General features: G+C 51.0%; 4 protein-coding genes across 8 annotated transcripts in view; 3 read left to right on the top strand and 1 right to left on the bottom strand.

The window, feature by feature from the left end:
- Positions 1-5,988: 5,988 nt before the first annotated feature.
- On the top strand, positions 5,989-6,373 carry Pyy (peptide YY). Its single transcript, XM_051158737.1, has 2 exons — positions 5,989-6,176; positions 6,280-6,373. Exons 1-2 carry the CDS (start codon positions 5,989-5,991, stop codon positions 6,371-6,373), a joined length of 282 nt encoding a protein of 93 aa, XP_051014694.1.
- A 3,886-nt stretch (positions 6,374-10,259) lies between these two features.
- Ppy (pancreatic polypeptide) lies at positions 10,260-10,812 on the top strand. Its single transcript, XM_051158738.1, has 2 exons — positions 10,260-10,450; positions 10,704-10,812. Exons 1-2 carry the CDS (start codon positions 10,260-10,262, stop codon positions 10,810-10,812), a joined length of 300 nt encoding a protein of 99 aa, XP_051014695.1.
- A 13,552-nt stretch (positions 10,813-24,364) lies between these two features.
- On the top strand, positions 24,365-54,263 carry Mpp2 (MAGUK p55 scaffold protein 2). 2 transcript variants are annotated; one of them, XM_051158741.1, is made up of 12 exons: positions 24,365-24,411; positions 29,410-29,528; positions 49,318-49,470; positions 49,592-49,741; positions 50,082-50,309; positions 50,953-51,084; positions 51,200-51,305; positions 51,393-51,461; positions 51,693-51,854; positions 52,560-52,762; positions 53,059-53,187; positions 54,014-54,263. In XM_051158741.1, the coding sequence occupies exons 1-12, from the start codon at positions 24,381-24,383 to the stop codon at positions 54,188-54,190; spliced, it is 1,659 nt and encodes a 552-aa protein (XP_051014698.1). In that variant the 5' UTR covers positions 24,365-24,380; the 3' UTR covers positions 54,191-54,263. The 2 variants fall into 2 exon arrangements, with proteins under 2 accessions (XP_051014698.1, XP_051014697.1); XM_051158740.1 differs by lacking the exon at positions 24,365-24,411 and adding an exon at positions 27,244-27,668.
- Positions 54,264-60,207: 5,944 nt separating this feature from the next.
- The window catches only part of Cd300lg (CD300 molecule like family member g), a 14,259-nt gene continuing 5,329 nt past the window's right edge, over positions 60,208-69,137 (bottom strand). For all 4 annotated transcript variants that reach the window (XM_051158742.1, XM_051158744.1, XM_051158745.1 and 1 more), the window contains 4 exons: positions 66,969-67,081; positions 65,088-65,140; positions 61,238-61,363; positions 60,208-60,772 (listed from right to left, as the gene is read on the bottom strand). In XM_051158742.1, the coding sequence (XP_051014699.1) occupies positions 60,653-60,772; positions 61,238-61,363; positions 65,088-65,140; positions 66,969-67,081 (412 nt within the window). In that variant the 3' untranslated portion in view covers positions 60,208-60,652. The remainder of the gene's footprint in view (positions 60,773-61,237; positions 61,364-65,087; positions 65,141-66,968; positions 67,082-69,137) is intronic.

Raw genomic sequence — 69,137 nt, 5'->3', positions numbered from 1 at the left:
CCAACCAACCAACTAAACAAACAAAGATTTCTGTTTTTCTTTTTCTTTCTTTCTTTCTTTTCTTTTTTTTTTTTTTTTTTTTTTTTTTTTTTTGGTTTTATTTATTTATTTATTTTTTGAGACAGGGTCTCTCTCTGTGTTAGCCTTGGCTATCCTAGACTTGCTTTGTAGACCAGGCTGGCCTCGAACTCACAGCAATCCACCTGCCTCTGCCTCCCGAGTGCTGAGATTAAAGGTGTGCGCCACCATATCTGGCAACTTTTATTTATTATTCGTGTGTGTGATGTGCTCCGGTACATGCAGGGTCAGAGGACAGCTTTGTGGAGTCATTTCTTTCTGTTTTCCTTTATGTAGGTTCCATGGATGGCGCTCAGGATGCCAGTGTATCAGATGCACCGTCTCACCGACTCTCATGTGTAGGCTTCTGTTTTTTAAAATCTATTTTTTATTTTTGTTTCTTATGTCTCTTTCTTCTTTATCCACCACAATCCCTTCTAACACCTCAACACCAGGTAGGAGAGAAGGAAGGTTAGTGGGGAGGAGAGTAGTTTTCTTTGGCTACTTCCTGCTGTTTAGGGTTGACAGGTTCTTTGGGGCAATACAATCTCCACTATCAAGATATTCATCCAGCAACAGCAAACACAGCAATAGCCTTTTCTTCCTCCTCTGACCATCTTCTCTAAGCGGTTTTTCTCATAGCCTTCCTCCCATCCCCCCTCTCTCTCGGCTCTCATTTAATAATGCCCTCTCAGAGTCCGGACAAGATGCCTTCCATATTGCAAAAACCACATGCCCCTACAAGGCAATCTCCTGCTGACGGAGATCGTGTGCCCTCTCACAAGGCTCTTATCAGTTGTGGACAAACTGTGGCAGCCTCCATATCTCACACCTGGGATTAAAACAAATACATGTTTAAATAACATAACTGCAGTTTTAAAGAAACTAAAACTCCCACAACACTCTTATCTATTCTTTCTTGGCAACACATTTAAATAGATTTAAGTTTTCAGATTTGTTAAAATTCTATTTAAAAAGGTACTTAGAAACCACTTTGTGAAAAAACACCCATCCCTCTCTGGCATCCTTGGCATCTTTCATCCAGTATCTCTGTCTTTTACCTTGGCTGAGCTCCCTGCCCAACTCTGCATAGACTTGTTAAGCACTACAAGGACTGTCTGTTGACGTATCTCATCCCCTTAAACCAAAGACACAGGAATAACCAGAGGCTCCAAACCTGCCGTTACCTTGGCTTCTGAGAAAAGCAGAGCTTGCCTGGACCATTCCCAGATGAGGGCAGTCACCCAAGAGGGTGAGACTGTACCCTGGCACATGAGTCATCACCTCCCAAGAATCAGCCTGTCCCCTCCAGCAGCAGGGACTTCTTTGGACATTCTTGGAGAATTGGACTTGAGACAATGATCAGCCAGATCACACTTGACTGAAACTGCTTGGGCCGAATTCTGGTCCTCAGGCTTGGCAGCAAGCACCTTTACCCACTAGGACACTTCATTATCTTTCCTTCCCCTACTTTTGGCCTTTCATTCTTTCTAGACAGAGTCTCTGTCCTGCCTAGTTTTATGTCAACTTGACACAAGCTGGAGTCATCTGAAAGCAGGGAACCTCAATTTGAAAATGCCTCCTTGCCGGGCGTGGTGGCACAGGCCTTTAATCCCAACACTTGGGAGGCGGAGGCAGGTGGATCTTTGTGAGTTCGAGGCCAGCCTGGTCTACAAGCAAGTCCAGGACAGCCAAGGCTACACAGAGAAACCCTGTCTTGAAAAACCAAAAAATAAAATAAAATAAAATGCTTCCTTAAGACACAGCTGTAGCCCAGCCCATTGTGGGTGGTGCTGTCCCCGGGATGATAGCCCTGGGTTCTATAAGAAAACAGGCTGAGCAAGCCCTGAGGAGCAAGCCAGTAAGCAGCAGCCTTCCGTGGCCTCCGCATCAGCTCCTGCCTCCAGGCTCCTTCCCTGCTTCGGTTATGGCCCTGCCTTCCTTTTATGATGAACAGTAATATGGAAGTGAAAGCCAAATAAACCTTTTTCTCCTCAAGTGGCTTTGGTCATGGTGTTTCATCATAAGATAGTAATCATAACTAAACAGTCTCATGTGTCCTGGGATAGCCGCAAGCTCTTTATGTAGCCAAAGACACATCTTGATCTTCTGGTCTTGTTTCTACCTCAGGAGTGCTGGGATTATAAGTGTGTGCCACCACCCCTGTGTTGGGGATCAAACTCAGAGATCTGCCCATGCTAAGTAAGCACTAGGCCTGTGATACGTCAAGGCCCTCTCCCTCTTGTTGTTTTGTTCTGAAACAGGATGTCATTATGTAGACCAGGCTGGCCTTGAACTTGATCTTCTAGTCTCTGCCTCCCAAGTGCTGGGATTGCAGGATGTGTGCTCTCTTTTAAAAAAAAAAAAAAAATTATTTATTTATTGTATATGAGTGCTTTATCTGCAGAAGAGGGCATCTGATCACATTATAGATGGTTGTGAGCCACCGCGTGGTTGCTGGGAATTGAACTCAGGATGTCTGGAAGAGGAGGCGGTGCTCTTAACCTCTGAGCCATCTCTCCAGCCCCGAATGATTCTCTCTTGCCTGTAACTTTACTTGGGGAGGAGCCATTGGCATTATCTTGTGTATCGGAGGTTCCTGTTGTGGATCCTGGGTTGAGGAGACCACTGATGTGTTACAGAATGCTACATCATTTAGGATGATGGACTTGAACATACTAGACAAGGCAAGTGGTTCTCTGAGGACCAGATCTCCAGCCTCCCTGACATGGACCAGTCTTATGCTCTCTGAGGATGAAGAACGAGAGCCAGCAGTTCTGTCCCTGTATCCTTCAAGGACAAGTTGAAGGCCAGTCCTGGTCTTAGGTGCACAGGAACAATAGTTTTGGAAGTTTCCCCTCACGCATGTCAGCAGACTTGTCTCTCGGAGGCTGAGTCATGGGTCAATGCTGATGGTGGGCATGTGGTGGGGCCAGCCAGGCCTATTGATCGAGGGCTGGGATACCAGCCCCGGTAATCAACACTAATCAACAGTTAATTAAGTCTTCGATGAGGGGGTGGTGATTAATGAATGGGCCTCTTGTCCTGTAATTGGGACGTGGAATTGGAGGGAGTGCCAAGATGGACAGAGGGGGTTTGTGAGGAGGGAGGAGGCTGGTCTCTGGTCCACACCAAGGGACCCCTTCGGTTCAGTTTGCTTTCATATGCTGAATCTGGCTGGGCCTTCCCTTACATCTTCCAGCTTCTCCACCCTTTCTCTGCTTCTTCATCTTTCCTTGAACCTTGTATTCCTTGAGGCTGGAGGGGGGTTGGGGGTATGTTCAGGCATCTTCCCTGCTCCTCTCACAAGTTCCATTGTCTCTGTCTGGGGTCACTGCACCTGGAACAGTCCTCACCCTGACACTTCAGGGACCTACAAACAAATGTCCATTCCTATATCCGTGTCTTCCGTAGCCTGCAGTGTCTTTGTCTATATAGGATCTGGCCTCTGTGACCATAGCTATCCTAACCAGTACCTAGGTCTTCCTCATAGAGCACGTGTCTTGTCGTCCCATGGCTGCTGGCTTTCCCTAAGGGACCGGAATTTTTTTGTTTTGGTTTGGTTTTGGTTTTTGGTTTTTGGTTTTTTGAGACAGGGTCTCTCAGTGTTAGCCTTGGCTGTCCTGAAGTAGCTTTGTAGACCAGGCTGGCCTCAAACTCACAGCGATCCGCTTGTCTCTGCCTCCCAAGCGCTGGGACTAAAGGCGTGTGCCACCACGCCCGGCTGGACTTGAATTCTTGAACTTCTGTCATCTTCTCTCCAAACAGGACACACTGGCTGGTTGGTCTCTCTGTATCTGTTCTGGGATCTTTTACAACTGGGAGCCCCCCAAGAACGTGACTCTCTCCTGAGATGAGGGTACCTGAAAGACAAGCCTTTGCCTTGAGCCCACATACAGGCTCCCTAAGAAGAGCTGCCTCTCGCCTTTCTCCAAGGCTGGGGTAAAATGTTTTCTTTGTCCTGATGTCCTCTTCCACCTCCATGCTCAGCAAGATACCCTGACGCTTCTCTGTAACAGGAGGCCCACGGGACCTGGCTGGTTGATAAGGATCCATTTCCGGAGAGTGCGGGTGACTGAACCCATAAAAAAGGTGATTGAAGGAGCCCTAGATGTTCCATCTCACGGGAGTTCTAAAAATAGCACCCACGGCCATCTGTCCTGGAAAGAGGAAGGACTGGCCCAGAACTAGGGACCTGAGTGAGGTTTCTCCTGTTTCGGTGGGTAGGAAGTAGTGGAAGCTCTGGCAGCGCTCAGAGAAGGATCTGGAAAAGGTTTTACCCTATGGCCCTATGAAGCAGGTGGGCCTGATGGGGTTGGTGGTCTGGGGCTCTTCCCCCACTCAGCCACTCAGAGTGGGTTGCGGCCCCAGACCTAGCGTCCCATGACTGCTCCCACGTGTAACTCCTAAGCTTCGAGGTGCCGAGCCTGTCCACTGTCAGCCCCAAGAAGAAGGCTGTTCCCCAGGTCTGTCTGCCCTCTCCCCTGTTTGAGTCTGAGGGGGTATGGGTGACCCCTCAGAACTCCAGGCTTCTCACCTGTAAGATGGGACGCGCTGACTATTGAGCAGGGATTCATGTGGTGTGCAGTGCAAAATAAATGCTCAATAAACGTTAGTGGTGGTTGCCCATCTTGTGCAGGCAGGCCTTCTCTCACGGGTCCCAGAGTCCAGTGATGGCTGCAAGAGGCTTAAACGGTGCCATGCACCTGGCCACCCTGGCTTCATTCCATTGCAGAAGGCACCTGTTGTCCTGAAGGGTCTCCTGGTTGGGGATGAGGCTCTGCTGGTCCTGGGTCTGTGTGTCCTAGGTGGAATATAGCCTTTTACCTGCCCCTGTCTCAATGTTGAAAGGACATAATGGAACGTCTTTCCAGGGAGGGCCATCTTCAAGACATCATAAGCAGGTTGGGAGGCGAGGGTACATACTCCTATCCCTGCCTTCACAGGGAAGAAAAAAAAAAAAAAAAAAAAAAAAAGACATTCCTCTGCAAGTCTAGTCAGTCCTGGGACCTTCTCCAAACAAGCACAAGGGGTTGCTTCCTGGAAGGAGCTCACAGGTTCCACAGGCTGAAAGAACCGTGTACTCCCTTCTCCATCCCCTTAATGGAGAAGGCTAGGGAAGATCAACTCTTATGCCTGATTTTGCCCCCCACCCCACCCCCCCGTTAGTCTAGACCCAAACTCTATATTCAGTTCCTTATGGCGGCTGTGGGGGTGGACACCGGATTCAGTCAAGGCATCCTTCCAGAAGGACCCCACATCCGAAGACGGGACTGCCCCCCTCAGCTCCTGCAAGGTGGTGAGACAGCACGTACTGGCTGGGTCTAAAGTCAGCGATTGGCAGGGGTTGACGTGGGAGGAGACGAGCCCTCCCCTGTTGGCTCCCCTCCCCTGGCCTCCCCCTTCCCTTTCAGAGTGGGATATAAGCCCCGCGGCGCGCGCGGGGAAGAACTGAGCAGAGAGGCCACTGCAATCCGTCGCTGTCCAGCCCTCGAGCTTCTCGGCCTTCCCGATTCCTTCCCGAGCTTCAGCTGCTGTGAGTGATTGGGGCTCAGGAAAAGTCTGGTATCGGTGCTATTTTGTGGGAAAACCGAAGTCGGGTCGGTGGAAACGGGGGCTGGGTGCTTGCAAGCTGGCTAGGCAGGGTCTAGCTGAGGTGAGATGGAGAATCTAGGGCACTCAGGTGTCCTCACAGCTTTCTTCCCCCTTTGGGTATTAGAGGGAGGGGGAGGTAAGCAGGACTATGGCTGTCTGACAGATGAGGAAACTGAGGCTAGAGATGGTGCATGGCGGGAGACGACGGAGGCGAGCCCTGTGTTTGGGACAAACAGATCGCTGAGACTTGGGCCCGCCCCGACGGCAGCAGCCGCAGCCTCCCGCTGTAGAAGAGAGAGGCTCAGGCTGGCCCACCCTCTAGTGTTCTCTTCCTAGATGGTGGTGGTGCGCAGGCCTTGGCCCGTCATGGCTGCAATGCTGCTGGTCCTGCTCGCCTGCCTGGGAGCGCTGCTGGATGCCTACCCTGCCAAACCTGAGGCTCCCGGGGAAGACGCCTCCCCCGAGGAGCTAAGCCGCTATTACGCCTCTCTGCGCCACTATCTCAACCTGGTCACCCGGCAGCGGTGAGCGCTGGAGAGGATGGGCAGGTGGACCCCAGCCTCGGGGTTGCAACCCTCCTCCCACCTCCACCTGGCCTGACCATGCCCTTTGTGGTCCCGCCCTCAGGTATGGGAAAAGAGACGCCCAGGAAGCTCTGTTCTCCAAACTGCTCTTCACTGACGACAGCGACAGCGAGAATCTCCCTGTCAGGTCTCGGTAGAAAACATCCCTCCCCACAACACGAATCACCTGGAGAATGCTCTGGCCCCATCACTTACAGCCCCTCGCGTTCAATTTATTTCCTTTCCCTCCTGCAGACCAGAAGGTATCTACCCGTGGTGAAGTTCTCGAAGGCCTCCTGCGAGATGTGCTAACTACACCAACTTCGCTTGTATACCTGGTTCAAAGAGGGGCCTTCACATCTTGGTCTCCTGGGGGCCCAGGCTGGAGGGTTGGGTGTGTTCATTTCCCTGGTCCCAAATAAAAAGCAAATTTTCCCCCAAAATAAGCGTGTGCTTTTCTATCCGTCCCTTTCACTTTTGTGGACATGGCGCCAGTGGTGTGTAAGGTGGCTGCTTAAGCTGCAGGAAAAAGCTGGTGGACAACAAAACAAGAGAGGGCGCCGTGGTGGTGGGGTTCAACATAGACACCTCCTCCCAGCCCCGGGGCTCCAACAGGACTTGAGAAGGCATTCTGGGGGAAGGGAGCCTAGGAGCCTGGGTGGGGTGGACTCTGAACAGGGGCCAGACAGGATTAGGGTGGAGGAGAGTTTAAGGGTGAGTCCAGGAGAGTGTTGAGGAGAAGGCTAGGCACCACTCCCAGGGGATTTCCCCTGAGCAGCCATGGAAGGCAGGAGGATGGAATGTAGGATGAGACGCTGGGGGAAGAGACCTTTTAGAGGTTATGTGGGTGCACTGAGAGAGGAGAGAGAGAGAAGTCACTTTCCTCAGCGGGAGTTCCCCCCTACTTCTGAATGCAGGCTTGGTGTCTATCACTAACTGTGCCTTTCTGATGACAAGGCCATGGGAACACTCCCCAATTCCTCTCTCTCCCCAGTAAACACCGAGGACTAAGTGTTTAAACTGTAGTCTAACCCGAGTTCCCCTACATCTCTTATTGCAGGAAGCCCATTAATTGTATCTTTCTGCTCTCCCTGGCCACCCGGCACTCCCCCTAAGCTTAAAAGGAAAAAGGGCAGAGAAAGGATTGGGGGGCGGGGGTGGGGGTGCGCTGCTCAACCTTCCAGCCCCTGGGTTTTTTAACTAAGCTTACTTGAATAGCTGGAGACACTCTGAGGACACTTCCTGGGGGTTGTCTCCAGGGCACCTTTGATATGGTTTTTTGGTTTTTGTCCCCCCTCCCCGCCCCCGCAAAGAGCCAGCTTTTCACACCTTTTGTGTGGGTTAGGGTCCATAAGGAACTATCCTTTAACACATTTGGGTCTGGCAGGCTGTTGTCAACAGGGAGTCGGCTCACCTGTGTCCTCCGAGTACGGAAGCTTACCGGGAGGGGGGAGGGAGCGTCCTCCCGCCTGCAGACAAAGGCCCACAAGGGGCCACTAGTGTCTTGGTCAGTTTGTCTGCAGGTGCGCCCGACTGCCTTCCCTGAGGCTCCATGCAAGCGTTGCAGGAACCCACAAAGGGCAGCAGGAGCTATCCCTGTGTTCCAGATGTGGCACACTGCCTCCTCCTGGACTGCCACCACTACCCCTGTAAGGACCTTGCCCAAACAAAAATGGTCGACTTGGGTGACAAACTAAAAATAGTTCCCACACCAGAGTTAATCTCTGGCGTCAGTCTGTTTGGTGAGGGTCCTTCAGTAGAGGTCAGAACAGATCCCTTTGAAGCTCAGAGCCCATGAAAATCCGGACCGTTAAAACCGACGACGAGGCCAGGCGCCCCCTGGTGGCAGCTGTGACCGCTTGACTCCGGACTAGCCAATCATTTTGTATAGCAGGAAAACTAAGCCCAGAAGAGGGTCCAGGCTTCCTAACAAACTGAACTTCACTCTCTTTGAGCCAGTGATGCTCTTCCTGTTAGTGTACGTGAGAGCCGAGAGTCTGGGGGTGGGCGCAGCGAGCCTCCCTTTACAGATAAGACATCGAATTCCAGAGGTCTAGTGGGATTCTGCTGCGAGGGTCACACAGGGTGGGCACTGGCAAAGACTGGAATCAGGCCCAGGCCTATCTGACCTCTAGCCTCACCATGACAGATTCCTGGCTGCCACTTTCTCCTCTCTCATCACTTCCTTCCTAAAGACCCACCAAGATGCTTCTCGCTGTTCTGACTTCAGGAGAGAGAGAGAAAGAGAAAGAGAGAGAGAGAGAGATCCTTGCTCTCTTCACAGACCTCAGAATAGCGAGCTAGTGACTGCTCTTAGCTCGGAGGAGGGTAGAGTTCCTGGCTGAGAAAAGGACACTGAACATAAAAAAGACAGCGGCAGGCCGGGTGTGGTGGGGCACACCTTTAATCCCAGCACTCGGGAGGCAGAGAGGCAGGTGGATCGCTGTGAGTTCAAGGCCAGCTTGGTCTACAAAGTGAGTCCAGGACAGCCAAGGCTACACAGAGAAACAAAAACAAAAACAAACAAACAAAAAAGACAGCGACTTGCGCCAGGCCGGAAGACTCTCACAGGGGAGGAATTGAAGGCTGACTGTGAGACTTTGGGGTGGGTGAGTCTGGGACAAGTGTTCCCATCTCCGTGGGCCTCTCGTGCCTTAGTCAGGAAGCAGGAAGCGAGAGCAGTGCCCTGACATTTTCTCCTACTCACTAGCCATGTAGTCTGGGCCCAGCTACCTGATGTCTCTCAGCAGAGTACAGTTTTTGTGCTTGTTTGTTTGTTTGTTTTCAGTCTGTCAAGTAGGGCCTGGTAGGGGTTCAGTGGGAAGACAGCATGGAACTTTTTGGGCAACTTGAAGCTTAAGAGTGATGCTAGATTTTAGGTTTTTTTAGCACTCCCTTGGGACAGAGCGCTATGGTGGGAAAGAAAACAGCTACCAGAAATTGTCTCTTCTCCCTGAACCCTGTAGCCTCTGAACTCTGACCCGCCTGATCTCGGTTGGCATCCTATACAGGCACCAAATGGGTTTCCTGACTCCTATCCAAGTGGCAGTACACTGGGAGGGAAGGCCGGACTTCCATCCTTATGCTGGGGCTAGAGCCTGGAACTGCAGCTTCAATATGTGCCCTGAGGAAATCCCATTGGCCATTGGCGAGTGGGGTTGTGCCTGGGGAGGGTGTACTGAGGGTTATTATGCCAGAACCCTGTCATTTATGAAGCAAGCCTGTTCTGCTGCCCAAAGCTGGATATGGGACCCCCCCACACACACAGGAGACTTTCGTCATGGCCCACTTTCCCTTATTCTGTGCGGCTCTGACACCTAGAATGCTGGCCTGGCCTTCCTGCTTCTGGCCGCAGTGCCCCGTGTTGCAGGGAGACAGCAGCAAAAAGGGGGGGTTGAAGGCTGGCAGTGAGAAAGACTGGCAGGAGGCGGGGACTCTGGGGGTTCTGGAGGACTATAAAGGGGCACAGCGGTGAGCAGGGAGACCAGTCCAGCAGGAGGTAGGTGTCTGTGTGGCCCAACACCCACTTGCTTAGGACTCGGGGTAAGTGAGTTCATCCTGCCCTGCCTCTGGAGACTCCTTGGGTTGAGGCTGGTGTAGGAATTGGTGTTTCCTAGGGCTGGGGCCCTCAAGAGGCCTAAGGTCCTTCTGGAGTCTCTCTCTGCATCTGGACAAACCTGTCCGTGCAAAGCTGGACCCATGGTGTCACAGACTTCCATTCCTTTGCCTTACAAGTTACTTCTGTGTCCCCCACCCCGGGGTTCCCACCAGTCCTGCCCAGTCCTGCATCCTCAGGGTCATCAATGTCATAAGTCCTGTGTGTCCAGCCCTCATACCCACTTCTCCGCTATGCTTTTCTATGTAACCAAGGCCTGGACCCTCTGGCTGCTAACCTGATTGCCGACAGATGTGTAGGTGTAGGCAGTCTTGTCCCCAGGCTTGGCTTGAAGAAGTGCGTGGTGGGCAGGGGCTGGCCAGGTAGGTCATGGACCTCAGAGGACCTGCTGAGGGGCTGTTTTGCCTTCAACCTTCCTTGTTCTCTAGATGGCCGTTGGGTACTGCTGCCTCTCCCTGTTTCTCCTATCCACTTGGGTGGCTCTGCTGCTGCAGCCCCTGCAGGGTGCCTGGGGAGCCCCACTGGAGCCGATGTACCCAGGGGACTATGCTACACCCGAGCAGATGGCTCAGTACGAAACTCAGCTCCGCAGATACATCAACACACTGACCAGGCCTAGGTAGGGTGCATGCATGAGTGCACAAGAGAGAGAGAGAGAGAGAGAGAGAGAGAGAGAGAGAGAGAGAGAGAGAGAGAGAGAGAGAGAGGTGTTCCCAACCCTAGCTCCGGTCCCTCCATGCCTGCTCTGAGAAAACTATTTCTACTAAGTGGCTTGTGTCTGCATGCTATGGGCAGGGAAGTGTCTGACTGGGGAAAATACAAGGCAGGTGCAGCGGCACCTGGGTACTCATTCCAGCTGTCTTCCTTCCCAGGTATGGGAAGAGAGACGAGGAGAACACGGCTGGACTTCCTAGAATGCAGCTCCCCCCATGTGCCAGCCCCCTGGTTGGTTTGACTCCATGCTCAGCCCCCTGGAGCTGAGGGTAGGTCTGCCATGGGGGTGGAGGGTGGGGTGGGGGGAGATATGGAGGAGTCGGAGTTGGGGGAAAGCAGGCTCTCAGAATACAAGGACTGCCCTTCCTCACTGTTCTCTTCTTTCCTCACAGGGAGCTCAGCCCAGTGGATTTGCAGTGCCCCTCCTGTGTCCCTCCTGTGGCTGAAGGACAGTACCGGCCCAGCCCTCCCTCTGCGTTCTTGCAACAACCTGCCCTCTTACAAACTAAATAAAGCAAATTAAAATTACAGTGTGTGTGCGTGTGTGTGTGCATGTATGCGCGTGCTCACACGTGCGTGCATGCATGCCCATAGAGGCAAGAGTAGGTAAAATTCACAGGCAGGGAGATGAGGTGCAGGGGGGAGGAGCAGAGGGGAGTTATGATGGTCTTGAATGTCTGTAGGGGCTCCACTCAGCCCTTTCACATATGGGCAAGTTATGGTCTAGAGAGAAGACAGACACCCCCCCACACACACACACATACAAAGGTTTGTGATTATCTTGAGCTTAATCTTCCCATCCCAGCACCCCTAAACCATTCGGCTCCTCAGCCTGAGGCCTGACTTGTTCCCAAATGTACTCTCCCTCTCTCCCAGATTGCTTCCTAGAACCTGGGCAATGGAGGAAGAACGGTTTATACTAAAGTGGCCTTGGAGTGGGGGAGGGGCAACAATTCCAGGGACTGGTGCTGGCAGGAGGCCAGTCAGTTGTCTGCTTTCTAGGGTGGTCTCAGACCTACTCTCTAGAAATCTGGAGGGGGGGGCTGTTCTGAGAGGTGCTGAAACGCCATACTACGAATAAACTTTAGCAACTGCTGGAGCCAGGACGCTGGACAAGAATGTGCGTGTGCTCCCCACCCCCAGGGAAGGGGCAGATACAGTTATCCAAGCATTCCTGATCCGGTGTCCAATCTGTGACATCCACAGTTTTGTTCTTGGGGCCAGGGAGGGAAGAGCCAGTGCTACCTCAGGAGCCCCCCGTAGATTATCTACCCGTACCAGGTGTCCTGAGTAGGTGGAGATGGTGTGTGTGTGTGTGTGTGTGTGTGTGTGTGTGTGTGTGTGTGTGTGTGTGTGAACAGGACTCCCCTTTCTGGGATCCTCTGAGGATAGACATAGGCACAGGGAAAGAGAGACCTGAGACATTCCCAGAACGGTCTTCTGTCTCTGCCACAGGCTGGGTCTGAATGGGTTGCTGGGCTCAGAGCTTTTAGTATTGATCCCATGACGGTGGCGTTGTAATTGTGTTTTCTCTATGCTGTGTGTGAATGTCCTAGAGGCAGAACCTGCGCCCAAAAGGCCAGAGGCTTGTCCAGAATGCAGCCATACTGTAAATGCTTGGCTCGAGTTGATTCCTAAGTTCAAAGGATGCCAAAATAGTCAGGGGATGTAGGAGGTTTCAGCAGGAGAACGGTTTTGGATGTGGGTGCTGGAGTTCTGACATCCCAAAGCCTCCCCTGGTAGCTTAGGTGATGGTTTTTTTTTTTAAAAGATTTATTTATTTATTATTACATATACAGTGCTCTGCCTACATGTACCCCTGCATGCCAGAAGAGAGCATTTATAGATGGTTGTGAGCCACCATGTGGTGGCTGGGAATTGAACTCAGGACCTCTGGAAGAGCAGACAGTGCTCTTAACCTCTGAGCCATCTCTCCAGCCCCTAGGTGATGGTTTTTTTAGTTTTTGTTTTGTATGCGTGGGCGTTTTGCCTACCTGTATGCCTGTGTACCACGTGTGTACCTGGTGCCTTCGGGGACCAGAAGAGGGTTTCAGGGTTCCCTGAACTAGAGTTACAGGTGGTTGTAAGACACAGTGCCGGGGACCTCTGGGTCCTCTGAAGGAGCAGCCAGCATCCTGAGCTATCTCTCCAGCCTGAGATGGGCTCTGATGGGGAAAAGCCAATCACTTAGAAGCGGGAATTAGGCGCCTGCTTCGCACACACCTGGGGTCGGTAGCTGGACAATGGGGAGGAGTGTGTGCGCCCCCGATAAGCAGGTTCAGGACCAGGTTTCCCCTTTCCGAGGATCTGTGAACCTGAGGTGGGAGAAGAGAGGTCCCCTATGCTCTACTCCTCCCATGGTGTTTGATTTTGTGCCATGTTCACAGGCCACACTGGCATTCCAACCTGTCCTGCTCAGCGATGAAGCTTGGCAGGGAGCAGGTCTGGATGAGTCCCCTATTTTGAAGTTCTTAAGGCCAATTCTTTCATCTTTTTTCTCTCTGAGTCACAGTGGGTCACCCTGGAAGTAGTAGATGGGGGTGAGGTGATGGAAGGTGGGTGGGCAGGTTGTGGAGGGATGCAAGGGAAAACAGCCTGAGATCTGTTTTTATCTCACAAGAGGAATTACGGTCCGCTCTGTACTACTGAAGATCAGGCCCATCCTGCCAATGCCCACAGAAGTCACAGAAGCAATAGAGATTCTTTTCAAATTTTAATTTATTTATCCATTCTTTTACTGTTATTGTGTATTTGCAAGGAGTATGTGCACACTTGAGACATGGTACAGGGGTCTTTTTTTTTTCTGTCTTATGAGATCGGGGGGGGGGGGGGGGGGGTGGAACTCTTATCTGACAGGCTTAGTGGCCTTACCTCCTGAGCCATCTTGTCAGTGCCCCTATTTCTCTTTGTTGCCCGTGCTGCGTGGGTAGGGAGGAACAGAGATAAATCTCATGGTCTGAAGGGGTCTGTGGGTAGCCAGATCCAGGCCAGGCCTGTGGAGGGCAAAGTCTAGCCTGGAGAGGGACGTCCCTGGCCCTAGTATACCCCTTTCACGTCCCCAGGAGTTCCCCCTCTCTGTCCTACCCACCTGCCTAAGGAAATGGTTGGAGGCCTCTGCAGGCTGCACCAGTCTTGCCTACCTGGGGCCAGAGGAGGAGGCTGAGGGCTGGAGTGGTTCTAGCGCTTGGAGTTTGCTGGTGTTCCGCGGCGAGGGGTTAGTGACGGTCAAGTGAGGATGTTCTGTGGTGCTTGATGGGGCAGATTTGGTGGGGTTGGAGGGTTTCTTGCTGTTTTGGGGTTTCTTTGAACTAGGGGGACACATCATTGCAGAGCTCGTGGGGCTGAGAAGTAAGTGGGGTGCCAGGTATCCGACCCCCCCCCATATCCTCTGCCAGCCCACCTGTTGAAGAGCTTCTCCATGTATTTGTTGATCTGGCCAAAGTTTCCAAACCAGCTGGCCACCCTGGGCTCGGGAGACTGCTGCAAGTGGACCTCGCCATCCAGAGCGCCATTGGGTGGCACCAGGAGTGACGCTAGGCAACCCAGAGTCAGTGCGCACGCGTAGGGCAGAGTCACAGTCTAAGAGAGAGTGGGACAAACAGCAGGGAAGAGAGGTAGGGTGGGGATGGGACCCTGTCTGCACCTACGCTGAGTCTTGTGGAGCCACACTCTGTCTACTGAGAAAGCTAGGAGTGTGGCGAAACTAAGACCAGGTGCGGTAGCTGCCTCTGGTCCACACAGGTGCTGAGCTCACAGACTTGGGCTGCAAATTCCTTGTGCACTCCACTCCAGACTTTTCCACTTCCTCATCTGGTCCTCAAAAACTCTAGACATAATGCTGTCTACCTGGAAGCTTGGTTCTCCAGACGTCTTGCAGGGTCAGCTCAGCTTCAACCATCAGCTCAGCATTCTAAATGGGTCCAACACTGACAACCGTATTTACAATAGCCTGCACCGTCATCTTGTGCTGCCCTCTCATGCCCACTTCTTGCCATATTCTATACTAATTTTTTTGTAGTTATTGACTTCCGTCCCAGCCCCACCTCCTGCCACCACATTGCAGGTGGGCTCTTTGCCTACTTTCTGTTTAATGTAGATTGGTGCCTGGATATTAGTAACACTTCAAATGGATAACATAGCTACACACTGGAGTGCTAGTCCAAGATTACCTCATCCCCTTACAAACACACACACACACACAGAAACACACACACACACACACCCTTCATAGACTATGTACCCCAAATAGGACACTTCCTTTGAGCCCCTGAGGCCCTAAAATCTCAAGCAGAGGCAGGAAGCTCTCGATAGCACCTCTCCTGGCTATCAGAATGGCTTCATTTTTTTTTTTTCATGCTCTTAATGGGCCTGTGAAGGTGCCCTCGGTGCCAGCCTCCATTCCCAAGCTCTTGGGGAGCACAGGTGACAGGTCCTATCCCATACTTAGCTGCCAGACATTACCATAGTACTGGGCGGATGCAGAGCGACACAGCAAAGGCTCTCTGGCCAGGATGTCAGAGGCCATTTATATTTCTGTGGATCCATGACCCTGTCCCTCTAAGGTCCTATCCCAGCATGGCTTTCTCCTGCTCCTGGGTCATGGCCCAGGAACTGGGAACAGTGAGAGTGTGGGGGAGGAAGCACATGGCCTATCGACTGTCCTGACTAGGCACACCATGTCTTTCAGAGACCCAGAGAGGTGGGCAGCCAAGGTGGGAGGCTCCTGGGGTCAGGTAACTTTTTGTTCCCAGAGCACATACAGATCCTGGGGAAGAGCTGTCTCTGGGGTTGTGAGGGGGCAGTGTCTTTCCCTGGGGCTATTTCTGGGGCCAGTAGAGGCCAATGCTGAGATATACCTCACTCACCCTGCAGGGTTGCTATGGAGGCCCAGTATGCGCTCTGGCATCTAGAACTAGGGAGCTGTGGCATTGTTGTCCCCGCTCTGCCTATCCCAGCCATATGGAGCCCAATGAGCCTTCTGGAAAGGGGATTCTTTTTTGTTGTTGTTGTCGTCTTCACCCCCCCCCCCCCGCCCCCCCCCCCCCACAGAGTTTCTCTGTGTAGCCTTGGCTGTCCTGGACTCGCTTTGTAGACCAAGCTGGCCTCAAACTCAGAGATCCACCTGTCTCTGCCTCCTGAGTGCTGGGCTTAAAGGCGTGCGCCACCACACCCGGCCTGGAAAGAGGCTTCTTAAGTGATACACTCACATGTTGGGGGATCAGGCTGTGAACCTTGGTGTGAGTCTGTCGTCTTCCTCTACCTGGCTCACCTTGCTGTTTGTCTAGACCAAGTTGTGAAACATGTTGAGCTCCCCCATGACTACCCAACTCCCAGAAAGGGACAGAATGAATTCTGACCTCACCCCCTCTTGGCTGTGTGAACTTGAGCAAGGGACTGTCTTCCTTTTTTCGTTTTTGTTTTTTATTTTTTGTTGTTGTTTTGTTTGTTTGTTTGTTTTTCTGAGACAGGGTCTCTCTGTTAGCCTTGGCAATCCCGGACTCACTTTGTAGACCAGGCTGGCCTCGAACTCACAGCTATCCGCCTGCCTTGGCCTTCTGAGTGCTGGGATTAAGGGCGTGCACCACCATGCCCAGCTGGGACTGTCTTCCTAGTGAGCCCCCCACAGTCTCGTATGTGGACTGGGGCTCATGCTTCCAGCATGAGAGTGAAGGTGAGATCGGGTTGGTTGTGTAGCTCAGCACTGGGAAGCTCTTGGTGCACGGTGGGTGATAGAAGCCATGGGCCCATCTGTGTGGGTGCACCTCTCCTCTTGTCCCTACTTTTCTCATCTGCACCCTCTCCTTAGTAAATCTCAGGGGAAGACAAGTTACCTTTCTTCTCTGAGTGTAACGTCTTCAGCTGTGGGAGAGTGCTAGGTGAGGGCTCAGCCAAGGAGAAACTCAGAGGATCCCCTGAGGGGTTTTGACTCTACACTGAGGAGTCTCCCTAATAAACTGAATTGCCCCAGGGACAATTAGGGAAGGTTTTTTGTTTTGTTTTGTTTTTTGTTTTTGCCTAAGGTGGTTTATCTAGACTGTTTGGCTGGTGAGCCCTAGCTAGGAATCCTTAAGGCCTGGGCTGGCCTTGAACTTGCTTCAATCCTTCTGTCTCTTTCAGCCTTCTGAGTGTTGGGATTGCAGGAATCTGCTGCTGGGTCTTCCCACCCCATTATTCAAGATTGAACCCAGAGCTTTATGCGCACTAGGCTGTACCCTTAACCCCAAGCATGCTTTTATATTTCCTTTTTGTTTGTTTGTTTGTTTTTTCTCTGTGTAACCTTGGCTGTCCTGGACTCCCTTTGTAGACCAGGCTGGCCTTGAACGCATAGTGAGCCACCTGCCTCTGCTTTCCAAGTGCTGGGATTAAAGGCTTTTATATTTCTTATGTTTAGATGCTTTGACTTCTGGCCTGAAGGTTCTACCACCTCCCAATAGTGCCACCCTGAGGACTAAAGCCTTTCATCCACATTTCTTTGGGCTCTAAACCCCACTTCCAGGCAACTTTATAAAATGGTTTTGTGGACCTGTCCTGAGAGATTCAGCACCCCGTGTTTACTGAGCACTGGCTTGATTAGAAAGCACCTGCTCTGAGCATTGGAGTCACAGCTCAGTGAGACTGCCTCTGGCCTCAAAGAACTCTGTAGCCTAATGGGAGCAGGTATTTAAGGAATAGGGTAATTAACATTTCCAGAAATATTTGCTAGGAGGCTACTTCTTGTCTGTGGGAAAGGGTTTTTACATTTGAAATCCTTAAATGAGTGGAATAGGAGTTCTGAATTCTGTAACAGAGGAGGCTGGGAATTCAGATGTCCAAAGGCCAGGACCCTCTGGTTTGCTGAGACCACCGACATCCTCCATCACAGGAAAATTGGTTTGCCGGTGGTCTTCGCAAATTAGAAGGTCCTGGCCTTTGGACATCCCTTCTAGCTGCCTTGAAGCATTGCTAACCAGGCAGGTGTAGTGTTGCGTGTCTGCAATCCCAGCACTGGAGAGGCTGAGGTTGGGAGTTCAGGGCCAGTCTCCAAAAGTTTATGAGACAGTATCTCTGAAGAAGAAACAAGGCAGGAAGAACGGAGAAGCTGTTGAATCCAGTGTCTGATGCCAATTAATAGAGAAGCCGGACATATTAGTAAAAGAACTTCTTTCCAGCCTAGGAAAGTGTAGGATTAGATTGGGCTACCGTGAGGATGGGTTAACCATCCGCAAGAAAGTGTGTGCATTGTTTCCAGGTGTTCATTTCCTTAAGAGGAGGCAGTGAAGGGAAGAAAGAAGTGGGTGGCACAGATAGGGCCAAGCAAAGTTCCTCTCAAAGGTGTGTGGGTGGCTAGAAGAGGACACGCTCTTCAGGCCAGACACTTCAGAAGCCCTTAGGTGGACTCCCCACCTGCTCTGAGAGAACCTGGGGCCAGTCAGGGCACATCAGATGGCCTGAGAAAGAGACGGACCACCCACGTGTCCCCCTGGCACTTAGGTTGAGCCTTCCAAACTTCTAGAAGGGACCTGTATTTAAGGCATATCATTTTCTGTGTGCCTGACACTGTGGCAGCCACTCTGCAGCTGTCCTTCCCCAAGGTGGATGCCACTATCCCCATTGTACAGATGGAGAAACTGAGGCTTGGCCAGGTTACACAATGGGCTTTGCATGCACACAGGTGCTTGGGCTAAGATTTCAACAGAATTGTTGTTATAACTTCCCAGATAAGGAAAAGTGGAACTAAGAGACAGGAAAAAGAATGGGTGCTGGTCCTGGGATGGGGTGAGACAAAGAGCAAGAGGGGACTTCACAGGAGTGTCTAGGGTCCTCCCAGGTGAGTGGTCTGAGTACAGGTCAGGTTGTTTGTGGTGACCTGGGATGGTAGAGCAGCCTTTAGGGTATGTCTTGTGGTGGAAAAGAAAGCAAGAGTCCAGTACCTGTCAGTTTGGTCCTGCAATGAGACAAAGTTACCTGTCGGAGATGTTGTACTGAGGCTGAGAGTGGGGAGTGAGACATAGTATTTCCCAAGCAGGGGCACACCCAGGACGATGCAAGGTAATTATTTGCACTATGGGGAAACATATTGGAACATTCATAGTTTCAAAATAATGTTTTAAGATTTTGTATAGATGCGCAGTGCTTCTAATATGTGCATTCATCAGTTCAGTAGCTCAGCTACAATAATACATAAGAAAACCGCCCCCTCTTCTCCTTATTTATTTATTCAAAGTTTTTAAAAATTTATGTATATCGATGTTTGGTCTGCATGCACATCTGCGTACCATGCATACCAGAAGAAGAATCAGATCCCACAAGACTACAGTTATAGATGGGTACTGGGGATTGAACTCAGGACCTCTGGAAGAGCAGCTGGCACTCTTAACCGCTGAGCCATCTCTCCAGCCCTCTCCTTTCCTTTTTTACACTGATGTCTCCGAACATCTTTTTCTTGAGTAGTAAAGCAAACAGGGTTTCAGGGTTTTCCGAACAAGCTTTGGGGAGTTGCAGGTGTGCAGGTGTGTGTGTGTGTGTGTGTGTGTGTGTGTCCTGAGCATAGGCTGGACACAGCGCCCTCTTCTGCTGGCTACCTGCTTAGGGCTGCCCCCCCCCCCCCCTTTGTGCCTTGACTCTCAAAGCTGCCACCCAGCACAGGGAAAAGCATTTAAAGGAAAGTACTGTGGGCACCCTTGAGACCTCAGATAAAGACAGAGGAGACACAGACCGGGGATTGGAAGAGGCGTTTTTCCTGGGGGTGGCGCAGCCCCTAAAACTACAGGTAGACTCCAGAGACCTAAGCTGGGCAGGCATGGCTTTGTGCTCAGCCTAGAGCAATGTTCCTGAAGGCACACTTTGTTATGCTGCTCAACCACACCACTAGAATAGTGTTTCTTTGTCTCTGTGACACATCTTTCCCCACCCCAGTGTGTTAGGTTCCTTGCCTACTTCAGTAACTGAAGCCTTATCTTGAACAGGAACATACTAGTCCACTAATCTCAGAGGACTGTTGTACAAAACTATCAATCAAATGTAATCTGTGGGTTAGAGGGCCAGGCTGTAAGAAAAAAATGACTCAACCAGGTGGATTAGAAATCGAATCCCACCCTGTCTTTGGGATCCTGGGTGGGATGTGTTTGCTGTGGATTGCGATGGGGTAATAACAGTTGCTTGTTTGAGAAGCGATTAATAGTTTTGGGGAGGAAATCAAGATTTTTGTCCCCCTCCCAACTAAATGCAAACACTTAATGGTTCCCTGGACAGATGCGAGTGGATAAGGCGGATGGAGTCTTCACCATGGGAAGGAGACCTCTTGTCCTGAGTTCAATTAGGAAGATCTTCTTTCTAGTTTGGAAACGTGCTATGAAGCATTTTCCTTCAGACAAAAGCATGTAGTTCCAATCACTGCCATTTGGGGTCGCTATAAAACTATTCTCCTCTTCCAGTAATAAACGAGGGCAGCTACCTAACATGACTTTTGGCCTTTTGACCGTCTCCGGCTTTACCCTATACCTATTCCCAACTACTACCCTTTGCGGACAGAGTCTGCTGGGACCACGTCTAGGGATGGATTTTCAAGTTGATTCATTTTCGAGATTTCCAAGCAAGTTTCCAGGCTGCAATCCATTTCTCATTTTAGGAGGCCAGTTAGCAAGGAGGATAAACGCCTCGCTCCTCATCAAGACCGTATTCCAGAAGGCAATGGAAGGATTAGGGGAACACCCAAGTCAGGGAAGTACCCGGCTTGCACAGACTGAATGAACGCTGTTTTCCACACCGCAGCCACCAATGGTGTGAGGCTGTGCTGTAGCGTTTACTAGCAGGTCTGGGTGGAGCCAGAGCAAGGCGGGCTAGCCGACTTAACCCTTTGTTTCCTCCTCCTCCTCCTCCTCCTCCTCCTCCTCCTCCTCCTCCTCCTCCTCCTCCTCCTCCTCCTCCTCCTCCTCCTCCTCCTCCTCCTCCTCTGTCTGCGCCTTCTCTGTCTTCTACTACCGGAGCTAGAGCTTAAGGTTTCCTGCATGCTTACCCACCAACAGAGCCACACGCCACCGCCAGTATTTGTTGAAATGGGATTCAGGAAGGATAGGGTGTTACTTCTATCTTCATTCCTTGGACAGAGGTATGGACTGACTCCCCGCATCCAGGATAAATTTAGGATCTCGGTCTCCTTCATGAAGACACAGTCCCTCTCTCAAAAAAAATATTTTTTTTCTCTCTCTAAATTTTCTTGGAGTAGGTATGTGCCGTCTGAATGTTTAACTCTGGCCTCAGGCTGAGCCTTTACGAGTTAGTCTCCTAATAATAATCCCAATCCTTTTTCATACCCAATCAGGAAAGGACAAACGAAGCGTGCGTGGGACTGGAACGCTGAACGAAATGCTCCCGTTAGAGCGGTGATCCCATCAGGCTGTTTTTTTGGTTTTTGTTTTTTAAACATCGTCGCCTTTTTAAAGAATTCCTGGCTGCTAAGTGACTCTTGTTGGTGTTTCTCAGAGTTGGGGGGGAGGGGGGGAGTCTTAGGCTTTGCGGTGCGTGCTGACCACTCCTCCTAGCCCAGCCGCCTGCTGCGGTGAGATTACATTACAGCTGTAGGGAGGTTGCCCCGTCCCTTCCGCACCCGGGCCTTCTCTTTTCTGTCTCCGCCCCTTCGCTCCTCGGCGGCCTCGCCGCTTTAAGAGCGCGGCTAGCGATTGACAAGCAATAATCGGAGAGCGGCGGGCTGCGCGGAGTCGCCCCAAGCTAGGGGCTCCCCAAAACGCAGGTAGGCATTCCCAGGCCTCTGGGCCAGCACCCATCTCAGAACCCCTACCTCCTATTCGACCTGCCACCGCACTTGGGGAATCCTATTCTCCAGGTCCAAACTCCAGGGTCCCTTCCCCAAGCTTGCCCCCACCCCCCAGCAGCAGCACCCTGCTCTCTCTCTCTGTCTCTCTGGGATGCCGGTGGGGAAGACAGAACCCCACATCCCAGGGATACTGGTCCCCCAAGCCAGTGATGAGGGCTCCAGAGGGACACCGGGCACAGAGATGCTGAGCTGAGCGGAGTCCAGGTATTCGCGCGGCCTCTCCGGGGTCTGTGCAGGGGTTTGGGGGGGGGGGACGACTTCGGATCCCGGCATTACGTAAGAGCCGTGCTGCTGGCGCTTCCGGCCCTCGGGGAGCTAGATTAAGATTGTGCTGGGTCCCTTGGCACCCTGCTACCGAAGAGGTTAATGCTTAGGCCTTCCCTGAGAGGGGACCAGCGGACTGGCGCTCGGCTAATCCAGGCTGCCAGGGGCAGGAGGTTGCAGGGGTCTCAGGGACCAGGTTTTAAGACCTGGGGACTCCAGAGGGAATCAGTGCCAGAAGCGAGGAGCCTGGATCAGAAAGTTAGGTCAACTAAGGGGATGATGGGGAATGAAGACTTGGGGGTGAGGGTGGTGGGGCAGCCATTCAGTGACCTCATCCCCCTGGTCTCTGAGGGCGCGCGAGCAAAGAGCCTTCTTTGATGCCTCGCAACACGCCCCCTCCTTCCCAGGTCCTAGCGCCCAGCGGGTTAGGGCTGAATTGGAGGGGCGGGGGCAGTCTGATTGTGAGTGCGGGCACGTGCGCCCGCTCCCTAGACCCTATCCTCTGGCCCTGAGTTATGTTCAGTCCTCCCCACAGCCCTGTCCGGCTCCAAAGTGCTTTTGTCAGGCGTCCCTCCTTTGCACTTCTCTAAGTCTGCACTGATGGAGGGGTGGGTAGGAGGCTAGAGGAAACCTCCGCCTTTGAAGGTGGCGGGCTTCACCTACAGGTACCCTGGGTTCCGGGTTGGATAGCTTGGTGGAGGACGTGCTTGTGGAGATAGGAGTGGGAGGGCATCTGGGCTTCGGCTTTTGGACGCCGGGGTGCTGATATCGTGATGACTGGGCCCGGGAACCTTGCCTTGAAACCAGGCTAGCTTGCCTGGCACGGCCGTTCTCCTGTGGGCACAGCTGGCCCCGCCCTCTCAGAGGCTTGGGTGGGGGTGGGGCGAGGCGAGGCGAGCTGACGCCGTGGGAACCAACTCCTCAGGGAGCAAACCCTAGCCAACTGGGCAGGACTCCTGGGCCTAGGGTTTCATACAGGATCCTCTCTGGCTCTTCCCGCTTTGGGAAAAGAGTAACCTACAGCAAGCACCTCTGTTAGGGAGTATGGCCCAAGCTATGAGAAGGTGCCCCCTGCTCTTTAGGAATAAGGACACCATTTCTCCCAGGCAGGGGTGCTAGTGTGAAAGGGGTTCCCCTCCTCTCTGTGCAAGTTCAATTCTTCTGGAGAAGATGCAGGAGAACTGTCATTAGCTTAGGCGGTGTGTGTGTGTGTGTGTGTGTGTGTGTGTGTGTGTGTGTGTGTGTGTGTGTGCAGGGGGACGAGAGAAAGAGAGAGAGAATTTTTATTAAAACCAGTAGTTGCTCCTCCGAAAATAATTTTGGATTCTTGGGGGGGTGGAGCTGGGAGGGTGGAGTGGCCCTGTGGCTCCTCTCCCCCTGGGGGGGGGTGCAAAAAGCATTTAGTCTTAAAGTGGGCACTGCCAGCTGCTTCCCCCTCACTCCCCCACCCTTGCTATGAGCCTCTGCCTCCTGTTGTCATGGCAACTGGGGAATTAGGGTTTTATCCAGTAGCACATGCCCAGGAAAGGCAAGGGGAGAAAGTGGTGGGTCACCCTGTTCTCCTTTCCAGAGAGGATGAAGAAGCCTGTCTCAGCTTGGGGAGACCCGTAGGATGGGCAGTGGGGCTGCAGACTCCATGCCTGTTTGTGGTGGCAGCCCCCCCACCCTTTCTCCTTGTCCCAACTATGGGCAAGGGAGGGGGGAGAGTGAAGAGCCAGGACAGCAGGGGAGGAAGTACCTTCTCTGTCAGCCAGGCACCAGTGTTTATGGGACATCCGGAAGGTTCCAGGCATAGAAGCAAGTAATGGACTTCATTCCTCTTCTCACATAGCCAACAACTTCCGGATTTTGGCTCACATTCAGGACTCACACTTAATCCCCTCTCCACTTTAAGAAAGAACCAGAAAGAATATTGTGGGTTTTTTGCTTGTTTGTTTGCTTTTGAGATGAGGTCTCCATATATGCTTCCAGGCTGGTCTCAAATACCTGGGTTCAGGGGACCCTACTGCCTGCACCTGAGCAGCTGGTACTACATCACAGGCAGGCGTTATCATACCCAGTGAGAAATACTTATATTTTGGCCAGTGGTGGCCTTCAGACCCAGCACTCGAGAGACAGAGGCAAGCAGATCTCTGTGAGTTGTAGGCCAGGTTGGTCTACAGGGCAAGTTCCAGGATAGCTAGGGTTACACAGGGAAACCCTGTCTTCCTGTCTTGAAAAACAAAACAAACGGGCTGGAGAGATGGCTCAGTGGTTAAGAGCACTGCCTGCTCTTCCAAAGGGCCCGGGTTCAATTCCCAGCACCCACATGGCAGCTCACAACTGTCTGTAACTCCAAAATCTGACACCCTCACACCAATACATATAAATTAAAATTAAATAAAAAATATTAAAAAAAAAAAGAAAGAAAAACAAAACAAACAAACAAACAAAAACAAAAAAGAAATTAAAAGAGGAGAACCACTTTTTGTTGTTGTTTTTGGGTCACAAAAACCTAGGTTTTCACTGTAGGTTTCCTTGGGGCCTTGGGGGAAATTGATTAACCGCTCTGATCTTCCCTGGCCTCCCCTGCCTCTGAGGAAAAACGTGCTATTTGCTCTTCTTGCCTTTCCAGGGCACTTGGGGGTCACTCTTGTAATCCAAGTTGGCCTTCCAAGTCTCTCACATTCTTGCCTTGGCCCCTGTGCTTTCTCATGCGCCCCTCTCTCCCCCTCTAGGAGACTGACCGACCCCAGAGCCCTCACTGAGCTCCTTCACCATGCCCGTTGCTGCCGCAAACTCTGAGTCTGGTAAGCGATTAAAGCTGTGAGCCTGCCTCAGTGGTCCTGAGGGGGCTAGGCGGGGCGGGTGGGCGAGGATGAGGGGGTGGGCCATTTCCTTTTATACCCCTCCCGAGGTCACTCAGCCCTTCATTCAGGTGGTCTCCTTGCTGGGATAGGACAGAGCGGAGAAGGCCCGAGCTTACTCCAGGTAGCTCGACTCGTCTGCCTGAGGGACCGGGTCTCTGCTCGAGTTGGTGGACACTGCAGCTGGCTAGGAATGGCAGGGAAGAGCCCCAGGGTGTGGCTGGGGATCTGGAATTTGGAGGATAGTACAGGTGGGAGGGACTGAGAAGTCCATAGTGCATTTCGCCTGTACCAGAGGTAGGTAAGGGGACTCTAGTAGGAATAAGTGGAGAGACAAAACAAAACAAAACAAAACAAAACAAAACAAAACAAACCTCAGGATGCTTGCATGTAGCTCCGTGGGTGTTATAGCCTGAGAGCGTAGTACACAGACAGGCTGCAAAGGCCCACAAACCAGCTGGGAACCTCCTAGCCCGAACTTCTGAACGAGTTGATGTGACACTTAAAGGCTATGAGAGGAGAGAGCTCATGGCTGGGAGGAGTTTTCACAAATACTCTACTGCTATCGCTGCCCCGGCCACCGCTGCTGTGTTGTTATGGCATTGCCCTGGAAGAAATCTCCCTTGGAGGACAAGTTTCCTCTGAGGTGAGGTGGCAGTATGGGACTGATGTTTTTTAATTTGGCTCCTAGATCTCCCAGACTCTGATGACAGCATTGGGTGCCCCCCACATCACAGACACACACCTGCATCTATGCCCCAAAGTCTACACCCCACCCCAGTGGTTTCTGGACCCTTGAGTGTTTTCTGAGGTCCACCAGCTTGGGTCCCATATTCCAGAGGCTCTGGCTACCGCTATGAGATGCCCGGAGAGGGCTGAATTCTTCACAGTGGACCCTGCTGTCCCCTCTGCAAGACATATCAGGTCCCCACTTTGAGTAGAAAAGATCCTTGTTCCTATCCTCTCAGACACCGAACATTGCTGTGTGCCAGCCAGAGCCTAAGCTGTGACCCCTCTGTCCCCCCCCCTCAGGAAAGGCTCCTTTTCCATGCCACGGAATGTCCCCCAGTTTCTTGGAGGGCTTATATTTTCCCTGCCCCCTCCCTGCCTCTCCCCTTGCTCACTGGCCAGGTACCCCACCCTAAGCTGCTTAGGAGTTAATGAGACCCATCCCTGAGCCTGTGATTAAAGTGTCTCATCTGGGGCTGCCCAGTAAACCTATTAACAGTGAGCAGCAGGGCTGCACAGGGAGACAGTGTCCCAGATGCAGGTGCCTTGATGGGGGGCACATAGGGCAGGGAGCCCATGCTTATGCATGTGGCTTGCTTTTTCAAACACCTCCTGAGACACCCCCACACACTCCCCCCCCCACATGCTCCCCTAGATGCAGTGCTGCAGGCTGCTCTTTGCTCCCGCATCCAAAGAAAGAACCAGGTGCTCCCTTCCCCGAGCCAGCCCACTGCTGACTTCTGAGATTCAGAATTGAACTGTGTGCATCCTGCCCGTGCTGGTTTGAATGAAAGTGGCCCCCCATGATCTCATTAACAGGGCACCATTAGGAGGCGTGGCCTTGTTGGAGTAGCTGTGGCCTTTCTGGAGGAAATGTGTCACAGGGGGTGGGCTTTGAGCTTTCAAATGCTCAAGGCTGGCCCAGGGCCTATCTCTCTTCCTGTGGCTTACTTGTCCCCATCATCTGGTGGCCATTATACTTCCTATGGGTCAGACAGAGAGACAGCGGTGCCCCTCACCTGAGGTCAGGCTCCTCTCCCACCCCCACTCCCACCCCTTTCCCTGGAACACTTCTGCTTCGGGCTCTGCAGAGGTGAGATTAGCATCTTCCTTCTGCAGCCCTTCGCCATGGATCAAAATGGTCCTTGCTGTTATGGGAGGGCTCACCCTTACTTCAGTTGGGGAAAGTTTAGGGGTCATGTGAGTGATGTCAGACACAGACCGAGAATTTAGACATCTTGTGCTCACTTACAGCCCATTGTTTCTTCTTTCTTTGCCCGCTGGCTTGCTCACTCACTCCTTCCCTTGAATCAAGGTGAGGATGTGGGCCTGCTTCCTGATGGAGCTGTCCCTTTAAATATCTCTGCCATCCCTGGGTTACTGTCCTGATGTGTAATCCCTGTTTGCTGCCATGGTAACCAGGGATGCAAGGCGACCTGGTGCCACTCCTCTGGGAATGGCTGACTGAAGGTGGCAGCAACAGCAGCAGCAGCAGCCCTAGTGGTGGCCTCGTGGCTACACATGGGATACAGGGTCTGGATAGCATCTTGTCCACCTTTATTCTTGCTGCATAAATGGACCCTCACCTTTTCCCTCCCCCCCACACCCCACCCCCTTTCCAAGTTGCCTGGCTTGCTGTGGGCATCACCCCTAACTAGATGGGTAATGGTGGCAAAAGAGAGAAGCTACTGTTGAGATGGGCTCGAGAGCTGTGCCCTTTACTGCTCCATGGGTACCACCATTCTGTCTTTCCCTCCATCCCCTGCCCCACTGTGCTCCAGCAGATGGCATTTGAAGTTAAGATATTTGTCTCTTGTCAAAATGGTATTGCTGCCTTCCTGCACCTACCAGGGCGAGGGGCAAGAGATGTTCTTGAGGGTTTTCTTTGGTTGAAGGGGTTATTGTAAAGAAACCAGCCTAGGGTGAGGGAGAGGGTAGGAGTCAGCATCAATTGAAGTGGAGAAGAGATATCCATTTAAAAAAAAAGAGGTACGGAAGCAAGATGGGAGCCAAGCTCTGCCCGCCACACGAGATTTCTGCACAGGCTGAGAGGGAGGTCCCAATCCAGAGGGACTTACTCCGGTCCCTCAAGCTCGAGCTCATCGCCACCTCCCTACCTGCTCAGGGTACTAAGTGACAAGGGATCTGGCTAGTTTAGGATGTGACTCTCTCCTGCCACCGCCCTCCTCCCACCCATTACCGCCCCCTCCTCACCAGCAGGCGGGCTTTAGCCAATCAACAAGGCGGTCCGGGAGGAAGAGCCTTGCTATTGGCTGATCCTCCAGTGCTCCTAGAGTCCCGCCTTCTTTAGCTCAGCCGGCTTCTAGCTGGGAAGGCGCCGACCTCGCGGGACGCGGGAGACAGTTCCAGGGTTGCCAAAGGGGTCGCCATGGCCTGCAGCCCAGGCAGTGGAGTTTCCTTGGAGGGGATTTCCCTGGGCTCCTCTGAAGAAGCAGAGCTCCGTAGGGAAGGTAGGAAGAGGTGGGATGGAGAACCAGAGGAGGGGTACTAACCTTTTAACTGACCCTCCCTTCCACAGTAGGCTTTGGGGCACCTGGGCAGCGGCGCCCTTAGGGGAGACCTGGATGCCTAGCCTGCCAGAAGAGCTGATCTGGGAGAGGGCATCACAACCCCCTGCCTCAGTCCCCAACCCCAATAGCTGGTTGTCTGGGGAGTCAGTGAGCAGGACCGGGAACTGCGGACATTGGGCAGACTGGGAAGGGGCTCCTCGCTTGGTTCCTCTGAGAGACCCAGAAGGACCTTGCAAGTCACTGGTCTTTACTACGCCCAGGCCTGGAGGAAGGGTCTGAAAGCAGGCTCAGCTGTTGTTTACGGAGAAGGTGGGGAGGGGGCGGGGAAGGAGGGAAGAAATGGGGGCTCAGGAGCCCTAAGCCATCCTCTCCAAGCTCCAGTTTAAGGGAGGGGAGCTCTGACAAGAATGTTGAGAGGTTCCCGGAAGCCTGTTTTCCCTACCCCCCCTTCAGCGTTTGGACGCTGTTCTGCAGATGTAGGCGTGGGTGGCAGATTAATGATACCCCCTGCCCATCTTTGTTCCCAGATGGGCACACTGCTTCGTTCCTTTCTTCCACCCCCTGGAGCTCCCTCCCACCTTAGCCCTGGAGTGAAGGCAGCCGCCACCCATGTCTCAGAGGCCAGTTTCAGGTGTCCAGATGTCGTTGGCTAATAAGTCTTATCCCAGGTTGAGAATGCTCATCCCTGGGGTGATGTGGCTTTTGACCTCTGCCCTTGGTACCCACAGCCACCCCAGCACCCAGGATACTTGCTTCTCCAGCCTCTGCTAGTATGCTAGGCTTTAGTTTTGACGTTTGTTTGTTTTCTCAAAGACAGGGGTTTCTCTGTGTAGCCCTGGCTGTCCTGGAACTCTCTGTAGACCAGGCTGGTCTCAAACTCACCTGCCTCTGCCTCCTGAGTGCCAGGATTAAAGGTGTGCACCCCCACTGCCTGGCCAATTTTAGCTTTTTGTTTGTTTGTTTGTTTTTTGAGACAGGGTCTCTCTGTATTGGCTGTCCTGGACTAACGTTGTAGACCAGGCTGTCCTCAAACTTAGCAATCAGCCTGCCTCTGCCTCCTGAGTGCTGGGATTAAAGGCGTGCGCCACCACCGCCTGCCTCAGTTTTGGCCTTTTATCATGCATTAATTTCTAAAGAGGGATGTTTGTCAGAGTGGAGGGAAAGACTGGATCTAGGGCCAGTGGATTGTGCACCATCACGCTACTAGTGGTATAAATAGCTTGGACTGGTGCTGTGTTGGTCCTGCCCTTGTGCATGGCCGCCTGCTTGGACTCAGGGACATGCCCCAAGCACTGCCTTAACACTCCCACCCCACCACCCCGACCCCAAGCCTGCCAGCCACAGGTGGCTTCAACCCATTGAGAGGTTGAGTGGGGTGTCTGGTTCTTTGGAGTTGGGCAGGATCTGGAGTGGGACACCTTCCCCTGCTCCTTGGTCTGATTGCTGGTGGGCCCCTACCTTTCCAGGCTGGCATTGTCTAGGGTGGAAAAAACAGGTCAAGAAAACTTCCCCTTGCCTCTAGGATCTCTGCCTGAGGTGTACAAGAGCCTGGGTATTTGTGAGAGGGGAGTAGAAAGTGCTGTTGGGTGACATCTGTGGGGCTGGGCATGGGATGAATCTGGGCTGGATTTTGGTCTTCTGTGCCCAGCTGATACTGAGTGTCTCCCTGCCCCTCCCACAGCCATGCAGCAAGTCTTGGACAACCTGGGATCCCTCCCCAATGCCACTGGGGCTGCGGAGCTGGACCTGATCTTTCTTCGAGGCATTATGGAAAGCCCCATAGTCAGATCCCTGGCCAAGGTATGATGTATGGAGTTGGGGGGGGGGGAAACGATGTACCTGGGAGTCTCAGGGGACCCTAGGAATGGGGCATGTGGCAGAAGAAGCCACCGGAAAGGGTGTGGAAGGCTATCATTGCCTGAGTGATGAGCCTGAGGGAGCAAGTAGAGGAGTGTCTCTTGCCCCTGACTGGTGAGAGGTGGCAGGTGAAACATCTGGCTGAGAGAGGAGCAATGCCTGTGCGTTGGAATCTCCAAACTGGTCCTGCCCACTTCTCTGCCTTTGAGTGTTTGTGCATGTGTGTCAGGAGGGAGGCAGGCTCAGTAAAGGAGAAATTAATAAGGATTTTTGCAGGGGCATTTTAGGAGCGGATGCACACGTGCATGGGGAGCATAGAGGACAGATGTTTACCCGAGCCTCTGGGGATGGAGGATGCTAATGTGAGTGTGGAAGAAACGGAGAGGGTCAGGCATCTTGGGCCATAGGAAGGGCTGGGGTAGAAACATCCAAGTGAGAGGTAGCTGGAAGTGTAAAGCTGGGGCGTTGGGGGTGCGAGACAAAGAAAGTGAGTTGTGAAGATGGTGGCAGGCTGGAAGAGAGCACTGGGGGTCATGCCTGGGGGTTCAAACATCTTCCCTCGAGTGTCAAGCAAGCTTTGTACATTTTAGGCAGGAAGGGACAGTGACAGAAGTGTTTAGGACCCCCCCACCCCCAGTAACACGGAGGATCACGGGAAGGGTTTCAGAGGCCAGTTAGAGACCACATGGTAGTTAGAACTGGATTGTTAAGAGGCACTGGATGATGCTGAGAACTTGTGTTTGGGATGGGGTAGGACATTGTGGGGCTCCCAAGGTTCCACCCTGAGCAGGGGCGTGGGGATGGGGGTGAGGGGGAGGACAGGCTAGTGTTGCGTCTTTAGCAGAGAGAGTGAGCACAACAGTAGGGAGGGCATCTTTCGTGGGGAAGGAGGTGCTCATGGGCTGGGCTGGAGGCAAGGCTGGGCATGCTGGGAAGTCAGGCCTATCACTGGGAAATCTAAGTAAAGGCAGGCCTTTCTTTCTCTCCTGGGACTCAAGGGTCAAGGCTTGAGCATCCGAAGCAAAGTTTGGCCAGTCACTGAAGGGGAAAGACTGTAGTGAGCAGGGACTCAGACCAGTCCATGGCAGGCACTGATGTCCCAGGGTGGGATGACTCAATCCCTAGGCAAAGAGGAAGAAGAAGGTGGCTTTGATCTAGGCCCCAGATGTGGGTGGATCCCTGAAGGAAGCCTGAGACTGACCTGGACAGCATGGCTTCTAGGGCCCAGGCTAGGAGGAAGCAAAAAAGCAGGGATAAGATCCAGGTGAAGATTGGGGGTGGCGGTGGGGGTGGGGGGGTCTCTTTGAGGTTGCAGGATAGCTGAGGAGTGGTGAAGTTGTGGAGATGGAAGGAAAGGCCAAGGTCAGAGAGTGGAAGGTAGGAAGTAAAATATTTCCTAGGAGGGCAGTCCTGGGGGATGGCGTGACCATACAGGGAGTGACTGCTTATAGATGGGTCTGTTGTTCAGGGGTGTCCTGGAGGGGAAGGTTGTAGGTGTGGGTGGACATGAGTACATATTCCTGGGAGGCTGAGGCAGTGGCAGATGATACAGGAACAAGACTAAGGCCAACAGAGTCTTCAGGAATGAATGGTGGGGAGGGTGATAGGGTTCTCTTTCTCGTGTGTGTGTGTGTGTGTGTGTGTGTGTGTGTGTGTGTGTGTGTGTGTGTACACTGTGTGGGTACTCTGTGTGTGTACACATCCATGCATATGTTTATGTGCTTGTGGAACCCAGAGATTGAAACTGGGTGTCTTCACTACCGAATGTGTCTTTAGCTAGCCCTGTCCTGGTGGTATTTTCAATGGCCACTGACCTTGCCTGGTACAGTCTGGGGGTTGTAAATTGGCATGGAAATTTAAAGCAGGTTCTTGGTGCACAGCACAAATTAGTTATATATGGGGACGGTAGGTTTTGTTTTGTTTCTTTTTTCTTTTCTTTTTTTCCCCCCTGTTTTTGTTTTTTGTTTTTTTGTTTTTCCATCTTCAGTTGTCTGTGATGCAGCTTATACGAAGATAATTGTTGTTCTGTTAACTGAATACCACTCTGTAATTGCAAAAAAAATTGCGGCTGTTTTGTTGACATTCTGAATGCTTCTAAGTAAATACAATTTTTTTAATTAAGAAAAAAAAAAAGAAATTGGGTGTCTTCTCAACAGCCAACCAGGGACCCTTTCCTTCTCCGCCTCCCCAGTGATGAGATTACAGATGTGTAGCACTGCCTGGCTTTATACCTGGGTGCTGGAGATCCGAACTCAGGACCTCATGCTTGTACAGCAAGCTTTTTACCAACTGAGCCGTCTGTCTAGCCCCAGGTCTTCTTAAGGGCCTCGTGGGGACTCTGCCACGGAGGGTGGTAGCCGTGGTGTAGGGTTAGGTCCTGTTGGAAGGAGAGAGTTGCTGTGTTCCAGGGACACACCCAGCCTGTAGGAGCCAACCATAATGACATAGCTCTCTAATCCCAGCACTTGGCTTGTAGAGGCAGGAGTATGGGGAGTTTGGGGTCAGCCTCAGAGAGTTTGAGGTTAATCTAGTTGCGTGAAAACACTGTCTTCAGAAACCACAAAAAGAAAACACTTGAAGCAACGAAAAACAAACAAAACACAAATAAGAGCAGATGATTAAAAAGTCTGAGAAGGAGCTGGGTGCATTGGTGCAAGCCCCTAATCCCAACACTTCAGAGGCAGAGGCAGGCAGATCTCTGTGAGTTCAAGGCCATCCTGATCTACAAAGCGAGTCCAGGACAGCCAAGGCTACACAGAGAAACCCTGGGCGGCAGAGGCTGAGAGAAATTGTGTGGAAGAGAAAACATGATTGGAGGTACCAAGAGAAAGACAGGTTGCTTGTCTGCCTTCCTTGTCATTGAAGATAACATTTATTTATTTGTTTGTTTGTTTAATTAAAGACAAGAAGCCAGGCATGCCTATATTGCTAGCTACTGTGGAGACAGAGGCAGGAGGATTGCTTGAGCTCAGTGCAGGGCCATGCAGTGTGATCCTGTCTCTTAAAAGGGAAGGTGAGGGAGGAATGATTTGTGTTTGAAATGTTGAGCACACAGATCGGGCAGGAAGTTTTGTCTGCCTTGATGCCTGCTGTGCCTCCTGAGCCTAAATCAGTGTTTGGCACGTAAGTGGGATTTACTGAGTGTGTAAATACGGAAGATTGAAGAAAACAGCCCCTCCCCCAAACACCCGTTTTTCAGAATGTCAATTCTGACACTGCTTATTTGAGCTCTTATGCTTTCTTTTAAAGTCCTTTAAAATGTTTTCTTTTTCTGTTTATGTTTGTCTGTGTGAATACATGCTGCATGTGCTAGCGTGTCCGCAGAGGCTGGAGCAGGCCTGTAGATTTCAGAGGGTTGTGAACCATTGGATGTGGGTGCTGGAAACAAAACTTGGCTCCCTCTGCAGAAGTATGAAGTGTGCTTAACTGCTGAGCCCCGTCTCCAGCTCTTACTTTGAAGAAGTAAAAATGTTATGTGTGACAACTCATCCCCCATCCCTTATCCCCTCTGCTTTCCCTTCCCAAGAGTAAACACTGGTGACGCCGTTTCCCAGGATGCTTGCTGTCCTTGCCTGTACGTGGATTTAGCACCTATTAACACACCCTTTCTATACATGCTATAAATTTACCATAAATGGAGTGATAGTGTAATCGGCTTCTGTTTTTGAGTTTTCTGATTCATGTAGGGAGGAAAGTTATTGACTTAAGTATAGATAAAGATATCGGTGTCCATTTGAACTATTGTGTGCTATTTCTGACATGTGTCGGAGTGCCGTTTAGTGGCTCCTCTTCTGAGAGACGAAGGTGGCGGTGGAGATTTTCCCCTGTAAAGGACAGCAGTGTTGTGAACGTCCATATATCCATGTGTTTATGGCCAAGTGTGAAGCTTTCTCTGGGGTGGACTTGGCAGTGGAAGTGCTGAAAGCATGAATTTTTGAGCCTCGACATCTGTAACCTTCTATGACTGAATTCAGAGTTGTGTGAGTTAGGACACACCTATAGGTCACAGGGTCAGGGCGAGTGGTCCTCAGCTCGCTTTCTAGTGGGACTTCCCTCAGTAACACTCCTTCCTAGGTGACCTTGCCCAAGGACTTGACTTGACAGATCTCCAGAGAGGGATTGCTGGCTCTGTCACATACTTCCATTCACTCACTCACTCACCCACCCACCCACCCACTCACCCACCCACTCACTCACTCACTCACTCGTTCTTCCAGTCATCTATTTAACAGCTGTCCACTGGACACCCAGCATGCACCAGTGTCTTAGTTAGGGTTTCTATTGCTGTGAAGAGACACCATAACCACAGCAACTCTTAGAAAGAAAGTATTTACTTGGGGCTGGCTTACAGTTCCGAGGTTTAGTTCATTATCCTCATGGTGGGAACACATGGCGGCATGCAGGCAGACATGGTGCTGGAGAGGGAGCTGAGAGGTCTACAACTTGGCCCACAGATAGCAGGGAGAGAACTGGATTGAGCTTCTGAGACCTCAGTGCCCACCTCCTCAGCATACACCTCCTCCAAGAAAGCCACACCTCCTAATTGTGCCACTCCCTATGGTCGTGTGTGTGTGTGTGTGTGTGTGTGTGTGTGTGTGTGTGTGTGTGTGTGTGCGCGCGCGTGCGCACATGCGCGCGTGCCTGATTTTCATTCAAACCACCACAACCAAGTGTGACACCAAGATAACAGCAGATGAAACAGATCATTTGTTCTCCTGATAGTGCCGGACTCTGACTTCCTCTTACTGAGTCCCACAATTCCTCAGTCCCAGAAGCTCACATACAGTCTAGTTGATGTCACCAATGTCCTGTCAGATTGTAAGCTGAGTCTTTCCTCTAGAAGTGTTGGAGCATAAGCTGGTTAGATTGTTCGTCCAGAAAACTCTGGGCTTCGTACTCAATGCATAAGGACATTTGTCCAATCCTGAGAACCACCTCACATGAAGGGCTGGCGTGTTGAGGGCATCCTGTGTCTTCTGTCATCTTGTTTTGAAACAAACAGGGAAGGAATCTTCCAGAAGAACTTTGGTAGGAAGCCCCTCCCTCCTCTGTGGTTGACCCTTGGCTGTGGAGCTTGCCTACTCATCAGAAGTCAGCACAGCCTTCCCCCTCTTCACTTTCCAAAATGGGCTTGACTGGGACAAGGTACCCACCACTTACTAGCTTTTTGTCTTGTTGGTTTGGTTTGGTTATTTTTCGAGACAGGGTTTCTCTGTGTAGCCTTGGCTGTCTTGGTCTCACTTTGTAGACCAGGCTGGCCTCGAACTCACAGTGATCATCTGCCTCTGCCTCCGGAGTGCTGGGATTAAAGGCGTGCACCACCACTGCCCAGCCCACTTACCAGTTTTTTGTTTGTTTGTTTGCTTTTTGTTTTTTTTTTTTTGTTTTTGAGACAGGGTTTCTCTGTGGAGATCTGGCTGTCCAGGACTCACTTTATACACCAGGCTGGCCTCGAACTCACAGCGATCCGCCTGCCTCTGCTTCCCAAATGCTGGGATTAAAGACGTGCGCCACCACGCCCGACTTCCACTTACCGGTTTTAATGACTATATAGGCATAGATAAACTTGTGAACCAGCAGACAAAACACTTTGATTCAACTATGGGGGCTGGAGAGATGGCTAAGAGATAAGAGCACTGACTGCTCTTCCAGAGGTCCTGAGTTCAATTCCCAGCATCCACAAGGTGGCTCTCAACTATCCATAATGTGATCTAGTGCCCTCTTCTGACCTGCAGGTGTACGTGCAGGCATAACACTGTATACATAATAATAAATAAATCTTAAAAAAAAAAGATTGAACTATAAAATCTTTCTCTTGAAGTAGCTAAGAGCCTCCAATGGCTTCTGGTTAAACTGTAGTAAGTAGTTCCTTTGCCTTTGAGGAGTTGGGCTTGACTCTTTATCTCTGAAGATACAGTGGACATGTGGGAGGGTCTGGGCTGACTAGGCCTGGGGCCAATGATAGGGGTGCCCAAGGGAGCAAACCCAGAGAATTAAAGAATTCTGAGGGCAAGCTTGGCAGGCAGCTCAGAAATCCAAGGATTGGCTGCAGATGGCAGCTGGCAGCCCCGGCAGGTGGCTGACATCCGGGAGGGCTGACGCAGGATCCAGTAACAGGTGCTTCAGCTGCAGCCAAGGCCAAGTTGAGAAAGCCAAGATGACTGGCTTTCAGAAATCAGGAAAGTTTCTAACAGCAGGCTCACCTGCCTGCAGGGAAATTAGGCGTGGGAAGGCGGTGTTTGAACCAGTGCACGTGATGAGGAAAAAAGAGCCGTAGTGAAGTCAGGACCCCCCTGACTGGCTCATGGTGTCAGTGTAGTCCCCCCTAGCGGGGAGGGCATGGCAGTGAGAACATGTGATGGAGAGCTCATCACACCACTGTGAACCAGGACTCAGAGAGCAGCTGGACCAGGGAGGGCATGGCGGTGAGAACATGTGATGGAGGCTCATTCCGCCACTGTGGACCAGGACCCAGAGAGCAGCTATAACCAGGAGCTAGGCTCTAACTAACTAACTAACTAACTAACTAACTAACTAACCAACTAACTAACTAACGTCCCTTTTTGGGGGGGAGAGGAGACAGGGTCTCTCTGTGTAGCCCTGGCTGTCTTAGAACTCACTCTGTAGACCAAGCTGACCTCGAACTCAGAGATCCGCCTGCCTCTGCCTCATGGGTGCTGGGGTTAAAGGCACCACCACAGCCCAGCCTGGGCTGTAACTTCAATGGACCGTTCTTAGTGTCTTACTTTTGCCAGGTACGTCTACCTCCTAAAGGCTCCGCAGCTCCTATCAGTGGTGCCACCAGCTAGGAGACACGCTTTCAAAAACATGAGCCCATGGGGGACATTTTAAGTTGAAACTCTAATGGTGCAGTATGTCTCCTGGTCTCCGTGGGCGTCAGCTGTCTTCTTCTGAGAAGCGGGGAGAGTGACACCTGTTTGGTAAGAGAGTCAGGCCGGGGGGTGGGTGGTTGGTTATAGATACAGAAGTGTTGCTATGGCGTGGTCTTCACCACCAGCCTAAAGTTCCTCAGAAGGCTTTGTTCTGTGGTTAGGCTGCAGTGGGTGAGCTAGCAGAGCCTCAGGTAGAGCAGTGAGGGCACAGGGAAACCAATAAGATCGGAAGCTTGACAAAGGACGTGCGGTAAGAGGGAGGAGGTGTGGCAGTGAGCAGTCAGTTAGCTTTTGCTGCTTTCCAAACCACCCGCTGTGCTGTGGTTTAGGTCTTGTGGTTTTGGTGGGCAGGTTGGGTGGCCTGGGCTTGTTCACCTGGGTGAGATGCGTGGTCTAAGATGGCCACGCCCACACGGCTGCTGTCTCAGCTGAAAAGGCTGCTATGCTTAAGATGGCTGGCTCACTCTCCATATAGTTTCTCAGCCTCTGGGAGGGTCAACCCCCCCCCCGCCACCCCCCCATCTTCTCTTACAAGGGAAGGCAAGTTCCAGATGAGAGGCACTGCCGAGCCTCTGCTTGCTCGGGTGACATTTGCTAATGTCCCACAGGCCAAGGCTAGTCAGTGTTGCTGAAGGCCGATCGAAGAGTTCTGGAGCGTGTGCTTGCTCTCTGGCATTCGCTTCAGACCTTGAATTTAATTATGAGCCCCAGAGTTCAAAGGAGAAGTTTGTCCTCTGCCAAGATCAGAACACTTGGAGCTAGGGGCCGGGGGAAGAGCTTTGCAGGGAGATGGCTCTGGTGGTTCTGTGGTTGCAGCCTGCTGTTGACACTAGCTCTGGAGTTCGCAGAACCAGGTGGTTAGCGTTTCTTCTACTGTCAGTTGGCCGTGTCCCTGGCCCCCTCTTCTGGACCCCACTTTGCTGAGGATGCATCGAGGGTGTGTGTCACAGGGTCCTAAGGTATCCTAGGATGGCCTTGAACTCACTACATAGCAGAGGGTGACTGAATTCCTGCTTCGACCTTCCCGGTGGTGGGATTATAGGCATGCTCCTACGCCTTGTAATGTGATGCTAGGATCCCTGTGGCTTCCTGCATGCTGGGCAAGACTCCACCAACTGAGCTGTATCCCAGGTGATGTCGAGCACGATTTTGAGATCTAAATAATATACATGGTTACCGTGGACATTTGAGTCGCTCTCATGGGTCCCAGGTCCAGTGCCTCTAACATTGCTGTGTGTACATCAATTGCTTCTACAGAAAAGCAGAAGAAATCTTCTAGAGGTTGAAGGGCACTTGCTGCTCTTGCAGAGGACCCTGGTTTGGTCCTGGAACCCACAAGACAGTTCACAACCACTTGTAACCTCGGTTCCAGGGTACCCAACACTTTATCTGGGGCTGCCTTAGGCACCAGGCACACTCACGGTACACACACAATACATGAAGGCAAAAATAAGCCATAGTAAAATAATACCGAGTAAAAAGCAGTAGATAAAATAAATTTTCATTCAGCATATTTTCATATTAAGTGAAAAACAAACAAAAACCCCAAGTTAGGCCCCTAAGACTTGACGTATTTAGCACGATTCTGTTTTTCTAAAGGTAAAGGTAGCTACAAATTATATTTACTTTAGGACTGTGTGGGATCCATACAGATGTAATAAAACTTAAACCGGAGCCGGGCATGGTGGCACACGCCTTTAATCCCAGCACTCGGGAGGCAGAGGCAGGCAGATTGCTGTAAGTTCGAGGCCAGCCTGATCTGCAAAGCGAGTCCAAGACAGCCAAGGCTATACAGAGAAACCCTGTCTCAAAAAACAAACAAACAAACAAACAAAAAAAAACAACAACCCAAAAAACAAAAAAACCAAAACCAACCAACCAAACTTAAACCAGAAGCCAGGGAATCAGGAACTCTGGCAGTGGAGATGTGGTAGGCAGGGCCGGTGGTTAGCAGATGTCTTTGGTTGACTTTCAAGCCACTGTGCATGAGGCAGTTAGGAAGGCGCCATGGACTCAGTCAGCACTGGGGCACCATCTCTGAGTTCCAAAGGCCTCCAGAAGTTTGCTGGCGATTGTGATAGAGGCTGGGTGTGGCCTGCACTGGTGAGCCAGCCATGCTTCAGCCCTCCAAAATGCTTTGTGCTGGATGGTTCCGTATTCAGAGTTTTCTCTGGGCTGCAGAAGTTGATCTTGGGACTGCCCATGGGTAAGGTTCCAGGCAGAAACTGTAGGAATAGAGACCGAGCGGCCTTTGATGGGGTGAGGGGGTCACTATGAATCAGAGTTCTCTAAAGGAACAAAACTGGTAGGGTGAATATATTATATACATAGATGTGTACACACACACACACACACACACACACACACACACACACACACTCACTCTCTCTCTCTCTCTCTGCTGTGGCCATATTCCTGGCACCTAAATGCCTTTCTTCTTTCTTAGAGTTCAGGATTTGGGCTTCTATATTCCCAGCGTTGGTATTGGTCTTGGGCACAGAGGTGACCCAGTGCCAGGGAAGCCCCATCTCTCTCAGGCTCCATGGACTGTGTTAAGCCCAGTGACTGGATCACACAGGTCTCTGGGGGTGTCTACCCAGTACAGGCATGTTTCTGTCTCCATACACAGCTCATATGTCCCTTCAATGGCATATACCCCTCTAACAGGAACATTGCCAAGCCGAGAGGAAGATGAGCCATTAGGTGGTCATGACTGGTGCCGTTCCCTGACCTCTTTGGCGAAGAGAGAGGAGAAAGGACCTTTGTAGCCTTTCTGAGCATCTGTGTCTGCCAGGCATTGTGGCTGTCTCCATCACTCCTCATTGTGTTTCTGTGAGATGTTATTAAAGTCTCATTTCAGAGCGCTGACTCCAGCAAATTGTCCCCTGGCCTCTGCATGCACTCTGTGGCATGCTCCCTCCAACAAGAAAAATGCCATAAGATAAGTAAGTGAATAAAAATTAAAATCTCCCCATATGAAGCTGGGTTTGGTGGCTGGCTCCTGCATGCCTCTAGTCCCAGCACTTAGGGAGCTGAGGTGGGAGGGTCCCATCAGGCCAAGAATTTGAGAGCAGCAGAGCAGTGTATCAGGAGCCTCACTCCAGAACAAACAAACAGAACACCCCTATCTTGTGGGCTGAAAAAAAACATTGCGGAATCTTTAGAAAACGCACCCAGACCCACCATCCATGACTCAGTCCACTACAAAGTGTGGCGACTCTCAGTCCAGTTTCATCCTCACCTCCACCTGCCTCCCTCTCTCCTGAGGCAGTCTCAGCACTGGCAGTTTATGCCCAGTTTATCTCTGGGCATTTCAATGTGCACATCAAAGACAAGGCTTTTTTTCTTTCTTTCTGTTTATTTGTTTTGTTTTGTGTTTTTTCAAGACAGAGTTTCTCTGTGTAGCCTTGGCTGTACTGGACTCACTTGTAGACCAGGCTGGACTCGAACTCACAAAGATCCACCTGCCTCTGCCTACCAAGTGCTGGGATTAAAGATGTGTGCCACCATGCCTAGCTTTCTTTTCTTCTCTTTCTTTTTTTTTTTTTAAAGATTTATTTATTTATTATGTATAGAATAGTCTGTCCCCATGTGTGCCTGCACGACAGAAGAGGGTGCCAGGTCTTGGTATAGATAGTTACAAGCCACCATGTGGTTGCTGAGAATTGAACTCAGGACCTTTGGAAAAACAGCCAGTGCTCCTAACCTCTGAGCCATCTCTCCAGCCATATATATTCTTTCTTTCTTTCTTGAAAGATTTACTTACTTATTACATGTACAGTGCTCCGCCTGAATGTACACCTGCAGGCCAGAAGAGGGCATCAGATCTTAATTACAGATGGTTGTGAGCCACCATGTGGTTGCTGGGAATTGAACTCAGGGCCTCTGGAAGAGCAGCCAGTGCTCTTAACCTCTGAGCCATCTCTCCAGCCCTGCCCCCCCCCCTTTTTTTTTCAAGACAAGGTCTCACAGGGTACCTCTGGCTATCCTGAAACTTGCTATGTAGACTAGGCTAGCCTTGAATTTACAGAGGTCTGCCTGCCACTGCCTCTCAAGTACTGGGATAACGGCACTTGCCCAAAGCCTACTGAAGATTTTTTTTTTTTATCATACCTAAAAAGTAAAACAGTAATTACTTGTGTGCTATATGTGTATTCTGATGTGTGTGTGTGTGTGGTGTATGTACTTATAAGTGTGACTTTGGACCTTTTCCACCTTTACATTATTTTTATTTTTTTATTTCATTTTATTTTAGTTTTCACCTTTACATGTTTAAGGATGTATTTATTTTTATTGTATGTATATATGTGAGTGCCTGCATATAAGTACATGCAACATGTTCACACCTGGACCCCCTAAAACTGGTTTTAGAAGCAGTCATGACCCACCACGCAGGTGCTGGGAACCAAACCGGGGCCCTCTGCAAGTCCTCCTGACAGCTGAGCTGTTTCTCTAGCCCTTGCTTTTTAGACAGGGTCTCTCACAGACCCCAAAGCTCATTGGGCTGACCAGGCTGGCTAGACAGTAAGCTTCAGGGATCTACATGTCCCCTTGTTATCTCCTCATCTCCATCCTCTTACCCCCGCCTCACACCCCAGTGCTGGTATCACAGGCACACACCCAGATTCCACCTTTATTGGGGGGAGGTTCCGAGACAGGGTTTCTCTGTGTAGCCTTGGCTGCCCTGGGCTCGCTCTGTAGACCAGGCTGGCCTCGAACTCACAGAGATCCACCTGCCTCCGCCTCCCGAGGGGCTGGGATTACAGGCGTGCGCCACCGTGCCCAGCATCAGCTACCACCCTTTAACGTTTGTCTTGGGCGTCTGATTTCAGGGCCTCATGCTTGCACAGTACTGGCAGCCATGTTCCCAGCCTCCTGTAGTGTAGTTGTAATAAATAGGATTGAGGCGCCCTGACAGGCATTTTTGAAGACATCTAAGTAGATCCACAGTTCACACCAAACATCAGAATGAACTTCAAGCAGCCCAGAGATCTTAGAAGGAAACATATCTGTGTAGGGGACCCATCCCTCCCAACCTCAAAATTCAGATGCATGAAAGATGAATACATTCAGCCACATTAAAGACACTTCTTTCGCAAGGCAAAGACTACCATCAGCAGAATCCAAAGATAAATGACAAGATGGAAGAAAATGACTTGCTAAAGACGTCACAAATAAAGGGCTAATCTTCTTAATATAGAGAGAACATTTAAAAATGGGAAAAGTGGGGGGGGGGTTGGGGGAACCAAACAGAAAAATTGGCAAAAGAAATGAACAGACAATCCACACAAGAAGATACACAGATGGTCGTTAAACATACGAGGAGATGCTTGGCTGCACCCATAACAAGCAAAATGCAAATTAAGCCCCTTGAGGGAGTGACTGGCAGGTGCTCAGGAGTCTGATCAGTACTGGGGGTTGGGGGGGGCGGGGGGGGGAGCTTTGGAGTCTTCACATGTGATGCTGGTGGCAGAGGAAGTTGGCTGCAGCTCCAGGATCTCTAAGACACCTGCTTGACCTAGCCAGACTTCTAGGAATCCCACATACTTAGGATACAGAGCAACGTGCCATAGTTATTTACCACAGTCTATTACAATAGCAAAAATTAGAGGACTCAAGGTGTGCAGCAGAGGTCTGTGCAGTCATTAAAAATGTAATAGTGATGGAGGGAAATCACCGTCTGTGGCGTGGGGGGTGGTTTTTAGAGAGAATTGTTAGGTTAGAAACCCAGCCGGTGCATGTCTTTAATCCCAGGACTTGGGAGGCAGAGGCAGGAGGATCTCTATGAGTTCACATACTGAGTTCAAACCTGTCTTGGCTACATTGTGAGACCCTGTCTCAAACAAATAAAGAAACAACACCCCCCCCCCCCACACACACACACACAAAGGGGCTGGAGAGATGGTTCAGCACTCCCTGGGCTTCCAAAAGATCCAGATTCGATCCCAGCACCTACATGGTGGCTCACAACCATCTGCAACTGCAGTTTCAGGGAGTCTGACACCCTCTTCTGGTCTCTGTGGGCACTGCATGTATGTGGTGCACTGACAGAGGCAAAACACTCATTCAGAGTGAATAAGATTTAAAAAAATAAAATTCCAAACAAACAGAAAGTAACTAGGAGAAACAAATAAATTGACATTCTAGTTCTGTGGAGACAGCATAATCCCTAAACTGATTAAATGATTCCTTTTGGGTGTGTGTGTGTGTGTGTGTGTGTGTGTGTGTGTGTGTGTGTGTGTGTGTTTGTACACAGTACAGTGGGGATGGACCTCAGACTTTGAGTTTACTTTTTAGTGTAGATTTGAAAATTGAGCTATATCAAGGCACAAATTAAAAACAAAATTAGGTGGTGGAAAAAAGCATAATCTAAAGTTGAGGGGAAGTAGATTCATCTATCCAGGCATTAAGTTTTTCTGATTGTACAGAAATGGTATTAATTCAGGCGACTTGTACAATGTTCCGACTCTACACTGTGGCAAAGAATACATGAGTTGAATGCTTGTGGCTCCTCTAAATTTCTCGTAGCCCTAATGCAGTAGCATTAACAAGTGTGTCCTTTAGGGGGCGCTTAGCTCATGAGTGTGGAGTCTTCAATGAGATTAGCAACCTTCTAGGTCCCTGGAGGGAAATCCTATAGCTCTTTTTAAAGTCTTTGGCTTCTAACCTCCCTGCCTGCAAGACTGTAGGAGATAGCTTTCTGTTGTTTCTAAGTTACTCAGCAGCATCAAGGAGGTTTTGTTGTTGATGTCGTTATTTTTGATGGTGTTGAGGATTGAACCCAGGGCCTTTCACATTCCAAACATGTCTTGGTCTATCACCAACCTACGTTCCCAGCCCTCAGAGTCGGGCTATTTTTTGGTTATAACAGTAAAAATGTACCAAGATAATACTTGCCTTAGTTGTGGTTTTATTGCTGTGAAGAGACACCATGACCAAGGCAGCTCTTATGAAGGAAAACATTTAGTTAGGGCTGGCTTACAGTTTCAGAGGTTTGGTCCATTATCATCATGGCGGGAAGCATGGCAGCGTGCAGGCAGACACGGTGCTGGAGGAGCCAAGAGTTCTACATCTGGGTCAGCAAGCTGCAGGAGACTTGATGCTACACTGGGCGGAGCTTGAGCATAGGAGACCTCAAAGCCTGCCCTCACGTTGACACACTTCTTCTAACAAGGCCACACCCACTCCAATAAGGCCACACCTCCTAATAGTGCCACTTTCTGTGGGCCAACCATTCAAACACACGAATCTATGGGGGCCGTAGCTATTCAAACCACCAGAATACTTAAGATAAAATGCTTAAAAATAAAATGAGTTCAAGCTGAGTGTGGTGGCACATGCCTTTAACCCCAGAATTCTGGGGGCAGAGGCAGGTGGATTCCTGACTTTGAGGCCAATCTACAGAGTGAGTTGCAGGACAGAGAAACCCTGTCTCAAAACAAAACATCTTCAGCGTTCACCACCACATATGGCTAGTGAGTTCCATGTTAGACAACACAGAGGACATATTTCTACTCATGAACACATCTTATACATGTCAGTCTTGTAAGGACAGAGAGGTGTCAGGAGGCAGAAGCACGCAGATCTCTGTGCAACCAAGGCCAGCCTGGTCCACATACCAAGTTCCAGGCCAGCCAAGGCTACGTAGCAAACAAAACAAACAAAACACTCCCCACAAAAGACTAAAGAGAGCCCTAGATCATCTTGCTTTTCACTCAGCTGAGCTGAAGGACAGAGCAAAAAGTTAAGTGATGGCTGTGACTAGAAGTGAGTCCTCACTGAGGAAGGGTAGAGGTGGGAATCTGCAGTGGAGAAAGACAAGGACAGCCCTGTAGAATAATCTTAATGGGAACTGGCAGCATTGGCTACTAAGGAAATGGAAGACAGGGCTTAGAGGGGTAAACGTGCTGACTATGCAAGTTTGATGACCTCAGCTCGATCCCTGAAACTCATGTAAACATGGAAGGAGAGAACCAGCTCCATGAAGTTGCCTTCTGGCCTCCTGGCCTCCACATATGTGCTATGGTATACTCTCATGCAGATGTACACACACACACACACACACACACACACACACACACACACACACACACTCCTTAGTAATAAAATACAGTTGTTTGTTTTTTAAGTTTTTCGAGACGGGGTTTCTCTGTATAGCCCTGGCTGTCCTGTACTCGCTTTGTAGACCAGGCTGGCCTTGAACTCACAGCAATCCACCTGCCTCTGCTTCGTGAGTGCTGGGATTAAAGGTGTGCGCCACCACACCCGGCTCAATAAAATACAGTTTAAAACTAAGCAATACACAAGAAGCGACAAGCACTGAGAGCCAGTTTTGGCTTCTGAATTCCATTCCCCGAAAGAGGACTCTTTGGAGAAGTGGCTGGTTCCAGACCTGGGTTAGGGAAAGTATTAGGTGAGACTGTGTCAGAATGGAAGATGGTGCTCTTGGATGGATGGACCCATGTCGACAGGACGCAGGTACGGATGGGTTCCTGTTGTCATGTGTTCTCCCCTATATCAACCCAACATCACCTTTCTCTGGTCTTCTATCTCCAAGGCAATAGTCCCTTTCTGCACATCTGGGTGAGCACACCGAAGCATTTATAGCTCCTTTTGTCTGGCCATCCAGAATCAGTCTGACTTCATCCGCACTTGAACAAAACAGAGGAACCAGGAGCTAGGATGCTGACAGTGTGGCAGGGCTGACACTGTCCCCCAACACCTGCCCCACATTGGGTGCCAGTTGTAGCTTGTTTTTTCTACACCCTGGGTTCTTCTTTCTCCCACCCTTTCTCTCACCAGTGTCATCCCCTGTCACTAGATAGGAGAGAAAGAAGCATAGAGGGGGAGAGAGAAAAATAAAGATCCTTGAATCTAATTTCTTTGAGCATGACTACTAACAAACTGAAACCCCCTCTCCCCCACATGACGCACGACCACCAACCCTACCTATCAAGACCCTAGCATTTATTATATACCCTCTGAAAAAGGCCCAAAATTCCAAACATCACACAATCTCAGAGACTATCTGCAGCTGGCAAAACCACCGCTCTGCTAGAGCAGGAGACAAATCATAGGCGGCTACTACAGACAGTCCAAAGCAGGCTCACATCCCTACTTCTGGGATTAAAACAAAAGCATACTCTTACATTTTGTTTTGTTTGTTTGTTTGTTTGCTTGTTTGAAGAAACTACAATTCTCACTACAGGTTCCCCTTGGAGAACATGAGGCAGTGAAGATGATGCTGGACCTGGGTACCACAACACACTCCTGTAATCCAGCATTTGGGAGGCTGAGGCAGGAATATTGGCATTGAGAACAGCCTGGGATACATGGCAAGACCCTTCCTGAAAAACAATTAGTCAGAAACCAAACCCCAAACAAAAGCAATAGTGATAGAAATAGAAAAAACAAAACAAAACAACCCAAAAAACCACACACACACACACACACACGGGAGGAGGGGTAGGGGAAGAGGTGGGGGGAGCAGGCTCATGACTCCCCCTCCCCAGGACCTATAGGCAGTTGATGACTGCTGAGGGAGATTTTCTTCAGTGGTAGGTAGAGCTAAGGTGCCCACGTGTCGTCTGTAAATGACCTCTCACTCACATCCTCTAAGCCAGAGAGTCTCAACCTGTGGGTCACCACCCCTTTGAGGGTCACATACCAAGTACCCTGCATATCAGATTTTTTTTTTTTTTCTTTTTTTGGTTTTTTGAGACAGGGTTTCTCTGTGTAGCCTTAGCCATCCTGGACTCACTTTGTAGACCAGGCTGGCCTCGAACTCACAGCGATCCGCCTGCCTCTGCCTCCTGAGTGCTGGGATTAAAGGCGTGCGCCACCACGCCCGGCTGCATATCAGATTTTTACATTGCAATTCATAACAGTACCAAAAAATCCACAGTTATGAAGTAGCAATGAAAAATATGGTTTGGGGTCACCATGATGTGAAGAAGTGTATTAAAGGTCGCAGGATTAGGAAGGTTGAGAACCACTGCTCTAAGCAGTCCTGATGAAGCCCCCTGGCTCACTAAACAAGCAAGCACACCACAAGACATGAGAGCAGAGGAAAACTAGTCGTGAAGAGGACGGGGACCCGTGGCAGTAGGAAGGAGACGAGACGGGGTAGTGCGGAGGAGGGAATAAGATCAAAACACGTAACATGGGGCTGGAAGTTGGCTCGGCGGTCACAGCACTGGCTGGCTGCCCTTCCAGAGGACCAAGGTTGGATTCCCGGCACGCACATGGCAGCTCACAACTGTAACTCCAGACCCAGGAGATGCAGTGCCTCCTCCTGAGGTTCTGAGGTACTGATTTCATGCGGTGCCCAGACAAACATACTTGCAGAACACTCACATACACAAAATAGGAGACATGTATAACGTGCCACAGTGAAGCCCATCACACGTAATTTATACACACGTGTGCAGACACGTACTAATCAAACATTTTAAAAATCACCCAACTTTTCTGCTTAAAGATAACATGTAGGCAAGTGAGAAGGGCCGTATTTAAATAAAACTATCAGTAGATTAAAAAAAAAAAAATGTTCACAGCAATACACAAGAGAAAGGCCAGCACTTGGGGGCAGAGGCAGGCGGATCACTGTGAGTTCAAGGCCAGCCTGGTCTACAAAGTGAGTCCAGGACAGCCAAGGCTACACAGAGAAACCCTGTCTCAAAAAACAAAACAAAGCCGGGCGTGGTAGCACACGCTTTTAATCCCAGCACTCAGGAGGCAGAGGCAGGTGGATCACTGTGAGTTCGAGGCCAGCCTGGTCTACAAAGCGAGTTCAGGACAGCCAAGGCTACACAGAGAAACACTGTCTCAAAAAAACAAAACCAAAACAACAACAACAAAAAACCAAAACCAGAGAAAGGTTGGATGGGGGAAAGAATGAAAAGTTTTTTTCTTCTCAATGTCTGTGTGTGGTTGACATGCTTGTGGGCACACATGTGTGGGTGGGTGCACATGTACCTGTGTGTGGAAGCCTGATGTTGAGGCTGGGGGTCATCCTCCATGGCTCTCCTACCTTACTCATTGATGCAACGCCTCTGAAACAAACCCGGAACTGCCCACGGGTCTAGCCTTTCTGGCCACTTTGTTCTGAGGAGCTCCTGTCTCTTGTCTTCTCAGGCCGGGGTGGCAGACCACCTGCTGCCCACCCAGCATTTACATGGGTCCTCCTGCTTGACTCTCAGCTATCTCCCCAGCCCCAGGAAAAGCTCTCTGCCCCAGCAGAATGCCAATCAAAATGGGGACGGTTGGCAGCTACTTACCGCTGAGTAGCTTCGGCTAGGCTACCAGATCCAGGCAAGGGTCACGAGTGGATGCCAGATCCATTGGAGAGGGATCACTGGGCTCAGACAGTCACAGTCATAAAGCGTGGGAAAGACAACAGCTCCCCTGTGTAAAAAACCCCTGCCAAGTGCTTAACCAAGTGTAACTATGAAAAATCAGACAAATCCAGCTGTGGCCCAGTCGCTGAGCAATTGCCCTGGCTCTTTTTAAAAGCCTGAAATTCATTGAAATTCTAGGTTAAAGAAGAATAAATACATTTGATGACCAAAAGCAGCACATGATTCCTGGTAGGATCTTGGTCAGAAAACAAACAAACTATAACGGATTCTTTTGGGGCAGCAGTGAACATTGAGTACACATCATTAGATAATATTACCATATGTGACTACATTGCCTTGTGTGTGCGCGCACGCGCATGTGTGCATGTGAGTGTGTGTTAATGGCACAGTGGTTTAGAGAGTGGAGGGGCTAATGTAAATTGGGGTGAAGTGATTTATCTTTCAGATGAGCAGCTGGGAGGACTTTCTGTTCATACAGATCCCAGAATGAGGCATTTCGTTACCCAACGTAACGCTCCTTTACCAGCTGGGAATGGGCTCTTCCTCCCCTGTCGGAAGCCCTGGCTACGGACCCTGGCGTTAGTAAACCAACAAATAGATGCAAGGCTCCCTTCTGGCACCACACACTGATTTCTTAAAGAGATGTGTGTGCACGTTGTGTACGTGTGGGCGCATGCACTATAGCATGCACATGGAGGTCAGAGGTCAGTGCTCTCCTCCCACCTTTATGTGGCTCCAGGGACCAAGGCCAGGTTGCCAAGCCTGTGTGACAAGCGGCTTTCTCCGATGAACCCTCTTGCCGGTTCTGTCAGCTGATTTCCTGCCTCTTCCTCACGAGGAGCGCTGAGTCTGGAGACCCAAGTTCAAGTCCCTCTGGCCTTGGGAAAGTTACTTTACCTCCATGGCTTTCTGATCTTGGGCTACAGGGTGTGTAAGGTCCCATCCAACCATGGTGTTGACCCCGTATTCTTACATTGTCTTGGGAAATGGGCACAGTTTGATAACCTTTGGTGACCCTGTAAGCCCAGGGGATGGAGACAGAAATCCGTCTTTGGGATTGTCTCATCCATAAACTGAACTTTTTTGTTTGTTTGTTTTTTGAGACTGGGTTTCTCTGTGTAGCCTTGGCAGTCCTGGAACTCCCTGTATACACTAGGCTGGCCTTGAACTCACAGAGATCCATCTGCCTCTATTTTTCAAGTGCTGGGATTAAAGGTGTGTGCCACCACCGCCCATCTTTGCTGGAGAGAGGAAAACAAAGTACACATGAGTGTGTGTGTGTGTGTGTGTGTGTGTGTGTGTGTGTCTGTCTGTCTGTCTGTCTGTCTGTCTGTCTTGTGTAGCTGAAGCGGGACCCAGAGTGATGTTGCGAGTGGCATCTGAGTCGGGACTCGTGACTTAGAGCCAGAGGAGAAGTGCTGCTTGGCATCCTGGGACTCCTGGCTGGCTGGCCTTACCTGTACTGCTTCCACACCCCAGGCCCACGAGCGGTTGGAGGAGACGAAGTTGGAAGCTGTTCGGGATAACAACCTGGAGCTGGTGCAGGAAATCCTCCGGGACCTGGCACAGCTGGCGGACCAGAGCAGCACCGCGGCAGAGCTGGCGCGCATCCTCCAGGAACCCCACTTCCAGGTTCCTGGCTGTTGGCTGCGGGGGTTGGGGGGGTGGAGTGGGCAACCTCCTGGCAGAACCTGGTTGGGAAGCCAGTACTGTGCACACCCCCATTGTCCCTTCTCTTTCTATCCCTTTTCAGTCCCTTCTGGAGACACATGACTCAGTGGCCTCAAAGACCTATGAGACGCCACCCCCCAGCCCAGGTCTGGATCCCACGTTCAGCAACCAGCCGGTACCTCCTGATGCAGTGCGAATGGTGGGCATCCGCAAGACTGCAGGAGAGCATCTGGTGAGGGTCAGAGGCTGGGGGGCGGGGGGAGGGGACGGGACAGAGAGTCACCAGTGGGGGAGGAGAAAGGGCAGGTGGGAGTTACAGGCTAGGTCCAGCTTGGCCCTAGGGAGGACCGGTAGGACTTAGGAGCATGAGGCGTGTGTGTACACACAAACACACACATACACAGGCACTCTCCCTCAGGATCCTCTCCAGGCTGTAAGTGACAAATTGAGACAAGAATAGAAGACTGAGTAGAGATGAGGGTGGGGACAGAAATGGGAGGGCCACCAGGAGCCCCCTTTGAAGACGAGAAACAGAGATAAAAGTCTTACCGTCCACTCCTCCGGTCCCTCAGGGTGTGACATTCCGAGTGGAGAGCGGTGAGTTGGTGATTGCCCGCATTCTGCATGGGGGCATGGTGGCTCAGCAAGGCCTGCTGCACGTGGGTGACATCATCAAGGAAGTGAATGGGCAGCCGGTGGGCAGCGATCCCCGGGCACTGCAGGAGCTCCTACGCAGCGCCAGTGGCAGCGTCATCCTCAAGATTCTGCCCAGCTACCAAGAACCCCATCTGCCCCGACAGGTGGGCCTGTCCACATGAACCCCACCCAGCTCATGGCTGGAGCCTCTTAGCTGTAGCTCTCAGGTCCCTCGGAGCTGTTTCACTCTCAAACATTCACCCAAGGAAAAAGAGACAGCAGCAGGGTCTCCATGCAGGTGCCACTCATTGCAGCCACCAGTATGGCACATAAGCACACATTTTTACTTGTCTTCCATGCACACGCGCAAGGGATATGTGGGTTTCTGTTCCTAGGAAGTCTTACCTAAGTGTGCAAGAGATTGTCTTGAGTGTCCCGAGTGTGCAAAGAGATGCAGATCTTTGTGGTCTTTGCACTTTGTGTGTGTGTGCAAGACCTCACTCCTTGGCTTTTGAACTCTCAGAGTTCTGTTCTTCTGTAGGTGCTAGTGACTCCTGCCTAGGGTCCACTCCCCACCCCCACCCCAGGCCTGACCCATCCTTGGGCTGTTTCTCAATTGCCCAATCTGAGTCTTTGCGTTTCAGTTGTCCAGAAGAGTACTACCAGGAAGGCAGGGTAGGCAGGCCATGGAGGCATCACTCCTCCAGAGACGGTGGCCAGGAGGGGGGTGGACCGTCTGCCGAAAAACACGTCCTGCGGAAGCGTTTCTCTTTATTACCTTGACTCTTCCCAAATCCTTGGGCTCAGGTATTTGTCAAATGCCACTTTGATTATGACCCTGCCCGGGACAGCCTCATCCCCTGCAAGGAAGCCGGCTTGCGCTTCAACGCTGGGGACTTGCTCCAGATTGTAAACCAAGACGATGCCAATTGGTGGCAGGTGAGCCGGGGACCCTTCCTACAGTGTCTCCAAGTATGATAATGGGGCAGAAGAGGGCGGGGTGCAGGCGAGGGTTCCTCTCACCCAGGTAGGTCTTTGGCATGTGCCGTTTCAGGCATGCCATGTCGAAGGAGGCAGTGCAGGGCTCATCCCCAGCCAGTTGCTGGAGGAGAAACGGAAGGCATTTGTGAAGCGGGACCTGGAACTGACCCCGACCTCAGGTAGGAGATCTGCTCTTTCACCTCAGGCCCCAATTTAAGACCTGGCATAGCCCCAGCTTACTTACTTACTTATTTCCTTGTGGCCAGGGACCCTATGCGGCAGCCTTTCTGGAAAGAAAAAGAAGCGAATGATGTATTTGACCACCAAGAACGCAGGTGGGTATTAATTCTTGTCCTGGTTGTCTAGAATGCCATATCTCTCTTCAAACAAGTGACCTGTGAGTCTACTCTGCCTCAGATGTTGCCAGCCTCGTTCCTAGGCCTGCCCACTTCCTCCCTGTTTCCCTGGCTGCAAGCACTTTTTACCCTTGATGCGGCCTGAGAGCCCCTCCCCTCCCCTCCCCCCACCGGGCAGCCTGGTGAGCTGCGCCATCTCTCTGTGCCCAGAGTTTGACCGCCACGAGCTGCTCATTTATGAAGAAGTAGCCCGCATGCCCCCGTTCCGCCGGAAAACCCTGGTGCTGATCGGGGCACAGGGTGTGGGCCGGCGCAGCCTGAAAAATAAGCTCATTTTATGGGATCCAGACCGCTACGGCACCACAGTGCCCTGTGAGTGGGGGTCGTGGAGAGGGAGGTGCGAGGGTGGATGGGGCGGGGAAAGGGGGAAAGGAGAGATGGAGGTGGAGGGGTGCTGAGCAGTCCTGAGTGAGTCTTCAGGGACACCCGGTCAGGTGGTTCCTTTGGGTGTGTGGTGTGCGCCCTCTGTGGGTGGATGAGGGAACTGCAGGCTCAGGGCTGGCTTTATTTCAGGATTTTTTTCTCTCAGGCTTCATTTCCAAAAAGGAGTTTTTATTTTTATTTATTTATTTATTTTAAAGAAAGTGAGTCTCCACCTTGGGATCTGGTTAAACAGGATTGAACTGAATGCCGGCTTATGGCAGACATGGTGTCTAAGTGGTAGGGCAGCAGGAGGTGGTGGTTGATGGTTCCTGGAGGCAGGAGTGACCCTCGCTGTTAGGCTTTGGGCTGCTCATCGCCTTTCCTGAGTATCTGTGACCATCAATACCCAGGAGATTGGGCGAGCTGCTCTCTGAGGGTTCTCGTGTGTTCGTGTGTGTGTGTGTGTGTGTGTACGCGTGTATGTGCACATGCATGCAGGTGGTGAAGGTAGGTGTGTGTGAAGGCACGGATTCTGGGAAGATGGAGGGCAGGCTATGCTTTGAGGGCTGAGATCACGCGACCCACGCGGAACCCGTGTATGCATACTTGAGGTGGGGTGGCCTGACTCACTAGTTAGCCGCGCTTTCCCTCCAGACACATCCCGGAGGCCCAAGGACTCAGAACGGGAAGGGCAGGGCTACAGCTTCGTGTCTCGTGGGGAGATGGAGGCTGACATCCGTGCTGGGCGATACCTGGAACATGGCGAGTATGAGGGCAACCTGTATGGAACGCGGATCGACTCCATCCGGGGTGTGGTCGCCTCTGGCAAGGTGTGCGTGCTGGACGTCAACCCCCAGGTACTGTCTAGCCCTCCCGGTTCGCGCCTGTCGGTGGCCTCCTCCCACACGCTGCTCCCCTCAGCAACCCCTGTTTATCTTCTGTTGTTCCTGGTCCCTCGGCTAGGGACGCAGCCCATCCAGATCTCTGTTCCAACCTCCCAGATTCCTACTACCCCAGCCTCCTTCAGTTAGTCTCCATCCCACACTGCCAGCCACTTGTCATCCACTGTCAGGTGCCCACCGTGTCACCCACACATCCTTCCTGTACCCTGCACATGGGAAGACGTGCTCCTACCCTCTTCTTTCCCCCGCAGGCCGTGAAGGTCCTGAGGACGGCTGAGTTTGTCCCTTACGTGGTATTCATCGAGGCTCCTGACTTTGAGACCCTGCGGGCCATGAACCGGGCTGCGCTCGAGAGTGGCGTGTCCACTAAGCAGCTGACGGTGAGGGGATCTGAGCTGCCTTGGTGGTGGCAGAGGCATGGGGGTTTCGGGGTGTCTGGGGTGGTAGGACTCAGAAAGGTGGGACTTTTGGTCAGTGATTTTGTACATGTGAAAAAGAAAGGCTGACCGGAGCACCGTGCCCAAAGTCTGAGATGGAGCCTGGAACACAGAACTTTGACTCCAGGCCAAGGATATGATGCATTCTTCAGAGGAAGTTCTGGTCAGAGGAAGGCTCAGAGGGCCAGTGGGAGAGCTGGGGCAGGGGAAGGTTCTGGAGGAAACTTGGGCCTCAATACAGCATTCCCCCAGTTAGCTTCCTGGGATGGGAGTTAACTTGTTCGTCTGTGGGACTGTCCTGATACCTGGTAGATCCTGAGGCTGCCTTGTAGCTGCTGTAAGGGGCTTGGTCAGACTGAAGGGAGCATTGGCTGGAGTCAGGCACATCTCTGTTGAGCCGTGGACTCAACTGTGACCTCTTTGTATCTGAGCTTTGTGTTATTAATGGGAGATAAGTGGCTCTCTTGTAGTGATGTGGTGACGGGCCTGTGGGTTGCTGAATGTTTAGTGCCCTACCTGTCACTTAAAACAGCTTATTTTCTTTCCTTCCCTCCCTCCTTCCCTCCCTCCCTCCCTCCCTCCTTCCCTTCCTTCCTTCCTTCCTTCTGGGCTTGATGTGGGAGCACAACATTGGGAGCAGGGGGAGGAACGCAGGGAATCCACACCACTGTGGCATGGCTGGGCTTTGGGGTGAGGCAGGCAGGGTGTAGTTCCTTCTACTGAGGGAAGTGTGTTGGAGGTGCTGACTGAAGCCCCGTGTGCGGGACAGGAGGCGGATCTGAGGCGGACAGTGGAGGAGAGCAGCCGCATCCAGAGGGGCTATGGCCATTACTTTGACCTCTGCCTCGTCAACAGCAACCTGGAGAGGACCTTTCGTGAGCTCCAGGCTGCCATGGAGAAGCTGCGAACGGAGCCCCAGTGGGTGCCTGTCAGCTGGGTGTACTGAGCCTTGTTCCGGACCTCGGTTCCCTGCCTGGTTGGGAATCCATCTTTCACTCCACCTGTGACGCTCCCCCTCCCCATCCTACTAAATGGTCTTCATCCCCCCACGCCCCCACCCCACTCCCATCTCTGGTGTTCCCTGGATCACAGTTCCCAGCAGGGGCAGTATGGAGGGGTGCACTGCCTGGGAGGTAGGTGTCTATAGGGTAATTCTGTACCCAGGTGCTTCCCACTCCCAATGTCCCCTGGCCACTAGACATCCCTTTCTAAGGATCATGATGTGTCTAAGAGCATCTCAGAGTCACTCCTGTAATGTTGAGTCCAGGGACTAACGGAGCTGCTTGGGGCCTTGTGGTCAGTAGGACAGTGCCACTGCCAGCTTTTTCTCCTCTGGACTGGCCACACCCACCCAGTTCCCTGGCTTCTCCCATCCCTCACTAGGAACAGCCTTGGGCTGTTCTCACGTGGCCAGGTTCTCAGACCACTGGTTGCTAGGCAGACCTTGGCAGTAGTGCCAGTCTGGGCCTATTTTTTTTTTTTTTTTTTAGAGGCCGGGGGCACCCCTGTCGCGAAAGCCAGTTGCTGCAGCTGGTGATGCAGTCCTCTGCTCCCCAGGAGCAAGCACAGCCTGGTCCCTCCCTTATTCCCAGCTTCTCACTGCCAGAGTCTCTCCACAGACTTTCTCAATGCGTCCCTCGTTTGTAAGCCCTGCTTCCCAAACAGTGTAGCTGGCGGGTGGCAGGAGGCTTAGCCTAGGTTGGGAATAGGGCCTAAAAAGCAGAACCCTCCGTTGTTGGGACCAAAAGTACTCCAGGCTCCACAGCCCACACCAGGTTTTTACTCTCTTCAGACTTTTCTCTGGATGGATCTGGGTGGCGGCCCACTGGCATTAGGGCTCTCGAAGAGGGAGTGGGGAGACTTTGAGTTGGGGCTTGGAAGCAGACAGATTAGCTTTAGTGGCACTTGCCACACAATTCCAGGGGGTGCCATTGGCACTCCAGGCTCTGCCTGCTGTGGTGCTGGTCTGTGTTTGTGGCCTCAGCTGGTGTGTGTGTGTGTGTGTGTGTGTGTGTGGTGTTGTACACGCACATGCATATTGACACATTTGGTTTGGTTTACGGGGAGGTAGAGAATTGCTTTCTCTTGGAGGTGGCTCTTGAGGGTCCCTTATGGGTTCCCCTCAGCCCCCCCCAATTCCTTACAAGCCCCCTCCAGACCCCAGAGCCTGGACCTTTTCCTCCACTCTACTCTCCCATTGTCCCTTACCTTAAGTACCAGCCTTTCGTCCTTGGGGAGGACGATACTGTAAAATAGGATAATCCTTTTAAGAACCATGTCCTTGACATCCGGAGACATCTCATCCCTCATTCTTGAGGGGCTTCCTGTCCTCACAGGGGACCCCTCCGGCACCCCCTACCCTGTGCCTCCCTGTTCTCCTGAGTGTCAGTCTTTGCTGCAGAGTCAGCCCGAGCTGGCCCCTGAACCACTGTGTGCCCATTTCCTAGGGAAGGGGAGGGAGGGGAAATAAACAGAATATTTATTACAAATGCTAGAAATATATTTATTATATTAGGAATCTCATTTGCATTGGCATCGGGTGTGCAAATGAGACTAGAGGTGGGCCTGCCCGCTGCTCATTTGCATAGCTCTGCTGCTCCCGACAGCACAGTCATCTTTCCACCCTGGTTTTCCCCTTAGTCAGTGTCTGACCCTGTGACCCTGACCCTTGCTGAAGGGGACCAGTAGTGGCATGGAAATGGCACATTTCCCTGCCTAACTGTCCTGCTTGCCAGTTCCTCCCTTAGAGGACGGAGTGTAGAGTCAGAGACGCATCTGTGACAGCAGCTAATCTCCCTGGATTAACTCACAAAGCCCTTGACCGAGAGACCATGGCCTCTGATAGAGAGCTGGTGGGCACCATCCTGGAGAGGCGGTACCAGTCTTTCCTTCTGGATTATCAGGCGCACGTGGTAGCGACCCCCACATCCTCCTCTCCAGTAATGTGCAAGGGGCAGGGCTGGGCCCCTCCTCTTCGCACAGCCTCCTACCTCTCCCACTGGGCCTGGCTCTGCTCCCCTTCCAAGCACTGGCCAGGTGGGAATGGAGGCTGTGGGCCGCCTCTGCTTACCTGGCATAGGGCTGGGTTAGAACACGTTCGTTCCCGCCAAAAGAGCTATGTGACTCTGTCCTTCCTCCCTCCCTCCCACCGTGGCCTCTTGTATTTGGGGGGCCTCCGGAGAAGGGGGATCCTGGCTGCACCCCTCCCCTCCCTACTCCACACTCAGCCCCAGCCCATTGCCTTCCCTTTGTTCCCTTCATCAGCCATCTTCTTTAAGCATTCTTTCTTTTCCTTTGATTAAACATGAAAGCAAATGTTTCTGGGCTCTGCTTGTCTTTGGTTGGGGTTGCGTAGATGGTTTGGCGGGGGGGAAGCGAGGGTTCAGGGATACAGCACAGATAGTTCCAGAATAGAAGATGGACTGACATGCGTGTATGGGTCTACTATGGCGTCTCCTGCCCTGCCCCCATCGTGCGCCTGTGTATGCGTCTACTATGGCGTCTCTCCCGCCTCCCCCCCCCCCCCCCCCCCCCCGCCCCGTGGTGTGCCTCTGTGCTCTATCTGCAGAAGAGGCTCCTTCTGAGTGTTTATGCCTGGGAGCTGGTGAGACATCAGGGGATAAAGGACTCAGGGACTCCAGGGCCAATCCACACGACTCCACCTGGGACTTTGTGTGGCCTTCAGCAGACGCCCCTGCCTCCCTAGACCTCGGATTTATCCTTAGTAAGAGCATCACAGTGTCTCAGGGGTAATGCTCATGGTTTCTAGGTGCTCACCCCGAGGGCAGGAGAGGGTACTGAAATGTGAGTCTTTTGATCCCTAGAACAAGAACAGCAGACCATCACCTACGTCGCCCACATAATGTCCCAGCACAGTGTGTGTGTGTGTGTGTGTGGCCCAGGGGTCAACATTTCCTCTCCACCTGGGAATTCCTCAGGATGGAGTGGTGATACCCCACCGCACATATCACTGCAGATTGAGGCTGTCCCTGTGTACAGTGGCCATCTGCACATCAGAACCTCGTCCCTAGCCTCAGGGATACTGAAAGGAAGGCTGGGAAATGGCATCTTCCTGTGTGCTCTGCATGAGTGAGCAGCAGTCAGCAGATCTCCCTGCTGCTGAGTGTGGACCTCCCGGGGAGGGGGGTTGTTTTAGAAAGCTCCCTGAGTGACTCAAATATGTGACCAGGTTTGCTGGCCACTGTCACTCTTTTTTTGGAGAGGGTTGTCTCAAGACAGGGTTTCTCACTTTGTAGACCAGGCTGACCTTGAACTCAGATCCCCCTGCCTCTGCCTTCCGAATGCTGAGATTAAAGGCATGCGCCACCACCGCCCTTTCCCCTCCCCCACAGGTTTGGGATGGATAAAGCTTCTTTTGTTTTTGTTTTTCAAGACAGGGTTTCTCTGTGTAGCCTTGGATGCCCTTTATTTGCTTTGTAGACCAGGCTGGCCTCGAACTCACAAGGATCCACCTGCCTCTGCCTCTCGAGTGCTGGGATTAAAGGCATGCACCACCACTGCCCAGCAATGAAGCTTCTTTTTAGCTTCCAATTGGCATCAAGATATTTTCCTAAATAAAACAGAGATGATCTGAAATTAAATAAAAGAAATAATTTGCTTTTTTGAGACAGGGTTTCTCAGTGTAGCCCTGCCTGTCCTGGAACTCACTATGTAGACCAGGCTGGCCTCAAACTCACAGAAATCCACTTGTTTCTGCCTCCTAGGGCTAAAGGCGTGCACTGCCATGACTGACTTTATTTTTTTTTTTTTTTGTCATTAGCTTTTTAAAATATAATTTCAAATTTTTGACAGAAAGCAATTGTGCCATTTTATAATTGAGAAAAAGAGAGGTGTGTTTCTTTCCCACCAGTTAGCCTTAAACAGCATTATGCTTTAGTTTCTGTTGTGTTTTGAGGCAAGGTCTCAACATGCAGTACAGACTAGCCTAGAAATTGCAATTCTTCTGCATCAGCCTCCTAAATTCCGGGGTTATAGGTGCACGTTACTCTGTGAGGTTGGAAAGTACACTTTGGATGAACGTCTTTTTGGGTGTACCCTTCTATTCGGCAGCCTGGGGGCACTGTTTATCCAAATCTTTAACATATTAATGGAGTTGCATGGCCTATAGGTACAGATTCTCTCTCTCTCTCTCTCTCTCTCTCTCTCTCTCTCTCTCTCTCTCTCTCTCTCTCTCTCTCTCTCTCTCTCTTTCTCTGAGTGTGTGTGCGCATGCGCGCGCGGCGCGTGCGTTCATTGAATATAGAGGTTGATGTTTTGGCTAACGTGTTCCTGGGATTCATCGTATAGTTCCCCCCCGCCCCATCCCCTGCTCTAGCACTGGGGCTACAGCCTCGAAAGGATGCTTTTCCTAGGGACCTGAACGCTGGTCCTCTTGCTTGCACAGCGAACACTGTACCTACTGAGTCATCCCTCCAGGAGAGGCGAGCGGAGAGAGGAGGCCAGAGAAGCAGAGGGACTGGGGAAAGTTAGGAAAAGAAGAAAGCTTTCTCTCCCCAGGACCACGTTTCCACACACGCAAGTCCTTCTAGAGACTCCCGGTGGCACTTAAAGCCCCTGCACAAAGATTCACCGTGCAAATTAAACAGCTATTTGTAGCCAGACTTTTGGCTACCTTGTGAGTTTTTTTTTTTTTTTTTTTTTTTTCCTTCCACTCTTTCGCTCCCCTAACACCAGATAGGAGAGAAAAAAGGATAGAAGAGAAATGGGGGTATAGTTATCCTTAGACCACTTCCTGATGATTAGGGGTGTCGAGTTAATTGGGGGCAAGTTTGATCTTCGCTGTCAGCACATTAATTTCTTTCTTTCTTCCCCCTTCCTCCTCCTCCTGTCTTTTGTGCACAACTATTCAACAAACTGCAACCAACAGTACGTAGCAACCCACAGGCCCCTTGGGGCCCTAGCATTTATAAACCCTATACAGAGTCCCCAGAATTCCAAATGTCACACCCTTGCAGAAACTCTCTTGTAGCTGTCAAAATCATGGCCCATATCCCACAGCTGGGTTTAAAATGAAAACACGTAATATTTCTGTGTTTTGAAAGGAACCAAAATGTTCACTACAGCAAGACTGTAGTGACGGAACTGGGTTGGTAAACTGAGGCACAAGATAATACGCAGCCGAGAAACGGTTTATTGTGCGAGGTTTGTAGAGCACAGAGGAATGCTTGTGATGAGATAACATGGGGAGAGCGGCGTGCATCTGCGAGACACATGATGGCGCGGGGAGGGCACCCCTGCCCACAGTGGTTAGGGCTGTCAACAGGGCTTGGTGAGGTTGTAGATGACCTTTAAAACAGCGCTGTCCCTTTGTTCATTTTTTTTTTTTTTTTTTGCCCTATATTTCTATGTTTTATATACCCGATACCTTCTTTCCCAACATTTTACTCTTCAAAACAAAATAGAAAAAAGCGGGGGGGGGTTTGAACCAGTCTGTCTTGCCTCACCCAGCAGGCCTGGACTTAGCATTCTCCTGTACTGACTAGAGACTAATTTCTTCCTGTCCCCTCCCTCAGCCCCCCCCCCCTTTCTGGTTTCCTCCTCCTGCTCCTCCTCCTCCTCTTCCTCCTCCTCCTCCATCATCCTCCAGAGCCCATGGAAGAGTAACCCCTTCTGGACAGGCATGATAAGGATCCTTCCTCCGATGTCCTTCCAAAACTAGGGACTCAGGGAAAGACAGTGGAAAGACAGGCAATCCCCGGCTGCCTTTGGCTGGTACCCTCCGACGACGTGTACTTGACTAGGGAGCACATGAGGAAGCTCCTGCGGTCAGAGTGTGATGATCAGAGCTCTAGGGAGCCCATAGTGAAAGGGAGAAAGAATATGCCAGCCTGGAAGGGGCTGAGGATCCATTAGGCCTGAGTGTAGGAATCCCTGGTCACTCGACGGAGCCGCGAAGTCCCGGGCATTGCTTGCCCTAGAGATGATGAGGCTCCGGAATTTTAATTATTTTATGAAGGGGCAGGATGCAGGTGTTTTGTAGACACACATGTTGCCTCCTCCGTGGCACCTGATGCAGGAGATTTGGAGGGAGGAGAAAGTGGGATCTGCCGGGGATGGGAGGCGGGACTGTTGCTGGTCAACCATGCCCAGGGAATTTTCTGCAATGCATACAAACTCAGCCCTCATCTAGTGAGCCTTGCTGGGCCCTGGTGAAGGCCCACAGTCATGCACTCTTCCTAGGGATTAGAATATGTTGGAGGTCCCCAGCCTCTGGCTGGAATTGTTAAGTACCACCCGGGGGGACTCCAGGGTCCAGAGACACGTCTTTGCCATCTTGGGGCCTGGAGGAAGGTGGACAGAGCCGGGGGATGGTGAGCAGAGCCTGAGAATTCACGCAAACTCAGCCGTTGAGCTTCACGGTGGTGCCTGACCACGGGGCGTTCTGCAGTTACACGGAGATGAACTCGGAGAAGGCCAGTTCCTCTGCAGACGTCTCCTGGGGAGGCGCTGCCTTCACGTCCTCGTCCTCCTCGGCGTCCAAGGAAAGTGCTGCCTCTTCTGCTTTAGTCTGGAGAGATGACAGGCGAGGTTGAGTGGTGGTACTGAGGCATCCTCGCTAGTTTTTACAACGTCATCTGCAGGGGGCGCTGCAGAGCCTCCTCCACAGCCCCATCTCATCTCTTGCGTGTGGTGAAGGCTTCAGGCTGGTTTCTAATCCCCCAGCTCCTCCCTCTGACCACAGATGCCCAAACGTTGGGATTACAAGCATGGACCACAATGCCCCACTCAGCTAGAACTGTTTAACACCCGGCAAACTATTAAATAATTTTTCTGAACAGGGAAAGGGAGAACGTAGTTTGGGTTCTGGTGAAATGACCTAGGTGTATGGCTTTGATAAACTAGGTGGACAGATGTGGGAGGTTGGCTTCTGGGGAAGAGGATGCTGGGGAAAGAACCACACCCTCCCCCCACCTTGTCCGCATTATCTCAGTGGTGTCAGATGGCATGGATTCCAGAGCCCTTCTGTCCACACCTGGCTGAGGTCCTGAGTCTCAGAGGAGGGCACAGCAAAGGGCTTGGGGTTGCCGAGACACTCTGGGGGCGCCGCCAGGTTGATCATGGCATCTACAGGGGTCCAGCTGTTCCCCGGCGGTGGAGGCTGTAAGAGAGACTTGGTCAGAACTCAGAACAGTGTGTTCTTAGCAGCCTGGATGGCCTGGAGTCAAGCCCAGAGGAGCTAAGGAGGAAGGACACAATTCCAAGGGCTACATGGCTTCCTCCACTTGGGAGTTGCCTTGGCAAGCCGGGAACTCTCAGGAGCTCAGGTTCCTCAGCTATAAAATGAGAGTTTTTCTCAGGGTCATAATATCCAGAGAACATTATTTTTTGACGACAGGACCTCAATAAATGTAACCCTGGCTGCAGACTGTAGACTTGCTATGTAGAATAGGTAGCCTTGAACTCACGGTGGTCCATGGACCTCCAGGATGCTAGGATTAAAGGCATGTGCCACTATGCCTTGCTGACATACCAACAGCCTTGCCCTTAGAGTGGATATCAAACAGACCTGTGTGTCAAGAGCAGTGGCCCAGAATGAAAGAAATATTGCAGGCACTTTAACAACTGGCACAAGAGCAGCTGGGGTCTCACCATATAGAGGAATCTACCAGCCCGTGGAATTCCCCTGTGTTTGTTACAAAAACAAAATCAGAAAAAAGGAGAATGGTAACAGATTTAAGAGCAGTGAATAGAATAATTCAACCAATGGGTCCTTTACAGCCTGGAATTTTATCTTCCTTGTTGCCTAGGTCATGGCCTATAATAGTAATTGACTTAAAAGATTGTGGGTTTTTTTGTTTTGTTTTGTTTTGTTTTTTTCACAATACCTTTGCATGAGCAGGATAGGGAAAGGTTTGCTTTCTCAATACCTACTCTGAACAGTAGTGGTCCATAAAGAGATGCCATTGGAAGGTACTTCCACAGGGGATTTTGAATTGTCCAACTTTATGTCAATACTTTGTGTGACAATCATTAGAAATAATTCATAGGCAATTTCCTCAATTTGTCATTTACCATTACATGGGTGATATTTTGTTAGCTGATTCTGATGCAGATACTTTAGAGAAAATGTTTAAGGAAACACAAAGAATTCTGCCATGCTGGTGGTTTCAGACTGCTCCAGAAACAAAGAAACAAACAAACAAAACCAAAAAGCCAGAGGGGAGATTGAATTACCTATTTGGGCTATAAAATAACTCAACAAAATCGACCACAAAAGGTACAGATCCATAGAGACCAGTTGCAAACTCTCAATGATTTTCAAAAATTTAATGTGATATTAACTGGCTGAGGCCTGCAATGCCTGGCTTTGGTTTTTTTTGTTTTTGTTTTTTTTTTTTTTTTTGAAATAGGATCTCATACATCCTAGGGTGGCTCTGAACTTCTTAGACAGCTGAGGATGACTTTGAACTTCTGATCCTTATGTCTCTACTTTGTTGAGTGTTGGTTGTTACAGGTGTACGCCACCAAACCCAGTTTTACGATGGCTTGCTTCATGCATGCTGGGTAAGCACCTTACCAAATAAGCTGCATCACAGACACCAGGCAGCATCTTCCCACCCAAAGAACAAGAACTTCTAGAATGGGGTGATTGTGCTATTTCTTTGCTTGTACTCAGAGAGAACAAGCAGGCTGTCTGCTCTTTTCTATGGTCCTCAAAGATTCACCAGAAGCAAACAACACAGCAGCAGACTTTGGTCTGTGGCTATCACATACTTAGGGGTAAAGGTTGGTTCTTTTTCCTGGAGGACTAGCCCTGGCTAGATTTTCCCCCCAATCTTTGCATTTCCATGTGGAAGGATGTAAGACAGGACTTGGGGGGGGGGGGAGAAATGGCTCAGCAGTTAAAAGCACATGCTGCTCTTCCAGAGGACCCGGGTTCAATTCCTAGCACCCACATGGTGGCTCACAACTGTCTCTAACTCCAGTTCTAGGACTGTCTGTAATGTCCAGGAGATCTGAAACTCTCACCAGACATACATTTGGGCAAAAACACAAAGTAAATAAGCTGTTTAAAACAAAAGGCACAAGGCCCTGTAGCCAGCACCACAAACCTTGGATAGTTTGGTCTAGTTGTGGTTTTCTTAGGCAGGGTTACTGTGGGCACAGAATTACCCTCTCTGTTGCTATGTCTATAAAATGGAGGTGATAATACTGCCTGCCCTGATAGAAAAAAACAAGGATTCAAGCCCCCATCACCTGCCACCACCTCTGTCTCTGTCATATGTACCCCAGGCTTGTCTTGAACAGCCATTCTCCTTCCTCAGCCTCCTGAATGCTGGATGTGAGGTGTATGCCACCATTCCTGTCCAGTTCCTTGGGACAGGACAAGTGTCCCCTACCATCTTTGATGTGAATGTGTGCAAAGAAAATCCCCATCCACTTCTACTCCTCCCCCAGCCTCTGCTGAAGACTGCAAAAAAGTCAAATGGGGGTGGGGGAGGGGCTGGAGAGATGGCTCAGAGGTTAAGAGCACTGCCTGCTTTTCCAGAGGTCCTGAGTTCAATTCCCAACAACCACATGGTGGCTCACAACCATCTGCAATGTGATCTGGTGCCCTCTTCTGTGCAAGTGAACATGTAGGCAGAGCCCTGTATACATAATAAATAAATAAATAAATAAATAAATAAATAAATAAAATCTTTAAAAAGTCAAATGGGAAATGAATTAAGCAAACCACGCATCCTCAGCCGGCTATGTTCTGGTGGCTGTGACCTCTGACCTTTGAGGTACCCTCTTCTATCCTTCCACCTTAAGGGGCTGCTACTCAGTGCCCTTCTGTTCACTGCCCTGGGCTCTTTCTTGTTCCTCCCTTTCTTGTCTGTAGGGGGAGTTCAGGTGCTGCAGATTAGAAGCAGCCCTGCCCAGAGTAGAAGGACAGGAGGTAACAGTGGGAGACAACCCACTCCCACCCCCCACCCTCCACCCCCACACCCCCCCCCCCACCGCCACACACACATATCCCATGGCTGGCTTCTCCTGAAGAGCTCCCCACCCCAACACACAGCCAAAGGGCTGGGGTCTGAAGTAGCCTATGGGGGCAGCCCTTCTGCCTCCATGACTTTTCCCTCACTCCCCTTTGCCACTTTTGGCCTTGTCCCACTTCCTGTGACAACAACAGCTGCTTCCTAAAGCAAGGAAGAGCCTTTTCCCACCGGGCCTTCCCCTGGGGACCTGACTGGAGTCTTTTGTCCTCACTGGCGCCAGGAAAGAAGGCGGCAGTGATAGTTCCTCTTTCCTGACCCATGTTTGGGGGGGGGGGGAGAAGGGTGGAAATGCCTTAGTAGTAACTAGGTGGATCTGGGCCAGGGGATCAGGCAAGGCGAAGTGGAATTTTTGTTTAATGAGTATAAGTCTGCCATCGGGGGTGGGGGTGCGGGGTGGGGAGGGAAAGACTGCCCTGGGAAACTCCTCTTCCCTTCAGAGGTCAGGGAAGGGTAGCCTTGGGCAGCTTGAGTCCTCAGAAAGATAGGCACAAGGATCTCAGTTCTTTTCCACACACATACCCTGGTTCCCTGTGTCGGGGTGTGTGTGGGGTGGGAGGCTCTTGCAGCTGGGTCCTCGAGCAGCTAAGCCAGCATGATCTCAGGACCCTCCTGGAGGACCAGAAACAATGAGCTGTGTGAAGTTTACTCTCTGGGCCGCCCCAGTTTCATGCTGATGGACACTCCGTGTAGCTCACACCCTAAAGGGATGGTCTCACAATTCCCACAGATCCCTTCAAGACTGGGAGCAAGCTCTGGGTGGGCACAAAGATGAGGCCAGAAGGCTGACCTCAGTCCCAGACGGCTTGATCTCAGATGTTGGATTCCCTGTGTCCTTACCGAGGATGAGAGGTAGACCTTCTCGTTCCTCTGTGTCTCTGTGGTCAGCCAAGCTGAAAGAGACCCGGAAAGAGAACCTTCAGGCCAGGAAGAACTCTGAAGCCATTCCCAGAATGCACAGGCTCATGGCACCTGCGTAGGAGGGCTTCCCAGAGGGCGCTGGCAGGCTTGACGCAGGAAACCTCGCCTACCTCAGCCCATTAGGAAGGAGCTGGCATTTGAGATCTTCCATGTGAGCTAGAAAACGAGTAAGGAAGCTGTACCCACTTCCTGAACTCTATCATGCATAGGGGATAACTACAGCATGGATCTTAACTGTCTCCTTTGAGGCTTCGTCCCCAGCTTGGCGCTGTTGAGAAGTGGTAAGACTTTGAAGAGGTGGGACCTAGGGGGAGGTCTTTAGGCTTTTGGGGACGTGTCTTTAAAGAAGGCTATGGAATCCCGTCTTCTTTTTACCTCCTAGCCACGGGGTGAGCGTTTTTTCTCTCTCCCTGTGGTCTATCTTTTCCGAAGAAGGCCAAAGAAACGGCCAACCGGCGTGAATTGATAAGGCCTTTTCTGTGTTGACCGGCACAGGGATCCTGCCAGAGGATTAATTTTCTTAAAGCAGGCTCTGAATCTGAGGCCGTGCATTTCTAACAAGCTACCAGAGGGGGCGCTGCTGTTCGCTAGGGGAGGTACAACTCCAGAGGTAAGCTGCTAAGTGGCTTCTTTGTTGAGGCTGTTCCTTCCCTGTGTGTTTCCTCCTGGCCTCCTATGAGGGGACCTGGGGACATGAATGAAGGTTAGATTTCTTCCTGGAGTCACAGAGACAAGGTAGGAAGCAAGCCTGGGATGCTACAGTAGGTATACGATGGGGTACCCCACAGCACAGGAGGTTAATGAGGAGGAGATGCGGGGCCTTTCCTGGCATCTGTAACAATTAATAACATCACATCACGATATCTGCTTGGCCTGTACCTTCCAGCATAGGAGCCAGCAGCCACACGTGTCACCCGAAGCCACACGTGCCACCCAGCACTGAAACGTGGTCCCTTGAAATCACACCTAAGCTTCCAAAGGCCCAGTGGGGGTTGGGGGGGGGAGGTGTAGGGTATGACAGTCAGCTTTTGTTCGGGTTTTGAAATAGGTCTGGCTGCATTGCTCAAATTCCTGGACTCAACTCGTTCCCCTGCCCAAGTCTAAGTAGCTGAGACCACGGGTTTACATTACAACGTCCAGCTTTCATTAATGTTTTAATATTGGCTCCATGTTGAATTGATTATGATTCGAGTTAAATGTTGTTAAAAGTATCTTTACTGGTTCTTTTGCTCTGTCTGTCTGTCTGTCTGTCTATCTGTCTATCTATCTATCTATCTATCTATCTATCTATCTATCTATCTATCTATCCATCTATGTAGAGTCTCACATATCCCAGGCTAGTATTGAACTCACTATGTATCCAAGATTAGCTTGAAGCTCCTGACCCTCCTGCCTTTTTCACCTTCCAAGTGCTGGGGTTATAGCCATGAGCTTCCATCCTGGCTTTTAGCTTTCACGTTAGAAAACTTTCACTCTCCGTTTGAGCTGTTCTTCCCAGTGCTGGCTGTCTCACGGCTAAAAAAAAATTTTTTTTGTTTGGTTAGTTGGTTGGTTGGTTTGGTTTTTCAAGACAGGGTTTCTTGGTGTCGCTCTGGCTGTCCAGGAACTCGCTCTCAGACCAGGCTGGCCTCAAACACACAGAAATCCACCTGACTCTGCCTCTCAAATGCTGGGATTAAAGGAATGCGCCACTATGCCCAAGGTTGTCAGACAGACCCACTGAGGCCTGCAGGTCTAAGTAGATGATGTAGCCCAGGAGGATGTGAGCCTCCCACTTCCCCCAACACCTCAACCACTTACCTTTCTTTCTCCACCGGAGCATGTGGCTGCCAAAGGTAATCAGACCTGCAGCCAGGAGAAGGGACAAGAGCACCAGGACTGGGGCCATCATGCGGACCATTGGGATAGACACACTGAAGGAGAGATAGAAGGAGCCTGGTGGTTGTTTGTTGCCAGATCAGCCATTTGTGTCCCTGAGTCCCATGCATAGGCTGAGAGAGCCAGCTCCTGGCCTGAAATCTAATTCAACCAGGCTGACAGGGTACTCAGACCCTGCATGCAGGCTTCCTGGGATTGAACCCTGGTCTTGACACTTCAGGGACAGGTGACCTAACCTTCCAGGGCACCGATTTCACCTGCTGGGAAGCAGAGCTACAAGGATGAAACACAGTAGGCTGTTTAAGATACTTAGTGCAAAGCCAGGTGAGGTTCCCTGTGATTGTAATCCTTGTATTTGGGAAATGAAGCTAGCCTGAGCTACACGAGCGATTTTATTTCAAACTCAAGATTTCCCACCACCACCACCACCAAAAATAAATCTTCACATAGTGCATAACTACATTTTCTGCTAAATTATATAATTCACGACCTGGGCGTGGTGGCGCACGCCTTTAATCCCAGCACTCGGGAGGCAGAGGCAGGTGGATCGCTTTGAGTTCGAGGCCAGCCTGGTCTACAAAGTGACTCCAGGACAGCCAAGGCTACACAGAGAAACCTTGTCTCAAAAAAACAAAACAAAACAAAACAAAAAACTAAACACCAAAAAAAAAAAAAAAGAAAGAAAGAAAGAATTAAATTAAATTAAATTAAATTTTTAAAAAATTATATAATTCACTAAGCAAAAATGACCCTGTGTTGTGCTAGGAAAACTGGGGTGCTAGGATTGAGTGTACAACCTCATACACGTGGGTAAGCACCCCACTATTGAGCTTTATTTCTTATCCCGCTTCTCACTTAAAAATTAGTTTTTATTATTATTATTATTATTATTATTATTATTATTATTATTATTATTATTATTATTATAAATGGTATTGAGTACATGATTAGGGGAGGGAGAGTGTGCCATGGCCCACATGCCAAGTCTGTTCTCTCCTTCTACTCTTTGTGGGTTCTGGGGAATCGAACTCCGATCATGTGAGCCTTGCATGCCAAGTGCTTTGTCCACTGAGCTGGGCTGTCTTACCAGCCCTGCTTTTTATTTTTAGGCAAGGTCTCATAAAGTTACCAAGCCTGGCCTTGAACTTGTGATCTTCCTATCCCAGCTTTCTGAGTAGTTGGAATTATAGGCCTACACCTCCACATCTGGCAAAAAAAAAAAAAAAAAAAAAAAAAAAAAATGGGGAGACTCACTGGCCCGTGAGTAGGTATCAGCAGCACCGGTTTGATGGTAGCACAGCACCCTGACTTTGAGCCCAGTCAGGCCCCTTACCTCCCAAGGAAATCAGGAAGCACTAGGGATCCAGTGTTTCAGAGCCCATCAGAGTGTGCTCTGCCTGGGGTACAAAGAACCCCAGCCCTACAGGACACTTCTGTCCTAGCCTGAAGCTGCTAGCAGTGACCTGCAAGTCAGGAACTGGGAGTCAGTGGAGCCCCTACTCTGGCTGCAGGTTGAGATCCAGCTATGTAAAGACAAAAGTTGGTGAATGGCTTTCATATGTCCATGAAGCACATGGCCCAGTGCAAAATATACAGGCGAAACCACGAGCTGGGATGGCTCGAACAGAAGACAGATGAGTTCTGGGACCAAAGTGGACCTGTCACCTCAGATGGCCCTGTGTGTCCAGGTCAGTAGGGCTGCAGAATGTGTGCTGTGCAAGTGTCCCTGTGAAGCCAGCACTTGGGAAGGCAGAAGCAGGCAGACCACTATGAGTTTGAGGCCAGCCTGGTCTACAAAGCGAGTCTAGGAGAGGCAAGGCTAACACAGAGAGACCCTGTCTTGGGAAAACAAAAACAAAAACAAGAAAAAAGGGGCTGGAGAGATGGCTCAGTGTTTAAGAGCACTGATTGCTCTTCCAGAGGTCATGAGTTCAGTTCCCAGCAACCACATGGTGGCTCACAACCATCTATAATGTGATCTGGTGCCCTCCTCTGGCCTGCAGATGTACATGCAGGCAGAGCACTGTGTACATAATAAATAAATAAATAAATCTTAAAAAAAGAAAAGAAAAGAAAGAAAGAAGAAGGAAA

Source organism: Acomys russatus, chromosome 16 (genome assembly GCF_903995435.1).
Source record: "Acomys russatus chromosome 16, mAcoRus1.1, whole genome shotgun sequence".
NCBI classification, from domain to species: Eukaryota; Metazoa; Chordata; class Mammalia; order Rodentia; family Muridae; genus Acomys; species Acomys russatus.
Note: the sequence above shows the minus strand (reverse complement) of the source record. Positions and strands in the feature narration are given on the sequence as shown.

Excerpts from the sequence above, each read along its gene's own strand:
- Mpp2 (XM_051158740.1), top strand. The coding sequence starts at position 27,587 with ATGGCCTGCAGCCCAGGCAGTGGAGTTTCCTTGGAGGGGATTTCCCTG. Across the intron at positions 29,529-49,317 it reads TAGTCAGATCCCTGGCCAAG|GCCCACGAGCGGTTGGAGGA; the intron begins GTATGATGTATG and ends TCCACACCCCAG. Across the intron at positions 52,763-53,058 it reads TGCTGGACGTCAACCCCCAG|GCCGTGAAGGTCCTGAGGAC; the intron begins GTACTGTCTAGC and ends TTTCCCCCGCAG.
- Pyy (XM_051158737.1), top strand. The coding sequence starts at position 5,989 with ATGGTGGTGGTGCGCAGGCCTTGGCCCGTCATGGCTGCAATGCTGCTG. Across the intron at positions 6,177-6,279 it reads AACCTGGTCACCCGGCAGCG|GTATGGGAAAAGAGACGCCC; the intron begins GTGAGCGCTGGA and ends TCCCGCCCTCAG.
- Ppy (XM_051158738.1), top strand. The coding sequence starts at position 10,260 with ATGGCCGTTGGGTACTGCTGCCTCTCCCTGTTTCTCCTATCCACTTGG. Across the intron at positions 10,451-10,703 it reads AACACACTGACCAGGCCTAG|GTATGGGAAGAGAGACGAGG; the intron begins GTAGGGTGCATG and ends CTTCCTTCCCAG.